The sequence below is a fragment of the Nuphar pumila genome, chromosome 9 (assembly GCF_984573655.1).
Source record: "Nuphar pumila chromosome 9, dmNupPumi1.hap1.1, whole genome shotgun sequence".
NCBI classification, from domain to species: Eukaryota; Viridiplantae; Streptophyta; class Magnoliopsida; order Nymphaeales; family Nymphaeaceae; genus Nuphar; species Nuphar pumila.
In genome coordinates this window covers 49,932,155-50,004,243 of record NC_143257.1, presented here as the reverse complement: position 1 = coordinate 50,004,243, position 72,089 = coordinate 49,932,155, and the positions used below count along the sequence as shown (strand labels likewise).

The 72,089-nt window shown below is 38.1% G+C and overlaps 1 pseudogene; it reads left to right on the top strand.

Annotated features, from left to right (window-relative positions):
* The first annotated feature begins 36,769 nt into the window (after positions 1-36,769).
* On the top strand, positions 36,770-41,472 carry LOC149828590 (ARF guanine-nucleotide exchange factor GNL2 pseudogene; annotated as a pseudogene).
* Positions 41,473-72,089: the final 30,617 nt, after the last annotated feature.

Sequence of the window (72,089 nt, the reverse complement as noted above, 5' to 3'; positions counted from 1 at the left end):
ACCTGAATTTAAAACCTTTAAAAACCAATGGTTTAAAACTTAAATAAAATGGATTTTCAAAATTGATTTTGACTCCTCTAAACCCCTAACCTAACTAGGACAATGACTAACCCTAGTCTAACCTTGACTTCTTCAAATGTGGCGCCACCCCGAGTGGGCCCCACTTGAATTTTCAAAAATGATTTTAAAACTTGAAAATGAGAGGTTTTTCAAAAGAGATTCAAAAGTAGACTTTGAGATTGAAAGTTTTGAAATGGTACAGAGTCTTGACTGAGTCACAACTTCTCTAAAACGGTGCCAACAGGGTGGGCCCCATATCAAAGTTTTGAAAAACTTGAAATAAATACTAAAAATGGCTTTAAAAAAGGGTTAAAATCAAGAGTTGAAATTCAAAGTTTTGAAAATAGAGTTCTAAGCGAACTGGAACTCTGGGCTAGAGTCCTGGATTTATAGGACTCTGAGGTTTTGGGTTTTAAAAGCCAAATGAAGGAGTTTCTGAAAATATTTTATCAAAAATGATGAAATAAGTCAGAAAATACTGTCAGGGTTAAACTCCTAACTCAATCAGGACTCTGAAATTGAGTCTTGAATTAACTGAACTCTACAAAAATGACCTAATTTTTGAAAACAAATGGAAATAAATAAAAAATGGAGTAAAAACAAACTTCAAAACAGACTCCTGACTGGACTAGGACTTTGGGACAGAGAACTGATCGGACTGAAACTCTAGATTTTTTGGTATTTTCTGAAAAACAAATGAAAGAACTTGTCAAAACAGCGAAAACAATAACAAATACTAGAATAAAATAGAGTTCTGATTCAACTGAGACTCTGAGGACAAAGTCCTGATTGAACTAGGACTCTCAGATTTTTGGATTTTCTTGAGAAAACAAATGGGTGGATTTTGAAAAACAGTGAAAGCAGGATGAAATTGAAGTTTTGGTTCAGAGTCCTGATCTGATTAGGACTCTGAGAAAGAGTCTTGATTCGATCAGAACTCTAAGAATTTTGGTTTTCTGATAAGCAAATGATGAAATTTAAGCAAAGCTTTTTGAAAACTAGTGAAAATGAAGTGAGAAAATCGATTTTGGATAGAGTCCTACTTCGATCAGGACTCTGGGGTAGAGTCCTGATTTGATCAGGACTCTGAGATAAAACCTCAAAATTTTGAAATTCTTTGATAAAAGTGTAACAAATTTGATAAATGGAAAGATTTTTGAAAGATTTTCTCAAAATTGAAATCAGGATCAGAGTCGTGATCCAACTAGGACTCTCTGAACAGAGTCCTGTTTTGACTAAACTCTGAGTTTTTGACTCTTTTTGAAAGATTTTGAAAGATTTGATTGAAAATGGATAAAAATAGCTGTAAAAGATTAGAGTCCCAATCCAATTGAAACTCTGAAGAAGAGTCCTGATCCGACTAGGACTCTGAAATTTTGGCCAAAACAGAAGATTTTAAAAGGTTTTCTTCAAAGACAGGTAAAAAGGTAGTGAAAAGTAGAGTTTTGATCCGACTAAGACTCTGGAAAAAGAGTCCTGATCCAATTAGGACTCTAAGATTTTTGAGATTTTTGATAAGTGAAGGAATCTAGAAGCGACACCACCAAAATGGGCCTCATCTGAGAATTAAAATCAATTGAAATTGAGTTTGAAATGAATCCAGATCGTTTTCTAAGAAAGTATTTCAAAATATAAGGTCCCGGGGGTTGGAAAATGACAGAATGTTGAATAAAAACCCAGGTTTTAAAATTGTTTTTGAAAGAAAAGTTTTAAAACTCAAATCTGGATTGAATGTTTTGAAAACAGGAGTGCTGGATCTCGAAAATGAGATGGGATGACATGCAATGCTATGGTATGCAATGCAATGGTATGTCGAATGCATGCAATGATATGCAATGACACATGAAATGTGAGCACTGGATAAGAGTGAAAATTTGGGGTGTTTACACTCTCCCTCTACCACATGCCCCTCTCTACGAACATGTGTCCTCCCTTCATTTTCTTTCTTTCCTCCATGTTTTTGTAATTCATTGAAGTGTTGTTTGTATCTCTTTTGCCGGGCTGCAGATCACATGGAGCTTCGCCTCAGAGGTGTATCGTCTATGCCACGAGGTTGATTGTCTCCTCCTTGATACAGTTTCTTCTTCTTCTTCGTCTCCTCTACAATCGGCTCCACAGTGGGTGAAGCATTACAAGGAGAGGCTGCAGCAATTCAATGAACGTTTGGGCATAATTCTCAAGACTCCAACTGACCACTCTCTTCTACCCCTCCATTCGTCGAATCTCTTTTGAGGTAGGTCTTCTTTCACCTCTTTCTTTTAGTGTAATTCGAGTCCACCATTGTCCATTCTTCTCAACACCAAACCATCTCTTATTTTCTGGGTTTTTTTTCAACAACAAACCACTGTCTTGAATCTGTGTTTTCTGGAATTTTAAGATCGAGTTGAGTCTTAAATTATGTGTTCACTCATTACATCTTTTTGGTTGTGTCAAAAATGCAAAATCGGATAGATAAAATCTAGCCGGTTTTGGTGTTTTCTTCACTTCAATGTTCTGATTTTTTCATTGATAACAGAGGTTAAGTCAGTGTTTTACATATCCTAGAGTCTTAACTAGTTGTGTGTTAGTGTAGATTAAATTAGATTTTTGATTGGCGTGTGCTATTAATTAAATGTTAGTTTTTGTTGGTGTTTTTGTAAAACCGATTTAGTGAGTTTATGTTGGTTGTCTTCCACATAGGGCTTAGCAGCCATTGCTGGACCAGTCAGGTCTTGGTGTTTTAGTAAGTCTTAGTCAGTTTAGGAAATGGGTGTTAGTAGTCTAGGTGCATTGTATTTTAATTATTAGGTGATTCAATAGTTGTCATTTTTAGAAGTTCCCAATTCGTTAGTGTAGCTTTTAAAGATTTTTTTGTAGTCAGTTTTACCCCTACAGGTCATGTGAACATTAGCTAGATTAATTTATAAGTAGCTAGCTTTAATTAATTTAATTTTACTATTTTGAATGGGGTATTTTTGGTCTTTTATGCTATTAGCGAGTTTGGCAATTAGTGGGGTTTCCAAATCATAAGAGATTCGTTTGGAAAGTCTTGACTCCTCCCTTGCCTAGTCACACCCTGGAATCTCCTTTCCTTAAGCATTTAAGGAAGGTGATTCAAAAGAATTTAAATCCCTTCCCCAAACAAAATTCAAATTCTTTGAGAAAGGAAGGATCTCCTCTTGATTCCTGTTAAATTCAAAAACGTGTGGGCCTTCCAAGGCTAACATTTTTGGCTTTGCAAGGCAACTCTCTTTTAAGGTAAGACTATAAAGGCCCCATCGAAATCCAAGCTGGTCTAAACCTACCTTAATGCCCCTTCATGTAACCATTTAGGGTAGTCTAATATTTATATAGTGTATTGTTAATTTAGGAAGGTTGACTTAGCAAAATTTTCTTAGTATATTGCATTTCATCATTAATCACGTATATTGTTAGGTAGTTACTCAATTAGGTTAATGCTTTACTGTATTTTATCATGTGTTTACATTTATGTAGGTCCCACATAGGGGACAAATTTTAGTGGAATATAATTAATGTCTAGTTTGTGTGTTTTTATATTTTTTTCTTCTTTCTTTCTTTTCGTAAGCTTGTTATAGGTGTTTATATGTCATGCCATTCACTGTATGTCAATGACTGAATGAGTGTTAGAGTGTGTCATCCTAGTTTGAGTTCAAGCTTAGGTATTAGGTAAATCTTGCACGTAGGGTTGTAGGTTTATATTGTCTTAACTAATGTTTGCACAAGCTTAATTTCATGCAACTGGTATGCGTTTGGTTCAGTTAGTATTCATGTTAACTTAGTGTGAGTCATTATTAACATTAACTTAGACTTGTACAACACATTTCATGGGTTGTTTAGTGGCTTGATAAAATCGATTTCTTAGTGTAAGTTAGGTTAGTTGTAGTTCTAATTGTACTATCATTTAAGTAGTGTTGTTGTTAGTTTAATAGAAGATAATGTCTATTTTTGCATACACTTAATCTCATAGTGCAAAGATTGAATGATAGCATGTGAATAGTGCATTGAGTTTTCAAACCGGATTTTGCACCATTTTTCACTTGTTATTTTATGTGCAATTTTTCTGAGTTTTTCCAAAATTTTCATTCTATTCTATTCAGCTGGGTGTTAACTGATTGAAAACCAAAATTCAGCTCATTTCGAGTTGATTTGGTTTGATTTTTAAGTGTTTTCCAAAATCAGGTTTTTTGCATTTTTAAATTTCGGGTCCAACGATTCCAGAAGTTTTATCGAACTTGAAACACTTATATCTGGAGCTTCCAAAGAAGTTTTTCAGTTATGTAAAGTCTGACAGATTCTTGAATCTGTCAGGAATAGAACAAAAGAAAAATCAGAGAATTTGGACTTTGTTTGCTCCTTCAAACTCACTGTTTTCAAAAACCTATTAAGATTCTATTTTTGCAGTGCATTGAGGGTAAAATAGTCATTTTGTTAAATAGTTATTTTTTGTTAGTTTTTATTGTTTTTCTGTATAATGTCATTGTATTTACTGTAGTTTGTGTAGTTAGAATTAATTTCATTAGTTAATTTAATTATAAGTTGCATTTTAGTTATTTTTTATTCGTAATTATAATTTAGTTCAGTAATTCCTGTTAGAATTAGGTTTAGTATAATTTTTAGAATCACTTATTCTAATTGTATACTAATTTTGTGTCTTATTGTGTTTTAGGTTGATAAAGTTTACAACAGGTCAAAAGGTGAATTAAGAATGAGAGTGTGAATGCATGTGTGGTGAAAAGATGGAATTACCCCTGGTGATCCGGAGAAGACTTTAGGAACCTGTTTCTAGTTAATTTTAGTTTTTAATTTGTAATTTAATTAGAATTATATTGTTTGACTTAGTGTAACATTTCTGATATAAATAAATTGAAGTTTTTAAAATTAATTTGAATATTTCTCGTTCCTTGAGGATTCAACCTGTACTCGCCACGAAAGTGAAAAGTCGGTTTTTATTATTTTTGATTGACGATTTTTCAAATGATTTTATTGAAAATAATGTTTTAAAAATACCACTGCAAAAGTTCAACCAATTATTAATCAATAATAACATAGAATATATTAAGTTAACATGCATATCAGACCAAATTCCAATATAAGCATCAATAATCATGCTGCACAAAGTAAAACACAACTAGGCACCAACATATGCCATATAGTGCAGTTTGGATTCTTATTAACCCGATTTTGAAAAACCCACCAAAAATCACAAGAATCGAATATCACTCTCCAAATTTAACTGTGACTGCCGCAACATCTTACAAACACATTTCAATAAACAAAACTTCAAAATCAATTATAATAAAATCAAAAAAATTCTAGGACTGAATCCTATTTAAGAAAAATATAAGACAAATTTTGTCATCTATAGAAATTCATCTCGGATTGGAGAATTTTCTAAAACTTACAAAGAATTTTTTTGACAAAAACCTTTCTATATGATCTTCTTATATGTGTTGGTTTTCACCCAGATTTTTCATAATTTATTTTGATCGGTTTTGATTGGGTTTTTAAAACTTGCAAAATCTCTTGTTAGAATAGTCTTGCTGACAGGGCAGAAAACCTATGATTTATAGCAATGGATGTTTCAGTTTCAAAACTAACCTAAACAAAACAAACAAAATTCTAAATTCAAGTCCCAAACATGTAGGATACTTCAGTATTTTGCATTTTATTTATTGACTTCTTTTTTATAAAGATATCAATTTTTTTCTGAAACTGATCTAAACAAAAATGAAGATAAAATAGCCTGGATCTCAAACTCATGCAAGATCCATTAAGCAAGAACAAGAATCGTGATATAATCTATTCAATCATGATTTTTAATGCTCTAAACATATTTACAACATCATACAACATATCTTTGATCATATTTATGCTAATCTTTCTAAAACATTAACATTCATCATCAAAGAATCACAAAACCTTCATGGAATATCTCAAATAAAATTTCATCTATTCAAGAATAACAAGAAACCTTTAACACCATGAAATCATAGTTTATTCATGCAATAACATGTTGTTTAATCATGCTAAACATGAACTAAACTACCATGTATGTTTAGATCAACTTTCTTTATCATAAAACATCAAATCCCTAAAACGTTTTTGCTAAGCCCTTCTTCAAGAATGATTTTGCATACAAGAACATGGATTCATGCATATATCAAATTTTCAAAACTTTTAGAACTTATATTTTATCAATATAATCTAATATTAGCATCTTAATCATGCTGGAACAAATAAGATCTAACAAATAATAAGAAAATAAGTTTTTCCAAATCATTTTTCATATTATTAGCCTGAAAATGGTCTCATTTTGAAATCATTTTTGTTTTTTATTACTTGTTGACATGAATCCACCAAAAATGTGTTCTCTAACTTGAAAGTTGATATTAGAGAGGTGTTTCAAGGTCTGATCTCCATTGGATCAAATCTGAAAATCGTCCCTATGCATATCTCATGTATTTGGATAGATCTATGTCTATGTGGTTGATGTACCTATCTTAATGTGGTTCTCAAATGAAGTATGACCTTCGTTTTCTATCTTGAAACTTTGGAGTAACTTTAATGACTGCTGGAAAAGCTCCAATAAGAAGGAATAAGAAGTGTATAAGATTTGAGAGAGAGAAGCTTAAAAAGCCACTATAGGGGGGTCGTCCCCCCCCATGGGCCTCTCAAAATCCCACAAGAGATAGAACCTATCTCAACCACCTTCTATGTAGGCCCCAATAGGTGGGTCGAACCACCTAGAAGCCTTTCCTAAGCCTTCTAACTCCAACCAATCTCTTTCTATTCAAGACTTCCAACAACCTATGAATTCTTTAGAGTCCTACTTAAGTTAATACTCTATCTAAGTTAACTAATGTGGGGTCCACTAGAGGGGGATGTCCCACCCTCTCTAGAACCCTCTAATTTAGTTTAATTAAATAATTAGATATCTTCTAAAAAAGTAAACTGGGTTCCACCTAGGTGGCACCCCACTTGGGTCCAGATCCAAGTGATTTGGATCCACAACTCTCGATTCGAATCCAAACCCAGTTGGGTTGGATCCAGAAACCAAATCAAAATCCAAAGATTAAATTAAATATCCATATCCAAACAGGAGATCTAAATCAACATTGAATCCAAAACTTAGGTTTGGATCTGAACATAACTCATTTAAGATCCATAAAACCCCGAGTCACCCCTAAACCCTTGTGGGCTACTCTAGCAGCACCTGGCACTACACTGGGCTGAGCATGACCCTTTGTGCCTCTCCTGAAACCTGGTTTGAGTCTAAAACATAGCTTGATCAACTTAGAAAAAACAAATTCACAATCTGATCTGATTTGAAAAACTCAAAATTGAGGCCGGTTAATTTTAAAAATTGCATTTTTGAACCAAGCAAAATCCAAAATCATCAAATTGAATCTCCAACAAGATTTATGGCTCGTAACGGATCTAACTACAGTCTTAGGTCAACTTAGACTCTCAAATTTTGTCTGAATTTAACATGATTTTAACTTGAATTTAAAAGTTAAGTTATATCAAAATGGCACTTGTTACATTCTACCCCCTTAAAAAAATTTGTCTCTGAAATTTGGAACTTGAATAGGTAAGGGTATTTCTCCTTTATGTTGGTCTCAGGCTCCTCTATGAGTGTCGCGAGGGCTTCTAGGACGAAGTCCCTTTGACTCATCCAATCTCCTAGATACCTCGACATCTAATCAAGAAAATAATCAATAATTAAATTATGATAAAGCCCTTGGCTTAAGCTCGTAATCACAAATAAACAAACCATTAATTATCACAAGAGCAAACAACAATTCATTCACATCATTCACCAACTTTTACCCACTCTACAGGGTTATGCAGTCGGCAAATGCAAAACTTGAGCTTCTAGATTGGATCTTGGACCTCTCTGGGAACTCTGCTCTGATACCAAGCTGTGAGACCCTCATTAAGATTACAAGAAAAATTGAGCTAATTTTTTTTTTAAATATAGCATACAATGAAAAATTAAATATTTTAACAACCTTTTTTTTCAGCAAATATTTTTTAGCACTAAGGAAGAACAAATATTGTTACAAAATTTTCATTGCATTCATGTATTCATCACTGATTACAAAATTGAGGGGGTGAACTAATACTGACAACAACAACAACAACAACAACAACTACGCCTTCATCCCAAAACAATTGGGGTCGGCGATATGAACCAACAAAGAAAATCATTATGGGTCTTCTACATAAATCCTTCTCCTCCATTCATTTTTATCTAATGCCATGTCCTCGGTGAGGTTCAAAGCATTCATATCCTTTCTTATCACCTCCATCCATGTCTTCCTAGGCCTACCCCGACCTCTTTTAACTAATATATTTTCCCATTTCTCCACCCTTCTAACTGGAGCATCATTAGGCCTTCGTCGAATATGTCCAAACCATCGTAAACGATTCTCTCTCATCTTATTTTCAATGGGTGCAACGCCTACCTTCTTACGTATCTCCTCGTTCTGAATCTTATCTTTTATTGTATTTTCACACATCCATCTCAGCATACGCATCTCAGCTACACTCATTTTTTGAATATGATGTCTCTTGGCAGCCCAACATTCCGTACTATATAGTAAAGCAGGCCTAATAGTCGTCCTATAAAACTTTCCCTTCAATCGCAATGGCACTCCCAAAATTATATTCAATTATATTCAAATATATTTTTGATAAAATCCCAAAATACAGAGCACTCCTAGGAAGAGAAGGGTCTATGATGCATCTCCAAAGATACTCCAGTTATGCACAGTTGTCGCTGCCAAGCCTGCCTATTCGTAGTTTCTTGGAAAGAAGAAAATGACCAGAGGTGAGACAAACCACAAGTCTCAGTAACACGACCACCCACTATGCAATAGCGAATATGGGTAGATCACCAAGCCAAACTGGACTCCAACTAAGTCCATGGCTAACAACGAGTCTTAAATCCTGACTCGACAAGACCTCTAACTCGAGAGAACAAACAAACAACTAAACATAACCTAAATGCATGCATGTAACAATTTTCTTTTCCTTTATTTATTAGGTTCATTTGTTGCTCTCTACCAATGCATATTATAATTTTTCTTAGTTCTGATTTTCATTATTATCTCCAGGGCACCACTGCCTCGGGTCGCTATAGGCTTGTCGGTCGATGTGGAGGTGTGCATTCATGAGTGATTTAATGTTTTATTTTAAACCCCACAAGAACACGGGTCGCCAGCACCAAGATACAAAAATCCTTTGTTGAGGAGTTCCTTGCCTTGAAAAAGATCGTAGTGCAATACCGCTAGCGTACATAGCTGGACCTCCACAATAAAAGGAAGTCCTTGTCCCTTAAGCCATTGTGGTCAGGGATTGGTCCACCCTAGTGACCAAAGCAGAGCCCACAAAAGTTACACACCACCGTCAGCTGAAAAGGAGTATATTGGCAACTCAGTACAATTTCACAGGGTTGGTGCAAGCTCGCTCTCAAGGAGAGTAAAGAGTCACTTAAGGTGATAAGTTACCCCATTTTTCAAGGCATAACCAAAATAAGTGTATCTTGTTTATTTTAATTTCTGATTTATTATCAAATTCTTAATTTATCAAAACCCTTTAAGTACTCATGGCCTTGGCAAACAAGACACACTAAAATTTATTTTCACAATGTCATTTTCTCGAGATAGTGCAATCATCTCGTTGCACTCTAAATGAGTTGTTATTGTGCCTAGCCAGTAAGCACTCACTTGGGAAAATCATTTTCCAAGGTCCATACCTAGAAAAATAAAGAAATTTGAGAATATTTGTAAATCCATAATTTATGAATCCCAACCACATACATGACCCCTAGGGCCCATGTATAGGTTAAATGTTCTTTCTTCTTTATTTTATATATTTTTTTATTTCTAGGCCAAATTCATTGTTCAAGGCTTTAAAACAACTAAAAATACAGTTTTTAGTTTTCTATCTTTTCTCTCTTTTGTTTTCTTCTTTTATGTAATTTATTTATATATTATTTTTATTTTTATTTTTATTTTTGCTTTATTTTTTTTTTCAATATCCCTAAGGGCTTAATGCATGCTCATCTCTAGATTTACTTATTTGTATCTAGATAGATTATTCAAAGCATACCCAATTTACTTTTTTTTTCAAGCTAACTATTTTTTTGCTATCATTATTGTATATGTAACACCCCAGATTTCCAAAACAAAGCTAAGTTGAAAATTTTATGAATTCTTTTTTTTTTACAGCGAAACTTAGAAAAGGTTTTAGCAGCGAAATGAATGATAATGAGTCATTAATTTTAGAAAACTCCGAGCAAGTCACAGGTATGTGGCCAAGCACTCATTGACCACCAAGGTATTTCATTTATTAAAACAACTTGTTTATTACAAACATCACTGCTTGAAAAAGCAGTATTTGGTTCTAAAGGAAGCATTACAACACTCTCTGGAGAAACCTTGGAACTCGATGCTGCCTTGCTTCGTATATTGCATCGCATGTTTAACACCAGTAATGCCCATTAAACAGGGTCAGAACCATTGTTGGTATGACAAGAAAGCCTTCATTCACGTATTCAATCAAGTATCAACTCATGAAAATATACAGACCGCTCAGGGTCATAATTTGCAACAACGATGCTCAAGTCTCCATGACTTAACGTATATCGCAAAAGCCGCCTCAAGGCTACAAGTTGAACATTTCGCTCAAGTCTCTAAGACTTAGCGTGAGCCTCTTCAGGGCCTCAACTGAATTCTTTTGGGTCTCAATTGAAATATCGAGCTCAAGTCTCCAAGACTGGGCACATCCGTATCCCACGAATCCAAGCGTGAGCTCCTCGAGCTTAGCTTAGTTGTGCGGATAGCACATGAGTCTTTGCCCTATCGGTCTATTAGTATACCAATCATGATACCTTTCTCAAGGTTATGCAGGACTTGACAAAACAACATTCATTCACTCATACTGTAGCGCCCCAATACCCAAATTTCCCGACTTGAAGATCTTTTGGATTTTGAGTAAACTTTTTTTTTTAAACGCAACTGCAAAAGAAACCGAAAGGGGGAGAAACAACCGAAAAACCCTGGGCGGCCACTACAGGTGTGAAACAACATTTAAATGAAACAACTTTTATTAAATTCATTTACATCTTTACAAATTATACATATCAATCCCTTATACAAAACCAAACCGCCAGGATCCAACAGGCAAGGTTCAGAAGTGTGGGTTCAAGGTCCGCTGCAGCACATCGAGCTCCATCGCACGTCTAAGTGAAACACCTGTATCCCCATAAAACGGGGTCAGTACTCTTTCGAGCTGGTGAGACAAACTAAACCACAATACCAAAGTGTAGGATCTGAAAGCAAGCTATACAAAACATACACAGCATGCTAATCTTACATTACTTGAACAATTGTAGCATGAACAAGTATAAAACAGTGATAACCACACATGGAGCAATATCGACAATTACTAGCGATGACATGGCATGCATCAAAGAACGTAATTCAGCAATGGATCAACATTTATAACAAGGTATGCATCACAAAACATAAAGTACTAATGTAGTTTGTCGAAGAACTGTAATCAGCATGAATCAGTGTAAGTGGGCAAGCATGAGTGATTAACTACGACTATTCATGTCACAGTTCATATCGAATAGTAAGGTATGCATCACAGAACATAAAGTACTAACAATAGGCTGTGCTTATACAAGTAAATGTGACATCATGAACTATGCACAAGTATCAGTGGCATGTATGTATAACGTATCATAAGTGCGAGAACTAGCTAAATGATGATAACAAACGTTACTCATCAAGATGAGACAGTTAGAAGCATTTGTCACATAAAGCGTGACACACAAGCAGTGCCAAGGTTCACAACCCATACATTGCAACCATAAGCGAGCTCATCTTGCTAACCATTCGTCAAGGAGTTCCAAGGTCGTGTAAGTCATGCACCACTGCAATATCCATAGGCTAAATCGCATAAGTCTCACACGACTGCAATATCCATAGGCTAAATCGCATAAGTCACGCACGACTGCAATATCCATAGTGCACCCCAAGGCATAGCGAGCACGATTATGCCCACATTTCTTAGGTGACAAACATCCAAGATTCACTAACATGAGTTAGCGATTGCATTCATTACGCGTGCCAGCTATGTACTAAAGTGTGCACCAACTACGCTAAGTAGCGTCACCATGATACATTACATCGGTCCACACACATACATTGCATGAGTCAAAACACTTAGTGCACTCATTGGGATATTGGATCCCACTCCAAACACAATTGCAACCCTTTTTGGTTGCAGCTCGGAGGTCTGCTAACAAGGCTAAAAGTACGACGACAAGAATGGAAAATTACATATAAAGTTTGCTTTGGTTGACGAGCACAATCCATTTGCGATACGATGAGTCGAATCCATCACGTTGTTGGGGTATTGGACCCCGTGCCGTGAAGACACACATGCAGCCGCATGAGCTGTAGTCTGAGTGCTAACGAGGCAACATGAAGAAGACCTTGGGGTATTGGACCGCGCTCTAAACACGTGCTTGCATCCCCTTTGGGCTGCAGTCCGAATGCGTGCTAAAACCAGTAAAGTGAGGCGAAACGAAGTTCAGCTGCGGCTGACGTGGTCCCACAAAATACAACAAAACATTCAATGACTAGTGGCAATGTGCACACATAGCAGACCCGATTATGTAGTGCCGCAAACCTGAAAGGAGGACAACAGCTATACTGTCAAACGTCGCCCACTAAAAAAAACTATGGGGCACAGGCCTCCGGCCTACACCCAGCTGAGGTCCAAAGTGTTGTGGTTAGGCTGCAACAGCCCCACGTAGCACCTGCTTGTTGGGCACAATGGCGGAAAGCCATTAACCGTACTCGGTTTGGTTAGGGACCTCTAACAGGTCTAAAAGGGGGGGTGATTGAACCCCATGAACCCACATTGGGTTCGACACACAAATCAGAACAGGTCTGGACCGATTGGTCCCGATCAAAAAGAGGGCGCACTCACTTGTGCATGATCTGGACCGATTGGTCCAGATCCAGCTGGCTACAATGAGCACCGAAAAAGGTGGGGTGCAGGCCTACCGCCTGCACCCAGCTGCAAGGCTGCAGCCAAGGCGGGAACAAAAACTCCAAAAGCAAAAAGGGCTTAAGGCCCAACTTGGCTGGGTTGGGCTCGGTCGGAGCCTATGATATGTTTGAAGAGGGGGGGGTAACCAAGACCCCAGCCACCGAATGGAGCTCGGCTCAAGGGTTTTAAAATGCCGAGAGGCACATGGGCGCGGAAGGGCTCTGGCTGGCCCAAGTAGAGTATGGTCGGCCAGGGCACCCAAGCTGGGCAAGTCCAGCTGAAACAAACTCCATCCATCGCCCATGGAGTCTAAAACCAAATATGTAGAAAAATGCAAGGCTAAAACGGGAAAAGCGTTGTGCATGCGAAGAGGAAAAACCAAAGTTTGTGAATGGCATGCTCAACTTAAAATCTTGTTGGTAATGCAAGCAAGGTTGCCCCAAAACAAACGACAATGTGGAGCCAAGTCAAAAACCAGATTTCAGTTCATGCAAACACACTCGTTAAATCCTCAAAACTGAAAAAAAAAAAATGGGATAGTAGCACTTGAAACCCACAAGAATCATATAGGGCTTAATCAATCGAAACCACATGGGGTAGGTAGAAGGTGTCTCACCTTCGCGACTTTGACTCAACTAAGGAGATGAAGAAGGAGGTGCTCATGACTGGAACTACACCACACTCACACTCACAAACTCAGTTTGAGAAGGAGGAGAAGTGCAAGGGAGGAGAGAGAGGCTCCTCCAAGAAAATCGCCCAAGAGAGAGCTCTCTTCTCTCCCTTCAAGGGTTAAGTAGGTAGGTTAAAAACATTGGATGGCGAGGATTTAGCCAGCCTAGATGGAGAGCTGGAGTGCTCCATGCCCCTCCCCTAGGAATCCATGCCCAATGCATGTTCATCTTTTGAAATCTCCAACTTTTCTTTCAAAAATGCCATTTAAGAGGGCCTTTAATGTTTGAAAGTTTTACAAAAGAGCCACCCCAACTCACCCAATCAGCTTTGGTTATTTGAATCTCTTTGAAACAATTACAAAAGCACCATGGGGTGCCAACCCCATGGTCCCCTTTATCGAAAAACGCCCTTCATGATGAGTTTCAAGACTCATCATGAGTTTCAAAAGAAGAAAATAGCCAATCGTGGCTTATATTTTAAAATTCATGCAAATCTTTTCAAAAGTGCCACCCAGCTGGTCAGACCTTGACCAGCTGGTCAACCATAGACAAAATCGTCCCCCTAGAGGGGCGCACATAGGGTTTGGGTCCTCTAGTTGACCCGGATCCAAGATCCAAAATCGCCAATTCAATACATTTCAAAACAATACTTAATTAATGCATTAAAACATTAAATAAATTCCATTAAATCTTTTAGTGCTGTATATAACCTCAATTACTACGAAATGCATGAAGCCTTATAAAGAAATTCTCACCCAATTGCGAGAATTAAGCGTATCACGATTTGGGTCCAAACTTGGGTCCGAACTCGTAGTTCACATGCACTGACGAGGTTTTTACATCATATAAGTCCCAAATTCGTGGACAAACCATAAAAATATATTATAAATTAACCCTTAAATTTTCAAAAGCTAATTCGTCTAGAATTAGATACTTCTTACTTGCACAATATATTTACGTGATTTTCAGGTCGCACATACAATGCAGAAATACAAAGCATAGTCAAATCTCATCAAATCACGTGCTACACCTCAGAAGTACACACAAGCATACATTCCAACTCAAATCAAACAATAAAGCACTCAGAAATCCATGGGTCTTACATTCTACCCTCCTTAAAAGGGATTTCGTCCGCAAAATCACGAAACAACAAGCAACAATACATGGGTCAGATCTCGTCTGACAGCTCCTACTCAGCAACAACTAAGTCTGTCGGAGGCTTATCTAAACAAAACTTGGCAATATGCTCAGGTTGTCCACACTTGAAACACTTGCCATCGAAACGAGGACAAGCTCCAAAAGCGTGATCTACATTGCATTGTCGACACTTCCGCTGAACTTACGGTCGCTGAGGTTGCTTTCGTTGGCGATTCGATCGCTAAGGTCATCTCCGCTGGACATTCTGCTGCACTTTCTAACGCTTCCACCCTCTAGTAGGTGGCGAGGACTCCACCACACTAGGTTTCTTCTTTGCTACAATCGCGAAAACTTGAGCCTGATGCTCGGGTTGATCTTCATCCAACAGAGTAGCTACCTCGATAGCTTTTTCGAGTGATTTAGGCCCATTAGTGAACACCTTAGTTCTCAAAGTAGGCCTCAAACCACGAGTGAACTTCATTGCTCGATCATTCTCCGCAACTTAAACGTTAGCACAATATTGTTCCAAACAACGAAATCTCGTAGTATAATCAGACAAGGTCATCGCTCCTTGCTGCAAGTCCAGAAATTCTTGCATCTTTCTACTGCGTTCGTGCTTTAAAAAATAAGCAGAGTTAAAAACTTCCACGAATTCGCCCCATGTAACAGTCGCGTCCTTGAATCTGACCAAAGAGACAGTGTCCCACCACTTCTCTGCATGGTCCTTCAAATGGTAAGTGCCAAAATCCACTTTCTTCTCTTCTAGGATATCCAAAACACGAAAAATACATTTCATCTCTTGTAACCACGACTCAGCAGCTTCAGGGTCTGTCTTACCCATAAAAGCAGGAGGATCTAACTCCATGAATCGCTTATACGTAACCGCACTACTTTTTGTACACTCTAGGCTACATGCTGAAGATTCTCACCTATCTGATGCATCGCAGCCGCTTGCTGATGCACAACCTCTGCAAGGTTGTTCATAGTGCCCATAACAACATTGCATCTAGTCTTCCAAGTCATCTATCACAACAGAAAGGCAAAGTAAGTCAAAAGGTAGGTCTGAAAAACCTAGCTTGCGAATCGATGATCACAGCAATCAAACAACAATCATGAGCATAAAACACACACATAATTCAGACAAAAGCCACATCACAGCTCAATCGTGCACACAACATGACGAAAGCACGTTCTACGAAACAAATTCAAGCAACACCGACCAAGGTCGCTATCGCTAGAAAATCACTATTCTAGATGACAAACGTTTAGAGAGACACCATTCTAACGAAACCAAGAGAGTCATCCTCACATGACATCATCAATCCTAACATCGTTAATCACATTATCGTTAGGGAATCACCACCCTAGCGGCATCAGTAGGAAATCACCATCCTAATGGCATCGTCAGCGAATCACCATGCTAACAGCATCGTTAGTGAATTGCCATGCTGACGACCTTGCTAAGGAAATCACTATTCCTGCAGCCTCATTAGAAAATCACCATCCTAATGGCATCGTCAGCGAATCACCATGCTAACGGCATCGTTAGTGAATCACCACGCTAACGGCATCGCTGAAGTGTCACCACTCCAACGGTATCACCGGAGAATCACCACTCCAATGACCTTCATTAGAGAATCACCACTCTAATGGCATCGTTAGCGAATCACCACGCTAACGGCATCGCTGAAGTGTCGCCACTCCAATGGTATCACTGGAGAATCACCACTCCAATGACCTTCATTAGAGGATCACCACTCTAATGGCATCGTTAACGAATCACCACACTAACGGCATCGCTGAAGTGTCGCCACTCCAACGGTATCACTGGAGAATCACCACTTGAATGACCTTCATTAGAGAATCGCCACTCTAATGGCATCGTTAACGAATCACCACGCTAACGGCATTACTGAAGAATCACCACTTCCGTAGCGTCATTAGGAATTCACCAAGCTAATGGCATCATCAGAAAATTGCCACCCTGATGGCATCGTTAGCGAATCACCACACTAACGGCATCGCTGGAGAGCTACTCCATCCAGCGGCACAGTTGGCGCCATCAGGAATCACCTCCTGAGCCAACGCACCATAATCCTCCGGACAGTGGTGGGGAGAACAAAAACCCCCGCATCGCTCTCTCACGAGCGGCAAGGCCTTCGAGAAATCGGCGTCGAGCCATCCCCAGAACATGACCCTCTCAGGAGTCAAATGCCATCACAGGCAACCCACGCTACATGCAAAGCACGAAACAACAGATACGTTCTCATCACCAAGAACGACCAGGGAAAGTGTCAGTGTCAAGTATCCGCCTACGGGATATGCAAAGGCTCACTGGCATAGACAAGGCTTCCACCTTTCTGTCTGAAAAGGTTCGCATCAACGAGATACCCTTCGTCAAGGATAGGGTTACAAACAATTCCAACAAGGTTGGAAAAGAGGGAAAACATTCACTCCGAGCCTCACACGATGGTTCTCGTCGAAGCCATCTCGTCTATAACACGATAAGGCTAAAGCTCGATAATGGCTACGATATATCAATCGTTTCCACCAACACAACGTGGAACGAGAAGGGTGAACTACGCAAGTAGTCCCCTAAGTCTCAGTCGAAAACTCCAACTCTCACCAGAGTCGACTCAAAACAGCTTGAGAACTAGATCCACAAGCACAAACAAACCCTTAGGTTTCGACAATCAATGTCTCAAGCCCGATATACGAGGCCTAAGCACAAAATGGGGTCTCACCTCAGATGACACCCGAAAAGCACACAAGATCATCAGATCAAGCAGGACAAGTCAGGAATCAACAAAACTGAATTTGAAATACTTATAGTGCGATGGCTGATGCATGCAGAGGCTTGAGCCACACTTCTTAACTCTTTTAAAACGTCGCTCTGATACAAATTTCTGTAGTGCCCCAATACCCAGATTTCCCGACTTGAAGATCCTTTGGATTTTGAGTAAACTTTTTTTTTAAACGCAATTGCGGAAGAAACCGAAAGTGGGAGAAACAACCGAAAAACCCTGTGAGGCCACTACAGGTGTGAAACAATATTTAAATAAAACAACTTTTATTAAATTCATTTACATCTTTACAAATTGTATATATCAATCCCTTATATAAAACCAAACCGCCAGGATCCAACAGGCGAGGTTCAGAAGTGTGGGTTCAAGGTCCGCTGGAGCACACTAAGCTCCATCGCACGTCTAAGTGAAACACCTGTATCCCCATAAAATGGGGTCAGTACTCTTTCGAGTTGGTGAGACAAACCAAACCACAATACCAAAGTGTAGGATCCGAAAGCAAGCTATACAAAACATACACAGCATGCTAATCTTACATTACTTGAACAATTGTAGCATGAACAAGTATAAAACAGTAATAACCACACATGGAGCAATATCGATAATAACTAGCGATGACATGGCATACATCAAAGAACGTAATTCAGCAATGGATCAACATTTATAACAAGGTATGCATCACAGAACATAAAGTACTAATGTAGCTAGTCGAAGAACTGTAATCAGCATGAATCAGTGTAAGTGGGCAAGCATGAGTAATTAACTACGACTATTCATGTCATAGTTCATATCGAATAGTAAGGTATGTATCATAGAACATAAAGTACTAACAATAGGCTGTGCTTATACAAGTAAATGTGACATCGTGAACTGTGCACAAGTATCAGTGGCATGTATGTATAACGTATCATAAGTGCGAGAACTAGCTAAATGATGATAACAAACATTACTCATCAAGATGAGACAGTTAGAAGCATTTGTCACGTAAAGCGTGACACACAAGCAGTGACAAGGTTCACAACCCTTACATTGCAACCATAAGCGAGCTCATCTCGCTAACCATTCGCCAAGGAGTTCAAAGGTCGCGTAAGTCATGCACCACTGCAATATCCATAGGCTAAATTGCATAAGTCTCGCACGATTGCAATGTCCATATGCTAAATCGCATAAGTCTCGCACGACTGCAATATCCATAGTGCACCCCAAGGCATAGCGAGCACGATTATAACCACATTCCTTAGGTGACAAACATCCAAGATTCACTAACATGAGTTAGCGATTGCATTCATTACGCGTGCCAGCTATGTACTAATGTGTGCACCAACTACGCTAAGTAGCATCATCATGATACATTACATCGGTCCACACACATACATCGCATAAGTCAAAACACTTAGTGCACTCGTTGGGATATTGGATCCCACTCCAAACATAATTGCATCCCTTTTTGGCTGCAGCTCGGAGGTCTGCTAACAAGGCTAAAAGTACGACGATAAGAATGAAAAATGACATATAAGGTTTGCTTTGGTTGACGAGCACAATCCATTTGCGATATGATGAGTCGAATCCATCACGTTGTTGGGGTATTGGACCCCGTGCCGTGAAGACACACATGCAGCCGCAAGAGCTGCAGTCCTAGTGCTAACGAGGCAACATGAAGAAGACCTTGGGGTATTGGACCCCACTCCAAACACGTGCTTGCAGCCCCTTTGGGCTGCAGTTCGGATGCGTGCTAAAACCAGTAAAGTGAGGCGAAACAAAGTCCAGCTGCGGCTGGCGTGGTCCGACAAAATACAACAAAACATTTAATGACTAGTGGCAATGTGCACACATAGCAGACCCGATTGTGCAGTGGAGCGAACCCGAAAGGAGGATAGCAGCTATGCTGTCAAACGACGCCCACTAAAAAAAACTAAGGGGCACAAGCCTCCCGCCTGCACCCAGCTGGGGTCCAAAGTGCTGCGGCTAGGCTGCAACAGCCCCACGTAGCACCTGCTTGCTGGGCACAAGGGCGGAAAGCCCTTAACCGTACTCAGTTCGGTTAGGGACCTCTAACATGTCTAAAAGGGGGGGTGACCGAACCCCATGAACCCACATTGGGTTCGGCACATAAATCGGACCAGGTCTGGACCGATTGGTCCCGACCAAAAAGAGGGCGCACTCACTTGTGCATGATCTAGACCGATTGGTCTAGATCTAGCTGGCTACAACCAGCACCAAAAAAGGTGGGGTGCAGGCCTACTGCCTGCACCCAGCTGCAGCCAAGGCGGGAACAAAAACTCCAAAAGCAAAAAGGGCTTAAGGCCCAACCTGACTGTGCTGGGCTCGGCCAGAGCCTATGACAGGTCTGAAGAGGGAAGGGGGGGGGTAACCAAGACCCCAACCACCGAATGGAGCTCGGCTCAAGGGTTTTAAAATGCTGAGAGGCACATGGGCGCGGAAGGGCTCTGACTGGCCCAAGTAGAGTATGGTCGGCCAGGGCACCCAAGCTGGGCAAGTCCAGCTGAAACAAACTCCATCCATCGCCCATGGAGTCTAAAACCAAATATGTAGAAAAATGCAAGGCTGAAATGGGAAAAACGCTGTGCATGCGAAGAGGAAAAACCAAGGTTTGTGAATGGCATTCTCAACTTAAAATCTTGTTGTTAATGCATGCAAGGTTGCCCCAAAACAAACAACAATGTGGAGCCAAGTCGAAAATCAGATTTCAGTTCATGCATACACACTCGTTAAATCCTCAAAACTGGAAAAGAAATAAAACATGGGATAGTAGCACATGAAACCCACAAGAATCATATAGGGCTTAATCAATCGAAACCACATGGGGTAGGTTAAAGGTGTCTCACCTTCGCGGCTTTGACTCAACTAAGGAGATGGAGAAGGAGGTGCTCACGGCTGAAACTACACCACACTCACACTCACAAACTCGGTTTGAGAAGAAGGAGGAGAAGAGCAAATGAGGAGAGAGAGCTCCTCCAAGAAAATCGCCCAAGAGAGAGCTCTTTTCTCTCTCTTCAAGGGTTAAGTAGGTAGGTTAAAAACATTGGATGGCTAGGATTTATCCAGCCTAGATGAAGGGCTGGAGTGCTCCATGCCCCTCCCCTTGGAATCGACGCCCAATGCATGTTCATCTTTTGAAATCTTCAACTTTTCTTTCAAAAATGTCATTTAAGAGGGCCTTTAATGTTTGAAAGTTTTACAAAAGAGCCACCCCAACTCACCCAATCAGCTTTGGTTATTTGAATCTCTTTAAAACAATTACAAAAGCACCATGGGGCGCCAACCCCATGGTCCCCTTTATCGAAAAACGCCCTTCATGATGTGTTTCAAGACTCATCATGAGTTTCAAAAGAAGAAAATAGTCAATCGTGGCCTATTTAAAATTCATGCAAATCTTTTCAAAAGTGCCACCCAGCTGGTCAGACCTTGGCCAGTTGGTTAACCATAGACAAAATCGTCCCCCTAGAGGGGCGCACATAGGGTTTGGGTCCTCTAGTTGACCCGGATCCAAGATCCAAAATCGCCAATTCAATACATTTCAAAACAACACTTAATTAATGCATTAAAACATTAAATAAATTCCATTAAATCTTTTAGTGCTGTATATAACCTCAATTACTATGAAATGCATGAAGCCTTATAAGGAAATTCTCACCCAATTGCGAGAATTAAGTGTATCATGATTCGGGTCCAAACTTGGGTCCGAACTCGTAGTTCACATGCACTGACGAGGTTTTTACATCGTATAAGTCCCAAATTCGGGGACAAACCATAAAAATATATTATAAATTTACCCTTAAATTTTCATAAGCTAATTCGTTCAGAATTAGACACTTCTTACTTGCACAATATATTTACGCGATTTTCAGGTCGCGTATACAAGGCAGAAATACAAAGCATAGTCAAATCTCATCAAATCACGTGCTACACCTCAGAGGTACACACTGGCTTACATTCCAACTCAATCAAACAATAAAGCACTCAGAAATCCGCGGGTCTTACACATACATTCATACATTGTTGAACGTAGAACTAATGCATTGTTTTGATATTAGTCGTTCACCCCCTAGTATATGGGAGAAGCTTGAACTTCGATATCAATGTGACATTCTAGGGGTTTATTATTCTATGTATTTTAGATATCCTAGAGGCTTTTTAACATTGTTCATGATAGGGCAGTAGAACTCATAATGAGATAACCCTAATAGGTCGATTCTGATGTATCATCTACTGCAGTAGTTGGGTTCAATCCTTAGATATTTAAAGATAACCATGACCTCCAAACCTCCTGAGTGATGGGAGGCCCTTTGAACTCTTTGGTTCATGATAAATACGTGTTACTTGCGGTTGTACAATCACCGTCTTCCATGATGAGCAATAGTCTTAAAGAAGTCCAATAGTCTAATCATTACTTGTCAGATATTTGAATGCCATTCGGGTAAGTCAGTGCATCCCGCACTGAGAAAATATGTACCTAACCCCATTCAGTATTCTCAAGCACGGTCCAACTATGGGGTTCTTGCGATATTAAGTTGTATTCATATGCATGCTTGACTCTGCTCTTGACATCTATGACTATCATGAGCACCTCACCTCTTTCGGGTGGACATAGAACTCTGGCTCTTACGAGTCTAGTTGTGCAATATTATTTTTCATGAGCATGCATATGACATGATCTTAACGGATCGATTGCTCGATGTATATCACCACAATGAGAACTTGAACTAGTCAAGGCGCTACTACTCTGGCTCTTCGACCCTTACGAGTAAAGTGTCCTTACAGGCGAACATGAGAATGAGTCATTCTGGCAGCGTTCCGACAATAGGGCATCCTCATGCCATTTAACCGGTTCAGGTAATTCTTTTGCCAACCATTTCAACAGTATTTCTCTTACTTTGATGGCAGAAGTGTGATGACCCTTTCTACTTTATAGAAAGTACTTCACAGAATTTCGGCAACGCCTCCTTTATATAACGGAGTAACATGCTACGTTCCTTCTGAGCTTTGTTGAGCTTCTTTAAAAATTTTGGTAGTACTTTCTCTTTTTGATTGAGAAAGCGTGTGTTTCTTTTAAGCTCAGTGAGCATCTTTTTAAAATTTTCGACAGCATTTGCCCTCTTTGACGAAGAAATTGCTACGCTTAACTCGGGGATGGATGCACACCGTTGTACTTACTTTGCATCTATCGAGGTTCGTTGGAACCTTAGGCCTTAGCCAAGCCATGCGCAAGTGACTTAGGTTTTTACGAAAAAATGGTTTTGCATAAGAGCAAAGTCTTTCCAATAGGGGCTTATTTCGTCAAGCAGAACCTTGATCGAGGAACGACATATGTTATTGCATTGGCGATTTGGAGTTGATCTCCATTTGAATGCTCATTTATGCACAATTATATGTAATATAAGCAGAAACTTATGCTTTATAGTGCGACGACATAAATGAAGACATATTTAATGCTCGACAGAAGAAACCAAACTAAATAACTTACAGAAAGCAAATACATATATATTTGCAGAAAGCAGAAGTCTTGGCATTGTTCGACATGACGATAATCTTAATTGCATAATTTAAATTGCAGAAAGTAGGAGCCTTGGCATCGTTCGATGCAACAAACAATCTAAAAAGCATAATGTAAATTGCAAAAAGCAGGAGCCTTGGCATCGTTTGATGCGACGGTAATCTCAAATACATATATATTGAAATACGCAAGAATTTTTATTATAAAATATCTAACGATAGTCGCAAGGCATGCGCGTGAACACCAAAGTGTCCTAGAGGACATAAACTAAGGACTAGGGTCAGATGCTACTTCAGAACATATATGATATATATCATAACACAGAACTAGCAAATACTTGAGAGAGAGTGATTAGCAAATCAAACTTACCTTCTGATCGATGAAGAACAACTCTGATGTGCTCTGTCTGCTTCGAACTAGGTTTGAACCTTATTTCAAGAGGTCAAACTAGGTCAGATGAGTTCGACCTAGTTGAAAAAGAGGAAGAGCAGGTAAAGCTGCTAAACCCAAGTGGTTTGGACAAAACTGAGTTCGATCCAAGTCAACTTGGTCAGGTAAGTTCAGACTTAGCCCAAGTAGGCTAAGTCTAAGTCAGGTAAATCAAACCTGAGTTTAGGATAAAAAGGGACTTTGACTTTGACTATACACAGTTGGGCTCAAGCCAAGTCATAATGGTTCAGACCAGGTCAAGTAGGTTTAGACTAGGTCAGGTAGGTTTAGACCAGTTCAAGCAGGCTCAGACCAAGTGGGCTAGGTAGGAGAGGTTTTAGAGAGAGAAGAAGAAGAGGAGAGAGAGAGGGGCAATTTTATGAAAGGAGTGAGAGAGGGGGCTATTTATAGCCCAAGGCAACCCCTTTTCTAGAAAATTTTAGAAGGGTCTTTTACTTTTTTGCCCTTGGCTTTAAAAATTTTTCAAGAGGTTCCTTTGGTGTAGGGCCCACATAGATTATTCTATAAAATATTTTGTGGGGCCTACCAACATTTTTGTGGGTCTTATAAAAAAATTGGGTTTTCGATAAATTTTTTTCGAAAAAATCTGAGGACACCATTCTCTTCGTATCGACGAAACTAAGAAAGTTGGCTCATAAAAATCTTCTAATTTTACTCAGGAAGGAAGTTATGGCTCCCTGACTGTTTGAGCATATATTTGCGAGGATATGTATATCCTAAGTATAACTGGTTCGTTCAAATTGATTTGATTCGCATTTTGGTTTCAGATGCTATTTTGACATGAAAATGCCTCGTGAATTTATTCAGAACTTTTGCTAAAAAATTATGGGTCATACAATATATATATATATATATATATATATATATTCTTCTTTTTTCGTATACATGAACAATAAGGGAATCAAGCATGCATAAATATTCATTCCAAGTGCAACATGACAGAATTATTCAACCATGCCAAAAATTTATTTTTATCCGCACGTAAGGCACAAAAGCAAGAATTCTCTTTTTTTTTTATAGCTATGACTGGTCATATAGTCTTTTTGTATTTTGAGTTAGCAGCTGGCCTATTCTGCGAATGGGGTCAACACGTAAAGTGTAGACAATTTTGGTAACTTTGTATCGAGCTAAAATTTTAAATTTTTTGACCATTGGTTGTTGAGTTACGGCTTAGACTAGAAAATTGGTTGTGGACCTGGGTTTTGTCCTACTTGGGACAAATGAGTTAGAGAAAGTCCAAATGAGGCTTAAATTTACTATTTCTATTGGTGGACAAAACATAAAAGTTGTAGATATACTTGTTTGCTATCCAATGAAGCAAAATCAGACTTTTTTGAGTCCAAATGACCCAGAAACAAACTAAATAGTGGGCTGGACTGATACAGACCTAGACAATCACCAGAGTGGCTATCCTTTCTATTTTGGGAAGTTTTTAACAGAGACAATGTCCGAATTTAAAAAATAATAAAACATAAAAAATTTAGATAAAATTGTTAGTCATCCAACATAATAAAAATCAGAATTTTTTGAGTTCGAAAGACCCGGATATAGACTGAATGGTGGGCTAGACTGACACAACCCTAGACAGCACCTGAGTAGCTATCCTCTTTGTTACGACATGTTTTTGACATAGATAATGGCCAAATCTAAAAAGAGTAAAACAAAAAAAAATTAGATAAAATTGTTAGTCATCCAATGCAATAAAAATCAGAATTTTCTGAGTTCGGATGACCATGATACATACTGAATAGTGGGATGGTCTAACATAGCCGTGGAAAGTCACCGGAGTGGTTGTCCTCTCTATTTTGGCATGTTTTTGATAAAGATAACTGCTGAATTTGGAAAAGAGTAAAACATACGAATTTTAGATAAAATTATTAGTCATCTAATGCAATAAAAATCAGAATTATTTGTGTTCGGATGACTCAGATACAGACTGAATGGTGTACTGGACTGACACAGCTCTGGAGAGTCACCTGAGTGGTTGTCCTCTCTATTCTGGCATATTTTTGATAGAGATAACGACCAAATTTGGAAAAAAGTAAAACAAAAGAATTTTAGATAAAATTGTTAGTCATCCAACACAATAAAAATCATAATTTTTTGAGTTCGGATAACCCAGATACTGACTGAATGGTGGGATGGATTGATTCAGCCCTGGACAGTCACCTGAGTGGTTGTCCTCAATGTTTTGGCATGTTTTTGACAAGAGTAAAACAAAAGGATTATCAAGGTGTCCAAAATCTTTTCAATGAGTTAAACCACAAATGTTTTTTACTTCAGATGACAAAGTTAAAACCAAAATACTGACAGTGGGTCTTTTTAGATAAAATTCCGAGTTACACCAACATAATCATAAAACATTACAAACAAAAATTTATATTAATCCAATTTTTAGTTTTAGTGTTTATAGTTCGAACTATATAGAAACACTTCTAAAAGTATTTTCTACAATATGAGGATCCCTTCCTTCTTATCCCAACTTCAGTTAGTCCAAATCAAACAAGTATTGCAAAACTATGCCAAAAACCAAAAATTGCATATACATAGATATGCATGTTACATATTTTTTTTCCATATTATCTAGCATAACATTTCATCAAGACAAAATTTTAACTAGTCCACAAAGCTAGAGAAAATCACAAATTTTGTAGCCATTAAATTTTTTTTACAAAGCCTAACTCAAAATTGGCCTAACACTGTCCACTACTACATAGAATGGGTCGACACCTAACTTGATTCGCAAAGTCTCACAAGTACAATCCTTAGGCGTTGCTAGACACACCTTCTAGTGTGACTCTCTGGTGGCTCTCCTCCTTAAAATTGTCTAGAACAAAAACACAAAAAAAATGACAAGGAAAATTTAAAAAATCATCTCCTAAGAATGAGAAAATACAAGAGAAAATGGACACAGAAAGGCCGACCTACCTGGGTCAACTAGGCCTTCACCCTTAGACTGGGTGGCTCTGAAAATCTCTACCAACCAGACTCCCTATCTGGATGACCTCCTCAACTACACCCACTATGATTGGAAAGGTGAGTGGTACCGCCTAAAGATCCAAAAATTTCAACACCAAAAATATGTTGATGCTGGGGGAAGAGAGAGTGAGGGAGAGAGAGAGATGAGAGAAAGAGAGATGACATGAAGAGAGTGAGGGAGGGCTGGATGTCCCCCTGCTTTCCTCCTTCTCTCTAAGGCAACCCCCCCCCCCCCTTTCCTCTCAGTCGTTACCTCTCTTTTTCCTTTTTTTTAATATTTTATTTTATTTTTTTGAATCTAATAAATGGATTGACCAAAATGGGTGGCACAACCCCTACTCTCAAATGGGAGTAGCAGCTTTCTGCTACCAATGTATGCAGACCAAGCTCTACATACATTAGCCCCAGAAAAGGTAGAATTGCTAATTTTTCTTTTTTTATTTTATCTCTTTTTTTCTAATTTTTGATTGGCTATAGGGGTGGCAAAGGGGGTTCATAGCACTCAAGTGGGTTCATGATGAGCTCACTACATAAGCTAGGGGCTGACAATGCATGCAAACCCAGCGCTGCGTGCATTGGCCCAAGAAGAGGTGGTTTTGAATGCCTCTTCTTACTTTTAAAACCAATTTTTCTACTTTTCAAAACACCTCAATCTATAAAATAATTTCAAAAAACCTAACTTGGTCAAAGCCTAGTCAAAGTGCATGAGACCAATACGGGTCTCATGCAGTTGACCTGGCTGGTCAACCAAGGTTGGGATGACTATGTCCCTCAGGGTAAAAAAACACCCCTAAAAGGCTCTGAAATTACTCGAATTACCCTTGAAACTTGCCGAGGGTGTTTTGAAGTCAATTCAAGTTTGATTTTGATGAAATAAAAGTCAAAAATTCATCAAAATTTCATTATGAATCCATTTCGTGGCCTCAAAACTAAGGTTTGTTGGCCCTAATTATCTGAATTTATTTTTGAAAAAAAAAATCAAAAATTAAGGTTTTTACAATCTCTTGCATCCTTCTTATATCTTGAGACTTAATTCTTTTAAAAAATTGAAACACTGATTTATTTTCAACTTTTAAATATCATAACTATACATGCCTTATTGAAAGAAAGAAAAAAAAAAAGACATTTTGATTGGCTGGACAGACCCACTTCAGGTCCAAACCAGGTCTGGTTTATGTCTTAGACTTGATTAGGTCTGAACCAACAGAGTAGTTCAGACCTAGTTCAAGTAGGTCGGCCTAGACCAACCCTAAATCGAGCTTATCGGTTTGGGCAGTTTGCATTGGGCTGGTTCAAACCGGCTGGACCGAGTGGCTCAGTCCAGCCAGGGTCTGAACCTAGGCCTGACTGACTAGTCTAACCCAGATCCAATCACAATGAAAGCAAAAAAAAGAGATAGAGAAAACAAAAAAAAAAGAAGAAAAAAGAAAAAAAATAGGAAGAAAAAGAAGATTCAAAATATTTCAAAATAAGTTTTGTTACAGCAAATAGGATGAATTCCTATAGCTGCAAATACCTGCTAGTTTGTCTAAGTATTAAATATGCTAGCCTAAGCAAACAACTTAGCAAAAATGCTCTTATGCGTATACTTGAGAAAATTACGCATATATTTAAATTTCCACACGTGAAACATTGGAATATCATCATGATTGAATGTATAGTAAGGTAGGCTACTAAATGCTCATGCACGTGAATGTTTAAAAATGATAACTCATATGTCTTATGACAATTACTATGTTTTGCATATGTTTATGATCAATGCAATATAACATTGCATATGGAATCAACATGTTTGCCTATGCATATGTTTATGATCTATGCAATATGACATTGCACATCGAATCAACATGTTTACCTAAGTAAAAATATGATAAATGCAAAATGACTTTGCACATGGAATAATCATACTTGTCTATGCTTATGCTTGCGATAATTGCAATATGACATTGCACATGAAAAAATCATGTTTACCTATGCTTAATGCTTGTGATAAATGCAATTTGACATCATACATGGAATCATTATACTTGGCCTATGCTTATGCTTGACACGAATGCAATATATCGAAAATGCATAGGGAATGTCTATGCTAATGTCGAGTGCCTTATGACAACAATTGTTTATGTTTATGCTAAATTCAAATTGCTTATGAAATTCTAAGGCTATGCGAAAAATATAACAAGAAAAAGGTGCATATGACATAAAGGCTATACTTGATTCAAAGAATTTGCATAAGCTCACATAAATAGCATATGATGCATAGAAGCATGCAATAATGATGTTCTTGTTTATGAAGCCTGCACATAAATGATGTACATAATATGTTGTAGAGATACATCTATTTGCATTTGAATGTCATGCTTTATTATGTTATGACATGACACATGAGGCATGTATGAACATCATTGGACTTGTGTGTGGATATTGTTTGAAAAATGAATTACCTATTGAAATGCATTGTTGGATAATGCCCTCTTGTAAGCTTGGGTGAGTTGTGACCCCACATTGTGAGATAAAGTCTCACTTTGCATGCAAACATCCACACAATAAAGATCTTTGTTGTCGCCTTTATCGGCAAAGTGCTCATATGAGCTAAAGGCACCAGAGCACGTTAATTGGGTTAGGCAAAACCATGTCATGACATGTATACTACTACCTTGAGGAGAGTATGAAGGCTATTGAGCCTATTTGTTTTGTGAAGCAAGGGCATGAAATACTAACTACCCTAATAAAGATGAAACTGCCTATGTAACTCATTCACACCATGGTCAACCTTATAGAAGGTGGAATGATACAACCCCGAGTGATGATGTCACATATAGGTTTGAGCTACATATCATACTAACTTAAATTAAGGAGAAAAGGCATCCTTGGACCTCGAGTCACTCGAAGTTAGGGAGTTCAAGGTTGTCCAAAAGTGGTATACCTCACCAACTGCAGTAATAGGGGATTGTAATTTGGTTTGCCCTTCTGCCAAAAATCTCTTGGTTATATGCCACAGGCTTGGGTTTGTTTATCCGGTCAGTAGGTACTATGACAAATATACAATTTGTATAATGAACACCATAGTATACTCTAGTTGGCATGATGACAATTACCTCTGCTTACCGAAGGTGTAAGCCTATCAAAATTAAAGTTACACTATTAACTAACTAGCATAGTTATTGTTTCTTCATGTTATCTATGTTGTTTATTTACTTGAGATTTCATGCTATGATGTTTGGATTTACATGATGAATTATTTGCAATTATATGACTGTCATGAAGCATGTTATGATATTCATGATAGATGTTTAATTAATTATCATGATGCATATTATGTGGATTTGCTTATCGGCTCGCAAGAGTTTTGACCCCATTTCATGGGGCACTGGTGATAGATGATGAAACAGTGCAAGAGTGTAGTGTGCGGTGATGCCATGAACCATTGTTTCCTAATAGTCTTGGCGATCCTTGGACAAACTTTTGGGTATCTCATTTTAAATGAGATGTTTTGATGTTATTTAGAAACTTGTAATTTTAATATTCCAAACTATGTGAGAAAGATGGAATGAAAATCATTTCTTTCAATTTATGAGTTAATGATGGATCTAATTCTAAAAGGAATCATGTCCAACCTCAAGCAATTATTTTATTTCTATAACCCGCCAGGATTGTCTGACTTTTTAAAACCCAATTATATCCGTTGTACTATTTAAAAAAAAAAGGTTAAAATTCTATATTTTCAAAGTTGAAAATTTTGGGCCTTACACTTGGAGATCACACCATGAAACATCAATCACCCCTCTTAGAGGTCATTATGTAATTTCAAAATTCGGCAAGCAGCACATTCTATTTCAGAGATCTTGATATGATCATTAGGTTGGAGGACGTGGCATGAATCACCAAACTGAAATGCCATGGGGAGCCAATCAATAGACAATAGTGGAAATTTTTTTAGTACTTATATGATATTTATTTTCAAGTAAATGATGATGCATTCGAAGCTGGTAAGATTAAGTTTTTGTGGCTTAGGAGCTACTATGACCCCAGTAAGGCAAGGAGGATGAAGGCAAACCTACCGTGTGTTAGAAAGAAGGGTAGTAGTAGGGTGAACAAAACAGTGAGAGCATTTTTGATATACTTCTTTGGCTCGTACTTATTCATCGACACTGGTGGAAAGTTAGTTCATGCATCGTATGTTGAAGTATTGAAAGACCTAGATTGCGTCGATCAATATACATGAGGAGTAGTTGCACTTGCATACTTGTACACAAGTTTGAGTACCACAAAGAGCGGAAGAAGAAACCTTGCTGAGATGTTGGTGTTGTTGGAGATATTTATTCCTTCATTGTACCTAAACTTTTGATTTATAGTTATTCATATAGTTACATATTGTGTTTTGATACATATTGTGTATTAATCCTTGTTAATCATTGTTATGCAGATTTAGATATTGGTGCACATATCCATTAAAAAGCCTCAGATGTGTGACGTTGCCCATGAATTTTCATGTGCCACAAAGTGGAGTCAGTCATATAATGAAGAAGGTCATGATCAAAGATCGGTGTGTCCTCACATGTCATGTGGTGATTGCATTGCATTGCTTCATAGGTTGACTAGGGCAAACATAATTATTATTGTTGATATTTTGTATATTTTTTTAATAAATGCATGTTTGTAAGCTTAACCATAAAGGAAATGCAAGTAAACTGGTGCTCCTATGAAGGCGCATTGGAGGAGGAGGAGAATGTGGATATGATTGTAGGGATGAAGGACATTACTAGAAAGGACATTTGGATGCACAACATGAACGAAGTTGAGCGCCAAATAGCTAGCTGAGTCATTTGGCCATTTGGGTTTGTTCAATAACCAACCAGTTGTCCTCGTGTAGGTAGAAACTTTCTATCACATGCCATGAAGGATCTGACGAAGGATTACCCCATGATATTTCTATTTGAACTTCAAGACTGACATGAGAGTGGAGAAGACATCGGATTGTCATCCATGGAACGTGCCACCAATGATGATTTTGTAGCCGTCCAGCAGGTTGTATGTTCTTTAACGGTAAAGAGGGCCTTTCAAGGGAGAAAAAGTTAGAGAAAATCATAGAAAGACCGTGAGTGGATCAAAGGGAGAGTTGACTCTTGCATTTGAAGAAATCTGCATGATGAATAATATGGTATGTACTCAAAAAGATATGATACATACTCAAGCTAGCCTTCTTTAGAATGCAAATAAGATCATCGAAGAACTACGATCACGACAATCACATCATCATCAACCATAAAAATTCAATTTATTATTATTTTTATATATATTTGAAGATCAACATTGTAACTTATTGATTACTCATTGATTTGTATATGACATTTGAATATTTCTATGAATAAATTTTTATATAAAGTCATTTGTGTTGTCATTCATTTCTATATAATGACAATGATTTAAATGTAAAATTGAAACCACTGTTGAATGTTTAAATGATTTGAATGTAAAACTGAAACTACTGTTGAATGATTAAATAATTAAATATTTAAACTCAAATCAATGTTAAATGTTTAAATGATTTGAATGTTCAAACTAAACGCATTGTTGAATGATTTGTATATAACATCATTGTTTATATGTTTATATATTTTTAAATCGTTTGATTGTTTAAATTATTTGAATGTCTATTGTTATTTGGGTTGTTATATGTGAAAATCTACTTAAAAAATTAAAACCACTAAAATCATAAATATCATATAAATTCGCTTAAACATATGTCCACTTAAACTGAAACCATTAAAATTGTGTATATCAGATATTTTCACATATTAATTCATAAATTCACAAAGAAATTTTTACGAAAATCCTATTGATTTGAACAAATCCATCAGTTTCACAACAATCCTATTGTTTTGCATAACCACTAAAACAACTAAAATCTCAAATAACTAATTCATTTGCAAAACAGAAGGATTTTCGCGAAACAATAGAATTTTTCACAAATATGTTTATGCACAATTGTGAATTATATGTGAAAAGTATGATTTATGTGAAACAATAGGATTTTAGTGGTTTGAGTTTAAGTAGAGTTTCACAAATATTTTTATGCGAAATGTTAAAATATATGCAAAAGAGTAAGATATTTATGATTTTGGCGGTTTCAGTCTCACCAAAAAATCACAAATAAATTTATGCAAGTTCGTGAGGTCTGAGTTTTCTTATAAAAAAACTTGCGATTTTGAATTTAAGTGGGTGTTAGACATATCCAATGAGCAGTTCAATTTTATTGCAAAAATGCTTAAATTCACAATTGCGAATGATAAAAGGGTCTTAACAATGTCAAATATTTGTGATTTTGAACATCAAAAGAAATATAAAAAATTATAAGGTTTTTGGAGAATTTGGTCAAATTATCCTATCATTTTTTCCTTATAATTAGATATGGTTTTGACTTACTAGATGCAACCAAACGGAATAGAATTCAGTAGGATATGTAATAAAATCTGGTTCATCGACATCCCTAGCACGGGGCTCTCCATCCCTTAACTTGATTGAGGCAAGCGGACACTGCACACTTTCACTGTCCGCTGCACCTGATCAGTGTGCAATTACATTCCACGTGACCTCAGTAAATGTACCCTGTGGAGCGGAGAAAACTGTACAATAGTTTTTCACCAAAGCAGGTTATATATTCCCCCCCGAACAGGGCAGTTAGCTACATCTCATGTTCGGGGGTCCCAAAGAGCACCACGTATGTAAGCATGTGCGTCTCGTATCCCCATGTTTGTCAGCATTAATTAGCATTGGAGTTTGATGCGATTGCAAAGACTTAAGTACCCTCTCCTCCATTGGTGCCAAAAAAAATGATGATTCTTGAAAAGGAGTGGTTGTAAAGACTTAAGTGCCCCAAAGATGATTATTTAAGACCCAATCTCTACATTGCAGGATTATCTGAGAAAGAAATCTCCCCTGGAGGAGGTCATGAACTTCAACCCTCTCACTCTCTCTCTCTCCCTTCTCTTTCTGCTTCTATGCACATCCAACAGAAGAACTTACATTGCTCCATCAAGCACCGACTAACCTGCACATTGACTGTTGTGGAGCCTGATTCAGAGTTTTTACCCTTACAGAAGGAGGGTTTGGGGGCTCCGCCTAGCGTGGGTAGCATCATTCAACTAAATGAGTTGTAGATCCTAATTCAGAGTTTTTACCCTTACAGGAGGAGGGTTTGGAGGCTCCTCCCAGTGTGGGTAGCATCATTCAACTTGATTCGTTGTGGAGCCTGATTCAGAGTTTTTGCCCTTACAGAAGAGGGGTCTGGGGGCTCCTCCCAACGTGGGTAGTATCATTCAACTTGAAGAGTTGTGGAGTCTGATTCAGAGTTTTTACCCTTACAGAAAGGGGGGTCTGAGGGCTCCTCCTAGCGTGGGTAGCATCATTCAACTTGATGAGTTGTGGAGTCTGATTCAGAGTTTTTGCCCTTATAGGAGGAGGGTTTGGGGGCTCCTCCCAGCGTGGATAACATCGTTCAACTAGATTCATTGTGGAGCTTGATTTAGAGTTTTTGCCCTTATAGGAGGGTTTGGGGGCTCCTTCCAGCGTGGGTAGCATCGTTCAACTTGATTCGTTGTGGAGCCTGATTTAGAGTTTTTGCCCTTACAAGAGAGGGGTCCGGGGGCTCCCCCCGGCACGGGTCCCGGGTGTCGTGGTCAAAAAATGCACAGGGTATCGTGGTGAGAAAGACATATTTTTGTTCCAAGCAAGGTTAGAAGAAATCAATGGAAAATCCAACAAGGAGCATGCCAGAATCAAGATGTGGATGTCAAGCGAGAATGGTGTTGTGCAACTCAAATAACACAAAATAATAGGGGTCTGGTTTTTAGTTAAAATGAGGAATGAAATGACAATATAAATCACTGAAAATTCACAGAAATAAACTAGACTCAATAACGAAGACACCACTTTTTACGGATTTGGAATATGACCTCCGGTTAGAGAGATATGGCCCTGACAAGTTGGTCCTAATTCGGGTAGCGATTTACAACGATTTGCTTACTGAATAACACTACAAATTGCTATAGCGATTTGCGGAAGACACTACAAAACGCTATAGCGATTTTTGGAAGAATCTACAAATCGCTATAGTGATTTGCGGAAGACACTACAAATCGCTATAGCGATTTGCGATTTATAGTGTCTTCCGCAAATCGCTATAGTGATTTGTAGTGTATTTCGCAAATCACTATAGCGTTTCGTTGAAGACCCGAAAATACTACAAATTGATGTAGGAAAGCCCGATAATACTACAAATCGTTGTTGGAAGGCCCAAAAAAAATTTGGTCTGGAGGGCGCTACCCCCCGAGCCCCCCCCCCGCCAGGGGCGGCCACCCCTGGACCCCCGCCCGCTGACCGCGCACTGGGATCCGCGCCGGGGGGGAGCCCCCGGACCCCCCTCCTGTAAGGGCAAAAATTCTAAATCAGGCACATAAGTAGAGAGAGAAGGGAGAGAGAGTGAGAGGGTTGGTGTTCGTGGCCTTCTCCAGGGGGAACTCTTTACCTCCCTTGATTTCTTCTCTAGAGAGAGAGAGAGTTTTACAGTGTTTTACGAAGAAGGAAGAAGAAAAAGATGGCGATGGAGCAATGTAGGATCGTCTGTTGGATGTGCACAGAAGTAGAGAGAGAAGGGAGAGAGAATGAGAGGGTTGATGTTCATGGCCTTTTCCAGGAAGAACTCTTTGCCTCCCTTGATTTCTTCTCTAGAGAGAGAGGATTTTACAGTGTTTTACGGGGAAAGAAGAAGAAGACTTTGAAGAGTCAACATCATCATCGACTTTCTGGATGAAGGACATGTTTGTCCTTTTTTTTAACAGAGAAAGAAGAAGAAGACTTTGAAAAGTCAACATCATCCTCGACTTTCTGGATGGAGGACATGTTTGTCCTTTTTTTGAACAGAGAAAGAAGAAGAAGACTTTGAAGAGTCAACATCATCCTCGACTTCTGGATGGAGGACATGTTTGTCCTTTTTTTTGAACTGTTTGTTTTTTTTTTTGAATGAAGAGCATTTTTGTCATTTTCTCAAATCATCACTTTATGAGAAGAATAGCAAGAAAGGGTACTTAAGTCTTTGCAACAACACCAGAGTCCGATGCAAAGTTATGTCAACATACACGGGAATACGAGCCCCATGTGCTTATATATGTGGTGCTCATTCAAAGCCCCGAACACAGACATGGGATTCAGTGAATCATCGGGGGCGAACATACACCACCCTCTCGTTTTTCACCCATGCCAAATGGGGGCCAGATTTTCCCTCATCTAATAAAAGGATTAGTTAAAGAATTAGTATTTTGTTGAAAAGTTTTATCTAGATAACTTAGTATAATTAGTGTTACGCATATATTCATGTAGAATATAATAAATAAATGTGTGAAAGGTTATTTAAACTGGCCCAAGTTTTGGGCCGGACCCAACACGTCGATCTATGAAAAGCGAATAAGTTGGGGTCCAATCAGTTTGGTTCGGATCTATCCGACCCAGTCACACTAATAAACCTTTTTTTGTTTTCAAAGAATTTCTGCGACGTGTTCCACACGAATTATAGCAAGTTGTAATTACAACATTTGCATCGTTAAGGCCTAAAAATCCCTCACAAATAACAGGTCAAGATCCGTTGTCCTTGATGGGTTGGTGACAGAATTTCGCCGCATTCTTCTCTTTTCTAACACCATGCACCACACGTTATTCTGCAAAACAGGATTACCCCCAACACCAGCATTTCCCATTCGCCTCTTGATGCTCTGCTGATTATTACTGTCAAAGATGACAATGATGATACGCCGATCTGGTGAGGATGGAAATAGTGCATCACTAAGACCATGTTGGTACCTTCAAATGAGCAATTAATCACATTGCTTTCAAAGATGGTCATTATGATAATGATAATGATTATGATGATGGTGGTGGTGGTGGTGAGGATGAAAATGGTGCATGTCTGTGACTATCATGATACCTCCAAATGAAGAATAACATTGATGGAGGTAGGTGGTGCCGAAAAACAAGTAGAAGAAGAGTGCCTCATGGATCACAAACACCAAAAATGGAAAAAAGATATGGACCTTGGCATCTCGTGCATGATGAACACAGAAGTTGGTGCACTCTTGGCAGTCATGAGGATGAACCCTGTGGAAATGCATACTGTTCAGGTCACTCCTGGTGCAGAGGAAGCCGTTGACACCTTCCACATCAACTCTCTCAAGTCACTGCGCACCTTCATCTTCAACCTCCAACAGGATTGGCATTCAATTGATCCTTCCATCTACCTATCACCCTTCCTTGATGTGGTCCAATTTGACGAAATGTCATCGGCCACCGGAATCGCGTTGTCGGGCGTACTAAAGATTCTCAAGCTAAACATCTTCGATTCTGGCACGCCGCATGCTCGCGAAGCCATTCATTCTATTGTAGACGCTATCACCAATTGCCGGCTTGATCGAGCCAACTTGGCAGCAGACGATGCCGTTTTGATGAGGATTCTTCAGCTCCTAACTGCATGCTTGAAGTGCAAAGCTTCTGTAATGTTGAGTGACAATGCTGTTTGCACCATTGTGAACACCTGCTTTCAAGTAGTTCAGCAGTCTGCAAACAGGGGACATCTGCTCCACCGTACCGCCCGGCACACCATGCATGAATTGGTGCAGGTGATCTATGCTCACTTGCCGGAGATCGATTTCAGCAATGTTGAAATTTTTTTGGATAACGATAATATCTCATCGTTGAATTATGGGGTTGCTTGTATGGTAGACATCTTTCATTTCTTATGCTCTTTGCTGAATGCATCTGTTGAAGTCTCGGACTTTGATTCGACGTTGAGTGGACAAGATGAAGATGTTCAATTATTTGCCTTAATTCTGATAAATTCTGCGATTGAGTTAGCTGGTGAAGCAATCAGCAAACACCCGAAACTACTAAGAATTATTCAAGATGATCTCTTTCACCATCTCATTCACTATGGTTCGCAAGCTAGTCCTTTAGTCTTATCGATGATTTGCAGTACAGTTCTCAATCTGTACCATAATCTGCGCAGATTTTTGAAGCTTCAGCTGGAGGCCTTCTTTTGGTTTGTCTGTTTGAAGGTTGCAGGTGGGACATTGCACTCAATTCAACAAGAGGAGGTGTCCATCGAAGGACTCATCAGTTTTTGTAGGCAGACCAAGTTTGGCATAGAGATGTACGCTAATTTCGACTGTGACCCGATTTGCCAAAACATATTTGAAGAAATTGGGAAGTTGTTCTGTAAGAAAGCATATCCAGGCAATGGTCCTTTGTCTTCAATACAGGCACAATCTTTTGAAGGAATGGTAGTGATAATTCAAAACATTGCAAATGGTATGGATGATTCTGACAACTCAAATTTGAATTTGTCAGCATCCAGTGATGATCCTTCTCTTCATTCTGATTCAATCGAAATTACAGAGTATAGGCCATTTTGGACTGAGAGATGTGAGAATTATGATAATCCAGAGGCATTGACTGAGTTTTTGAGAGTGAGGAAGCATATGAAAAAAAGATTGATGGTTTGTGCAAACCATTTTAACAGGGATGAGAAGAAGGGCTTGGAGTATTTGAAACATTCATATCTTGTCCGTGATCCCCCTGATCCCCGGAGCTTAGCTTACTTCTTGAGGTTTACACCAGGTTTGGATAAAATATTGATTGGAGATTATCTTGGTGATCCAGATGAATTTAACATTCAAGTTCTCAAGGAATTCTCATCGACTTTCGACTTTTCAAATATGATCCTTGATACTGCACTTAGGAATTTTCTTGAGACGTTCAGATTGCCAGGAGAATCACAGAAGATTCAGAGAATTCTTGAGGCTTTCGCCGAAAGGTTCTATGAACGATCAGATGAAATGTTTGCAGACAAGGATGCTGTCTTTGTGTTGAGTTATTCCCTGATAATGCTGAATACTGATCAACATAACGTACAGGTCAAGAAGAAGATGACAGAGGAGGAATTCATAAAAAATACTAGGAATATAAATGGGGGAAATGATCTTCCCAGAGAGTATCTATCTGAGTTGTTTCAGTCTATTGCAACTAATGAGATCACATTATTTGATCAATCCGCGGATTTTGTAGAGATGACACCAAGCAGATGGATCAGTGTTATCAATCTGTCAAACAAAACTGATCCCTACATCTTCTGCAGTGGTCGGCCTCAGTTACACCATGACATGTTCTCCACCATTGCTGGCCCTTCAATTGCTGCGCTTGCAGCTGTCTTTGAACATACAGATGATGACCATATTCTCCGTCAGTGCATGGAGGGCCTCCTTGCAGTGGCAAGAATAGCAAGGTAGACCATTTTAAACATATTCAAAACTAACAAGAGTGTCATTTGAAGTCCATGTGATTTAAGTACAATATAGATCAAAGTGTATCTTATGATACAGTACAATATGTATCGTAACAATCAGGTGTGTACTGTATCTGTTGAGTATATTGGAGGCAGACTCCTGCGTTTTACAGCACAGTAAGATACAGTGCATATGATATACCTCGTCTCTAGTGAAATACGCTTGCCATTCATAATATATTATCTTGATTATTAGATGTTTGATATTTTATATAGTTCATAATTATTTGATATGCGATTGGTTTTAGCTTCTAGCCAATATCATTGTTTCTTTTATTATCATCTTTTAGAATTTCCTAATTTTTTATTATTTTTATTTGTTATTGATACGGAATGATATGCATCTTATTTTGGGTCCCACTGTTACAACTAATACACTTGTTACAACCTTGATATAATGATATAACTGAGTAGGCACTATATTTAAGTGAAATATAATAATCTTTTTATGTAATAAAAGAAATTCCAACCTTTTTTTTTTTATAATGTGTCACTCTTTGCCAATTTTTAAAGTAAAGTGCAGTATAACATGTATCTGATGTCAACAGGTACAAATTTGAGGATGTTCTAGATGAGCTTCTAGCAATGTTGTGCAAGTTCACCACTTTGCTCAATCCATTTGCTTCTCTAGAAGAAACCCTCTTCAGTTTTACAGAAGATGTAAAACCAAAAATAGCTACTCTAACAGTCTTCACCATCGCCAACAAATTTGGCAACTGCATCAGAAGTGGTTGGAGAAACATAATCGACTGTTTGCTAAGATTGAAGAAGCTCAAACTCTTGCCTCCCAGCCTTGTAGGAGCTGACCCTGAAACTCCAGCCTCTCTAATGGATCTTGATCTCCTACCACAATCTAGGTCTGAATCTGGTGTAATCCTCCCATCATACATGAACAACGACAACCAGTTCTTGAGCCTAATGGGAAAATTCACGCAGTTTTTATCGACCGAGGGCACTGAAGAACGCATGTCGATTGGCGGAAATGCCACAGATAGAAATCTGCAGTTCATTAAGCAATGCTGCATTGAGGGCATATTTTCAAAAGCGAAGTACTTGCATGAGGATTCCTTACAATACCTTGGTAGAGCACTTCTGATGGCAGCTGCCGGAAGGACACAGAAATTCACTAGTCCTTCAGATGAAGAAGAAACAGCAGCATTTTGCTGGGATCTACTTCTCATGATCACACTGTCTAATATTGATCGGTTCATGTCTTTCTGGCCTGGTTTTCATGAATACCTTGGCATGATCAGTCAGTTACCTATCTTTCCTTCATGCCCTTTCATCGAGAAATCTTTGTTTGGAGTACTAACCATCAGCAAGAAACTTCTTCCTAAATCAGATAATGTCTCAGAAGAGCTTGTTTTTAAGTCTCTGCAACTAATCTGGAAACTCGATAACCGAGTTGCAGATTCTTGCTGTGAGGCAATAACACAAATGGCTGCCAGTATTCTAACAGAAAATGCTAAGAACATCCAGACACAGTATGGATGGCAGTCCATACTGGCCGTTGTATCAGTAAGTGCCCGACACCCAGAAGCATTCTCTAATGGATCCGAAGCACTTATCGCCTTGATGTCTGCTGATGGAGCCTATCTCACAAGGATCAATTACAGCATATGCATTGAGTCTGCATTCAGCTTTGCAGCTTCAAAGCTTAGCCCCATAGAGAAGAGTAAGCAACTGCTTGATCTAATGGCAGATTCCGTGAACTTGTTAGTTACCTGGCTCAATTCTGGACTCTCAGATCTTGGCAGTACTAGCAACAGCACCAGTAATTCATCATGTGAGATCACGGACTCGTCGCGGAGCAGTACTTCATGGATTGCGACGATGTTAATGAAGTTGGTCGAAAGCCTTCAGAAGATTTGCCTGGTGAGAAGAGAAGAGATCAGAAATCATGCAGTATTGACGTTGCGGCGGTGTTTCGTAAAGGCTGAAGAACTGGGATTCACTCCGTCAATGTGCATGCATTGCTTCAATCATGTCATATTCGCCGTGGCCGATGATCTGTTGGAGAAATCCATCGAGTACTCGAGAAGGGAGAATGCGGAAAAAGAGATGCAGAGCATGGAGGGGACTCTGGGTTTGGCTATAGAATTTCTAACAGAGACTTTCATTCAATTTCTGCAACTAATCTCATCTGCTTCTGGGTTTAGATCTTTCTGGATGAGTGTTCTGTGGAGGGTGGGTACTTGCATGAAGGCAGAGTTCGGTGATAGTAACAGATTGAAGATGTTGATCCCAGAGTTGCTGAGGAAGATGATAGTGTCCATGAAAGAAGGGAACATTTTAGTGAACAAAGAAGAAGATAATGAATTGTGGGATGACACCATTACTCAAATTCTGTGGATAGCACCAGCTGTTAAGGATGAGCTCTTCCCTGAAAGCTAGTATTTTGCATTTTCCTTTTTATGAATCCAAAATCATGTACATAAATTTTTTAACATGCACTCTTTACTTATAATTGATGTATGGTGCATCGCTTTTTTCATTGTTATCAAAACTAACAGATTCTACCAATGTATCCTCTTCATCTCTTTGATTTATCTCCTATGCTGGTGCTGGCTTTTCAAGCACAAGTCGTGGAAGACATTGTTGAATATTTTGAATGGCCTTATATAGCTTTTGATGAAATCCATCGATATTTAGATATGGCCTTGATTATGTTCATGAATCATTGTTTTGGTATTGAATGAAACTATATCTTATGCACATCTTATCTTGGTATTTACCAATTTTGGTTGCTGAATGAGTTCATCTAAAACTTATAATTTTTGTTGATTTGGACATGGGAAAAAACATCAAGCTGAGAGATATAGATATACTACAATTTATTGTCTCACAAATGAGGTTAGGGGTATAACCCTGAGTGAGTTAGGGTGATGGAGCATATCTTATTTCTTTTCTACAGTAGGGTCTCTGGAAGATGAGCCTCCATGAGATTGACCTATTCACAGTGCCAGAATGGAGGAATCACCCAAGGAAACGGTAGAAAACCATGAAGCATGTGACACATGCTTATAGTAAAGTAAACCCAACATTGTCTCTTTATACCAATTAGGCATCATGGTATGCGGTGGGGGGTGGGGGGTGGGGGGTAGCTTTATCAATAGACAATAGTTGATAACCACACTCATTAGTAGCCTTCAAGATAAGATTGGCTACACAATTTTTGTTCTTAGACAATCATGTATTGGTATTGTATGCTTATGTACTGAGTGAGCAAAGTTTTATGATGCTCATAACGATGACTAGCATGGGTGCATTACATAAAGGCCATACCTATATTATATCTTTTAATATGTTTTTAATTAATATATTATTAAATATGTATATATTGAGTCCAACTCATGTTTGCCAAGCAAGTTTTTCTTTTATAAATCATGCTTTTCCTCCTCTTATTTGAATGTTGTTGATTTTTTTTTTTGATTCACAACTTTCTATACTCTTATTTTAATTAAGAATATTATTTAATTAGGAAGGCCTTATTAAAAAAAAGTGTGGTTGGAGGTTTGTATCAACTAGGAGTCATTTTCTTAATAAGAGGGTGGAGTTCCCATACTCTATAAATAGAGTGTCTTACCCTAAGGAGGAGCAATTGAAATCCTTCTGAGTAGTTTTGTGCCATGTAGCCAAAAGGCAAGCTCTATGTCTTTCCCATTTGGTGTGCTTCTACACTTAGGGTGGGCATAAAAACTTGAGCATGATTTCCTTTTGATGGCAGTTCACGTTAAAGTAAGTTGATCTAGCTTTATGCCTTTTTTTGAAAAATTTATAAATACTTGCCTATTTTTTGACCTATTTAGACCTGCCTAATGTTTTGAATATTACAAATGGATGCCTAAATTAAGAAAATAATTCACAAGCATCTGCTTGGGCTAAGCCTAACATTTTAACTATGGTGCCACCCTTGTTACCTCAACTTAAAACACTGTTTTAACCTTATGACATTAAAGGATGATCATACCCTTCCTAACCCCTTTCACTTTTCATGTTTTTTATCTAACTGGTGTAAATAATCTAAAATCCAAATTTAATCCAGATTTCAAATCCACTTTGAAATTCCAGATTTTAAATCCAAATCTAGTTTAAATTCCATATTTCAAATCCAAATCCACTTTGGATTCCAGATTTCAAATACAACTCCATCTCTTTTAATTTGATTTCCAAGTCCAAATTCAATTCCATTTTCGATTTCCATTCGGATTTTCCAACTCCAGTTCTATTTTTAAATCAAAATCTGGATTTCAATTCCAATCCTATTTTCAAAATTCACTTGCTTCAAAGATTTCAAATTCCTCTTTCAAAATTCAAATTCAATTTCCGATTTTAAATTCAAATCTCAATTTTAAGATTCATTTTCAAATTCAAGTTATATTTCTAAATTCATTTCTCAATTCTATTTTCAAAGTCTAAATTCATCTTCAAATTTCTGATTTGTTTTCAAATTCAAGTTTCATTCTTATTTTCAAATTCTATTCCAGTCTTTTATGTTTTATTGAATCTTCCTTCTTCAACTCAATTTTCAAATTCATTTCTAGTCTCTGATTTTAGAAGTGAGTCCTACTTCAAAATTTCAAGTTATCTTCTCTAGTTCAGTGTAAATTCCTAAGTTTCTATCTAGATTTCAAGGTTTTCAAATCAGGTTCAAACCTTTTGAAGCATTTCTTAAAATCCTTTTCAAAACTTATCTCAGAATCATTTGAAAAAATCAAAATCTTCTGAATTAGTCTTTCCAAAAAGAGCATACATCTTTGCATTCACACAAGCATGAATCTCTGTGCATTTAGACTTAGAATAAATACCTAGATAATATTTTAGCAAAGCAAAAGGCATAAATTTGATCATTGGTTCGATTACCCCTGGTAAAGGCGTCAGGAACGGTCGAACCTCGTACCGACGAGCGAATCCCGTCTCTCCATTTTTCCCGCAAATTTTCAAAACGAAGGTGAGTGATTTTTAAAATATTTCTTTGGTCAAATAAGACCTTGCAAAAAAGTTCCTCTCTCTTCTTTCATTTCTTTTCTCTTTTTTTTTTTATCTTTTATTCTTCTTTAAAAGGGAATAGAGGCTAGAAAGGCAAAGAGAAGGAAGAAAGGAACTAAGAGGAAAAAATTTTGCATGATCACAATACTGAATGGGGTCGGGTACATATCTCCATAGTGCTGAGGCACGGGCTGCCTAAAATGGCATGCAATATCTGACCAAGTAATCGTAAGACCGGCCGACCCCTTCAAGAATTATGTTCACTGTGTAATGACAGTGATGGTACAACCTTGAGTGACAAGTATTGACTTTGGACCTGATAGAGTCCACGATGGCCTTAGTCACTCATGGGTTTTGGGGTCGTGGTTATCCTTAATATCTAAGGATTGAAGCCAACTACTGCAAGTAGAGGATGCATCCAAATATGGGCCTAGTAGGGTTCTCCCGGTTGAAATACACCGCCCTACTATGGATATGGTCAACAGGCCTCTGGGGTATCTAAAATACATGGAATAATCAACCCCCAGAATGTTGAGTTAATGCCCGAACAATGTTTCGCCTGCGTACCAAGGGTGGAAGAGGTTAAATATCGAAACAATGCATTAACTCTAGGTTCAGTGATGCTTGAATGTATGAGTGGATGGACGTTGTTGAGTCAGTCCTGCATAACCTTTATGAAGGCGTCATGATTGGTATACGACTGGACCAACTGGGCAAAGACCCGTGTTATATCCGCACGACTAAGCGAAGCTCGAGGAGCTGTCCTTGAATTCGTGAGATACAGATGTGCCAAGTATAAAGACTTGAGCTAGACATCCCTTTGAGACCAGGAGGAGGTCAAGGCTAAGTCATCGAGACTTGAGTGAGAGATCCAAATCACAACCTTGAAGAAGCTTGCGCTAAGTCATGAAGACTTGATCGGATGTTCAACTCATAGCTCTGAGGAGGCTATTGTGATATACGCTAAGTCATGGAGACTTGAGTGTCGTTATTGCGAACTGCGACCTTGAGTGGTCAATGTATTTACTTTAGTTAAATGGATATGTGATTGCTTGCTTACCAGACCATCAGTGGTTCTGACCGCATTTTATGCGGATTTCAGGTGTTGGACCTACGTTGCGATATGTGAAGCAAGGCGGCATTGAGTTTCAAGGTTTCTCTAGACAGAGTTGTATTGCTTTCATTTATTGAACCTATACTGCTTTTCCAAGCAATGATGTTGTAATAAACATATGGTTTTCGATAAAATGAAACACTTTGGTGGTCAATGAGTTGCTTGGCCACATACCTGTAATGTGCCCAGAGTTTTCTAAAACTGATGACTCATTATCGTCTGATTCTGCTGTTAAAAGTTTTTCTAAGTTTCGCTGCAAAGAAAGAAAAAAAAATTCATGAAAATTTTAACTTAGCTTTGTTTTGGAAATCTGAGGTGTTACAGATTTTGTGCATCAATTGTTAGTTAATTTACTTAGATTAGGTTATACTAATCCAGAGTAGGTCCATAACTGTTAGCTATTGCAATCATTAGGATCGCACATAAATTTTTCTTGAAACTCATTTTTTAAGTAATAGTTGAACTTGTTAGATTGCATTCAAAATCGAGTAAGTGTATGTTAGGTTAATTTCTATATAGGTTGCCATCTTAAGTTAGGCTAACTTGAATAGATTTAGGGCTACATACTTTATTGTAAGTTGTATATTAGTATAGCATAGTTAGTATCAAACGTCATTTTTGGTAAGGTTGACTTGGATTAGAATTTTGGAAAACCGTGTGATGCTATCGACTGGCCCGCAAGCCTCAAAATCACATTAAATATCTCATAAACCATATTATCTCACGTAAACACACATTTTTATTTCATTGAAAATTCTTTAAAATTCATGGGTTTTACAGTATGAGGAAGGCAACCGGATAGAGCATGCCATCTACTACATCAGCAAGACTTTCATCGACTATGAGAAAAGATACTCTCAGATGGAAAAGACATGTGTAGCCTTAGTGTGGATGTGTCAGAAGCTAAGACATTATCTGCTGGCCTCAGAAATCAAAATGCTGTCAAGGCTTAATCCCCTCAAGTACATCCTTGAGCAGCCTTTCCTTACTTGAAGGATTGCAAAATGGCAAATTCTCCTAATGCAGTATGACTTGGAATATGTTTCTCAGAAGTCAGTCAAGGGTCAGTCCATCGCAGATCAGTTGGCAGATTTCCCGTTGACAGAAGAGATCAAGGCGGAAGACAATTTTCCCGATGATCGCATCTGCAATATTCAGGAGTCCCCAGTTTGGACCCTTTTCTTTGATGGAGCCAGAAACATGTCTGATATGAGGATTGGGATCTTATTAATCACTCCCAAAAAGGAGATGGTCCCCTATTCCCTCAAGCTCAACTTTCAATGTAATCACAACATGTCCGAGTATGAAGCTCTAATACAAGGCCTCAAAATTCTGCAAGATTTCAACATCAAAAAAGTACATGCCTTTGGTGATTCTTTGCTTGTTGTCAGCCAAGTTAATGCAGAATGGCAAGTCAAAGATTCAAAATTGATTCCCTATCAAAAGATTACTTTAGCTCTCATAGGCAACTTTGAAGAATTTCAGCTCAATCATGTTAAAAGAGAATACAACCATATAGCTGATGGCCTAGCCTGTCTGGGTTTCATTTTGTCTTTTAAAGACACTAAATCCTGTCGTTCCTTCGAGATCGGCAGACTTGATCAGCCTGCTCACATTCTAGCTGAGTAAGTGAACCAAGCCACTCAGAAAGAGAAGCCTTGGTATCAAGACATCAAAGACTTTATTGAAATCGGCGATTTTTCATCGGAAATGCCAAGAAAGGAGCAACGTGCGATCCAACGCATGTTGACCCGTTATTTCATCCTTGCCAATACTCTTTATCGTCGTGGGCTTAGTTCTGAGTATGCCAGATGCTTAGACAAGGATGAAGCCATAAAAGTTGTTTGAGAGGCACACGAGGGAATCTGTGGTGGTCACGTCGGCTACCAAACACTCGTCAAGCAGATTATCCGAGTAGGGTATTTTTGGAAAACCATGCAACAGGATTGCCATCATTTTGTAAGGAAGTGCGTAAAATGCCAAATGCACGCACCTTTCATTCAAGCGCCCGCCGCATATTTGCAGTCTGTGGTTTCCCCTTAGCCTTTTTCGATGTGGGCCTTCGATGTGGTAGGTCTGATCACTCCTTCTGCATCTAATGGCCACAAATACTTCCTCGCAACTACAAAATACTTCACCAAATGGGTCGAAGTTATAACTCTGCGAACAGTGGAAGGCCGACAAGTGGTTTCTTTTATTCATAAGAATCTTCTTTGCCGCTTCGGCGTCCCGCATGATATTGTGTTAGATAATGAAAGTCACTTCAAGAATAAGAAGATGAAAGCCTTCTATTCGAAGTTCATGATTCATCACCACTTCTCAGCTCCTTATTATCCTCAAAGAAATGGTCAAGCAGAGGCCACCAACAAGATTTTGATCCACATTCTGGAAAGAACTGTGGAAACAGGCCGCGATTGGCATGAGAAGATGCATGATGCACTTTGGGCATACCGAACCACCATTCGTACCCCAACCAATGCTACGCCTTCAGAGCTTGTCTATGGAACTGAAGTAGTATTACCTCTTCACGTTCAGAAGCCCACATTCAAGTTCGCATCGCTCATCGAACTTCCACTTGATTGGTATCAGCAGCAGAGGTTGGTACAACTTGATCTGTTGGACGAGAAGAGACTCAAGGCAGCAGAGCACGCTCAAGCTTATCGCCAGAGGATAGCTCGGCACTACGCCAAGTCAGTTATTGAGAGATGATTTCGAGTTAATGATCTTGTGCTCAGATCGACAGCTCATCTCAAGCATCAGCCACGGGGCAAGTGGTCACCCAATTGGGAAGGCCCTTATGTGGTTAAGGAAGCGTTGCCTCGTAATTCCTATTCTTTGATCAATGCAGATGGGGTGGAACTGCCAGATCCTATCAAGGCTCTATATCTGAAGAAGTTCTATGCTTAAATGTCCATTCTATCCTTTGTACTCTTCAAAGAGCCTTTTGCAATAAAGCAATGATCTTCTATCAAATTCTCACATTCTTCTCCATGATACTGGGGCATTTTATTTCGATCTATATTTGTCTTCCTTCATCGTGTGCAGGTAGGATCAGACAAACTCTTTTCTAAAAGTCTTGTCAATTTTTCAGTTAATCTTGATTTTCTCATTAATTACATTCATTTTATTTTTCAATTTAATCAAATTTTCATCAAACTATTGTCAATTTTTTTGTCAAGTTTTATCAAGTTTTTATCAATTTTATTAAATTTTATCAATCTTTATAACCCTTTCAGGTTAAGGGATAAACCTGAACCTCGTCCGGCGAGGTCCTTTTTCTTTTCAGAACAAGGGATAAATCCTAAATTCTTTTATCATCAATTTTTCCTCAAATTTCTACCAATCCTTTTCAAATTCTTATTGTCAATTTCATTGGTTCTTTCCTTTTATCATTTTTTATTATCCTTTATCAATCTCTATCAATCTTTTTCAATTTTACCAAACTCTCTTCAGGATCAGGGATAATCCTGGAAACCATCATAATTGAAATTCAAATCTTGGGCCATCTTGGGTCAAGGATCTTGAATCACTTTCTCATCTTCATCATAATCGTCAGAATCTATTCATGCCTTTTGTCAATTCTTCCAAAAATCCGACGCCCGGGTTGGAATCGTTTCCTTCCCATCTGAGTCCCGACTCAGTTTTTTTTTCTTCTTTTAAAAGGGTCCGGGTTCCGATTCGGGTCTTATATATATTCTTATTTCCGGAGTTGCGAGTTCCGACTCGGGCTTCCTTTTGGATCCGATGTTTGCATTGGACCAATTGTTACGTCGAGAATTCAAGTTCTCAAACTCGATTTTCTTGTTCATTCTTTTATTTTGAAAAACTAGGTTCCGACTCGGGTTTTTTTTTTCTTTTTTATATATATTCTTATTTCCAGAGTTGCGAGTTCCGACTCGGGCTTCCTTTTGGTTCCAATGTTCGCATTGGACCAATTGTTACATCAAGAATTCGAGTTCTCAAACTCGATCTTCTCATTCATCCTTGTATTTTGAAAAACCGGGTTCCGACTCGGGTTTTCCCTTTTGTATATTCTTATTTTCGGAGTTGCGAGTTCTGACTCGGGCTTCCTTTTGGATCCGATGTTTGCATTGAACCAATTGTTACGTCGAGGATTCGAGTTCTCAAAATCAATTTCCTCATTCATTCTTTATTTTGAAAAACTGGGTTCTGACTCAGGTTTTCCCCTTTTTCTTCCATTTTTTACGATTCCGAGTTCTGACTCGGATTTCCCCTTTTGATCCAATGCTTGTATTGGATCAAAGTTTCGCTTGCATCCCCTTTCAGGTTAAGGGACAAACCTGAACTTCCCCTTCAGGATAAGGGATAACCCTGAAACACCGACAATCATTCTCACTCAATTCTCAAGTATCTTAGAACGTCGGTCTCTCTTTCAACTCTCCATTGAAAAACCCAGTGCTCGTACTGGTGTGCATTTTTTAAAACTCAGTGCTCGTACTGGGGCACTTTCGAAAACCCAGTGCTCGTACTGGTGTGCATTTTCGAAACCCAGTGCTCGTACTGGTGTCTATTTTCAAAAACCAGTGCTCGTACTGGTGTGCATTTTTGAAAACCCAACGCTCGTACTGGGGCATTTTCGAAACCCAGTGCTCGTACTGGTATGCACTTTCGAAAACCAGTGCTCATACTGGTGTGCACTTTCGAAAATCCAGTGCTCGTATTGGTGTGTTTTCAAAACCCAAGGCATGTCACCCCACTCAGGAATCGACTTATGAACCCTATATCATCTCTACTGACGAGTCGATCTCCATGATACCTCAGCAGAAGGGGCCAGACTTACATCATACATTTTCATCATATAAAGCCCCATTTTCTCAGCCTTTAGGATCACCAATCGTTTTGAGTAAGCAAGAGGTTCAAATGCAGAAGGTGCTTGACCAAGTCAAGCTAGATCATATTCACCACTTGTCTGAAGTTGCATTTATTGATAGTCGGTCGGTCCTGGACTCTCATTTCTTGACCAATCTCTCAGATGAGACTAATCTCTGTTCTTTACGTCGAGAGAGTTATGATCATACAGTTGGAGGTAGAAGGGATGGAAACACAGTGCGTAGTGTCACAGATGACACTCTTCTCTTCATAGAACCCGGTTGAGTCTGACTTCATGTCCATTGATCTCATGGACGATGAAGGTTTTTCCAGGGATCCATCTGGCTGGGGACGTGAAACTGAGCGCTTTATGGGAGGCAACCCATGTCTTTTACATTATTAGGTTTACTTAGAATTTATAGATTTTATTTTGTTTTTACTTTGTAGTTTTCTTCATGAGTTTTTCATATTCTTTTTATTTCATTCATGGTTTCATGTTTTGTCATGTATACATTGCAGTCATTACATTCACAGAACATGTATTTTTAATTCATATAAGGTCATTCTACTCTTTTCCCTCATTTATTTCTCTCATGTGCATTCACTTAGTTTTATTCAAGCATGGGGGAGTGCCACTGGGACAGTGTCATTCAAGCATGGGGGAGGGTGTAGAGTGCACACCTTGATATTTCTGTTACGTTCTTGCACATGTTTACACATTTCTCATGAAAAAGTAGATTTTTAAAGAAAGAGTTTGAACTTATATGAATGTTATTTCAAATCTGATGTTTTTAGAGGATTTTTAAGCCCCACGAATTTTTTTTTCTGACATAGATCTAAAAATTATGGTTGTTTATGCGGATTTCGAGGAAATGATGATAGATACATGTTAGAATTTATTTTGAATCATAAATATGAATATGCACAGTTTTATTTTTGAAAAACTAAGCAAATGAACAAAAGCATAAAAATGAGCTCAAAAAGTGAAATATAGCATGCGTTAGGTTGTTTGGATAATTCCACAATCCTTAGTAGATGGAACTTAGATGTAAGTTGAAACTTTTAATTCCATTTTCGAAAAGGAGAGTGGAAAACTTCATGATCCTAAGTAACTGAGAACAGATACAAGTTGAAATGTTTGACTCTCATGTTATAAGGATGAATGAAGGAAGTCACTTTTATGTTTTAGTTGATATCTTTTGATATGTATTGAAAAAAAAAAAGTATAAAAGATGTTGACATTGCACAAGGCATAAAAGCAGACCACACGCAAGCTATAAGAGAAAAATAAGTGCGCAAAAAGAAAAAGCGTGAAAAGAAAGAAAGGAAAGAGCTTAAAAAGAAAGAAAAGTTCAATGCTTAGAAGTGTGATTGAGAAAACCTGTGTAGAAAACATATGAGTGAGGATAAGTAAATAATAATATGTTTTTATTGGATTTTCTAAGAATAAAACATAAATAATTGTGATTTTTAGAAAAGTGAAAGAAATTCTTTTTCTGTGGTGGTACTTAAAAATAAAAGACTAATTATATTTTGATTTTGAAATAACAGGAAATATTTGTGAAAACAAAGTCTTTAATTATTTACTGATTGTGAGGATGTGTAATATTATGCATACATGACAGAGATGTTTGTGGGTAGCATCGCTGCAAACCCTCACGAGACCTTACTCGTCCACTGGGGTAACCCAGGGGTTGAAAGGGCTTGTTGCATGAGCTAAATGCAACTGTGATTCCTACGAAAGTGAGTTAGGTGATAGTTTGATTTCTTGCATTTTTCTAGTTTGCTCGAGGACAAGCAAAACATAAGCATGGGGGTATTTGATCATGCATATAATGCAGTGTTTATTAACATTTAAATATGCATGATTTTATGAAATAATGTTTCAAAAACCCAATTTTATGTTAGCTTTTGAGTAAATGTGCTAAAATGATTTAAAAAATAGAAAATGCATGAAAAATAGTTTTATTTTACAATTTTATACATATTTTAGTTTTTTGTTATAATCATAGTAGTTAGTTTTAGTTTTTTTTAATAAAAATAAAAATATATATAGAGTAAATAGTTTTATATTCATTTTAAGTATTTGTTTTTAGAAAAGAAAAATTTAGTAGAATAGTTTTTATTTTTCTTATAAATGAAATAAAGTTTTTGAAAATTTTTCTAAACCGGTTTACACGGTTTTTGACTTAAAACTGAAAAAAAAAATATAATAATAATAGTAAACCGGCTGAACCGATTTGAATTTTAAAAAAATAAAAAAAAAACAAACCGGCTTGAACCGGTTTGCATCTGTTACAAACCGGTTCAAACCGGTATGTTGTTTTTAAAACCCCAAAAACAGAAAACAATCGGGCGCGCCTCCTCCATTTACGCCTGAAACCTCTCCTCTTTCCCCTCTTTCCCCTCTTTCCCTCTCTTTCCCTCTTTTCTCACCCTCCTCCACCAACACCGGGCCATTTCTGACCTCTTTCTTCCCCTTCTCCCTCTTGCTCTGTTCAAATCCAACCGGCGGTGGTGGAGCTTCCTTCCGGCGACGGCAGCGGTGGTGGAGGTCGCCAGCTTCTTCCCTCAGATTCATTTACGGTCAGTGCTGAGTTCTTCTTTCCTTCTTCTTCTCCTACTTCTTCTTCTTCTTCTTTATTTCTTCTTCTTCTTCCAGCAGCCGATCTGTTCTTTTCCGATTTTATCTTCTTTAATTCTTTTTAATCTTCTTCTTCTTCTTCCTCCGATCTTCAGCATTTTCTTCTTCCGATTTTGATTTCTTCTTCTTCTTCTGCAGCTTCTTCTTCTTCTTCTTCTGATATTCTTCTTTTTCTTCTTCAGCTTCGTTAATTCTTTTTCTTCATCTTGTATTTCAATTCTGATTGTGCTGTTTTACTTCTGAAAAAAAAAACCCGGGAATAAATAGATCAAAATACAGATTATGTAGTTGTTCTGATTTTTATCAATTATAGATTTGTTAAATTTTTGTTTACATAGTTTTAGATTTGAGTTCCTGTTATGTTTTGTTTTCTTTCGATTGTTGTTTTTCATTCATTAAGTTTACTCTTTTGCATTAGTTAATATCATGTTTCCTTTCATTGAATTTCTGATTTTTTTTAGTTTGGCATATTCTGTTTTACATTCTTTCATGTAATTGTTTGTTTGATTTTTGTGTTGCTGCTATAGTCTAGGTTAGATCGATTTTTAATTTTTTTTCTGCAATTCATATTTGTTGTTTTCTTTTATTCAATTTACATATTCTTAGTTGCTTTCAATTCAATTGTTGTTTGTTGAATTTTACATTTCATGTTATTAGTTTACTTTTCCTGTTTTCTACACAATTAGTTGCCTTTCTTATGCAATTTGTTCGTTTGTTTTTGTTCATTCTGAAATTCCTGTTTTTCATTAGTTTCTTATTATCTTAGTTGTTTTCTTGTAAGTCATTTCATGTTTGCTTTTATTCTTGTAGTAATCATTTTCTAATTCCTTGTCTAGTATACATGTTATTTCTTCTATATCTTGTACTGCTCGTGTTCATTTGAATTGTGCAGGATAGCACAGACTGGAGCGGAAATGATTACGTGACACGAAGTACGAAGAATAAAGCGTCTTTTTGCTTTTATTTTTAGAATTAGGAATTTTAATTGGGTTTGTAAATATTGCACTTTACGCCCTCTGCGAAGGGTATTCATTTGTTGTAATAGCTAGTTGTTTTTACTTTTCTGAACATTTTACATTTCCATAATTCAGCAATAAAGATTAGTTTAGAATTGTGTGCTTGAATACGATATATTCCCGTTCCCTGAGTTCGACCCGGTCTCATCCACTAGTGAGAACCGGTTTTTATTATTTGATGTCTGGTTTTCACATGTTTTACATTTAAAAATCTTTTCAAAATTACAACGATTTAAAAGAAGACATCAATTCTTCTTGCTTTTCTTTTTGCCAGAGCTACTGCTGTTGTGAGGAAAATCCATGGAATAAGCAACATGAGCCTTTTTCTTCTGCTCAGGATTTCCTCGGACGAAAGGGTAACCCTCATATAGGCCATTATCCAGGCCGGTCTCGAGCCACTCGGCTCTCTCAATCAGTTTGATGAATGACTTAGCAGGTGATGTAGAAATGAGGTTCCTTAGAGGCTGAGCAAAATTATTCAGAATAATCTGCAGGGCGTGCTCCTCTGGGATGGGAACCTTCATTCTATTACAGGTGCTTCTCCACCTGTGGATAAATTCGTTGGCTTTCTCATTCTCCATCTGTTTTAAATTGTACAGATGATTGAGGGTTGGTGAGGCTTCGACATTAAACATGAAGCGCTCAATGAACAAATTCACAACTTTATCGAACTCTCTTAGTTCGATAGGATTAATGTGGTCTGCATACCACCTGGCTGCTACCCCTTCTAAGCTGCGAGGAAAGCAGATGAATAATGTTCGATTATCTTTCCTGAAACGGCCGCATTCGACATAAAAGGTGGCCAAATGAGCCTTGGGATTGCTTGTTCCGTCAAATTTAAGGAACTTGCGAGGGAGGTTTTCCAAATTGTCATCCCCATCTAGGCCATGGTAAAAATCTTCACCGGAGTAGGTCTGCTTGCCCTTGCTTTTGGCCTGAATATCCTTGATAGCCCTATTCATTTCTTTCATCTGCTCTTGCATCGGGTCATTAGTCGGAACGGGCTTATTGATTGATTCGGGCTCTGCAGCGGTCTTTGCAAACTGCGGTGGAGGATTCTGATAAACAAGCTGCTCTTCTTCTTCTGATTCCTCAATTGATTCCGTTTCTTCAGAAGTGGTGTCGGGCTGTACTTTCTTTCTAACAATCCGGACTAGCTTCTTTACAGCCTTCTTTTTTGGCTTGCTTTTTGGGGCAACTTCTTTCTGACTAGCCTCGGCCTGCTCAACCATCATTTTGGTCATCATTCTTTTGAACAGATTATACATGGCTGGATCTATATCATCTGCTTGATTCTGTCCTCTGACCGATTTGGGAGAATCCATCCCTTCGGCCTCGCTGTCGCGGTGTTGAGGAATTGTTTCTTTTCCTGCCCTTGTTACAACCATTTCGCCAATGCCAGTGATTTTCTGTGGAGGTGAAAGGAATGGTTAGGGTTCGGAGGAAATTTTTGGAAATGTGATTTCTTTTTAGAAAAGGACATGAGGGAAGGAATTGACAAAATTTTTTTCAATGATCGCGTCATCCTTTTATGGTGACAGAATGCGCCTTATGACCTAGGTGAGGTCGTTTGTCATGACGAGGGATAAAAGAATAGACAAAATGGGTCTCATTACTGGGGATGAATCCGTAACTATATGAAACAAAATAAGTTTTTGCCATAAAAGCTTTTTATCAGAATAAAAGCTTGCATTTTCATTGATGACAAAATTTAAATACAAAGAGAAGGTGGGCAGACAGTTTGCCACCATTCTCGATACTCTGATGATACATTAGGACCAGAAAATATAGACAAAGGAATAAAGGAGTCCCAAGTATATTTGGCGACGTGGTATGCTCCAGACCACTGATCTGACCGTAGATCAAACTCTGGCATGCGGCCTGTCGGGAAGCGAGTGTTGGCACGAACCTGCCGCTGCGAAAACTGTCTGAGACATCTCTCTAGCTGATAGTCTACGCAGAAGAAAGGGCCGAGCAGTTTGTAGCGCTTGTCACGAGCATAGGTGTAGCGAGGAACGGTCTCTCTTCTGTCGAAGAAGTCCCAAATGATTTCCTCCTGATGCAGTTTCTCGATCAAAGCTTGACACTGAATGGCTGACTTCGGCTGCTTGTTGCTGAATCTGAAAGAACTGGCTTTTGACGGCACATGTCGCAGGAACCACCACTGCAAGGCATATGTGCACCCTTCTACCAAAATGGTCTCTTCGAGGGCAAATCGAGCCAAACCTCTGTAGAGAAAAGCTAGAGCTGCCATGGAGACTGAAAGCTGACGGGTCTGCTTGCTTCCCCATCTTCAAAAAAGTTGGGCGACTCTGATATCGATGAAATTCTGACCATCCTGAAAGAATGCTAATCCTACCGTGCATAGGACCATGGCATGCTGAATTCTTTCTTTTGCTGCTCGAGATAAGGTATCAACTTCTTCGTAGGCCCCATATTTGTTGTAGAGTTCGAACAGATCGATGAACTGACTTCCAATGATCTCTGTGAGAGGCCAGGATCTGCTCCCTGTAGCTCTGGCCAATGCTTCTCGAACATCTACCCCTTTGACATTGATCAAGAATTGCTGCTCGACCGGATCATCTGGCTGACCAGCTGGTTCTGGCAACCCCGTGATGTCACTGAACTCGTCCATCAGCAAAGTCATTTCTCTCCATGGAAACCAAAACGTGCAGGTACGCGGATTCCACCGCTCTGCCATAGCTTGAATCAGACTGTCGTTGATGATTCGCTTGCCCACTGCCGATGCCATCTCCAATCCACAATCGTCCAAGTGGTCTGGGAACATACGCGAGAAGGCGATGAACCAAGAATAGTACCACCGAGGGAAGAAGGTACAAGACTGGATGACCCGATGATCTGGGGTTCCATCCCTTATTTGATAGAAGGCATGATCCCAAGGAAAGATAGCATCGGGAGATTCGGATGCCATCAGAGTGATACTGAGGCAAAAAGGAAAAAGTGTCAGATAGAATGCAGGACTTACGGATAGACTTTTGATGATGGAAAAAAGGATAGACACAAATCCTGGAAATTTTTCGAAAGATCAAGGGGCTCAGGAAAAGACTTTCCAGGGTTTTTGAGGAAAATTCTGACACAAAAGAGAAAAGAATGTAGGTAAAAGGAAAAGTATACACCTGGTGTTTTTGGAAAATAGAGGAAAAATTTTGAATAGTACACCCAGGGTTTAAAAGAGGTTGATATACATAGGAGAACACAAGGAAAACATCGCATAATCATAGCTGCATAAACAAGGATGTGCACACAACACTCCCTAAAGGCTGACTCTATATGCAATATTTGAAACAGCTTGTAGGACCTTAATCCTAACTCTATGGTTTAGATCATCTGATTCCAATCAAGATACGCCGATATACTCAAGCCGAAGCTCGAAGTACGTGGCATATAAGATATTTCTCCGGTTCTGAGGTAAGGGCTTCCCAACATCCTTGAGCACCTACCAATATACCTCAGACTATGGCCCTTAGGTACGTGGTAGGGGGGCGCGAACCCAAATAAGTGGTCCAGTTGTGAGGCTCTCTCCCGAACTATGGTTCAGTGAGACAGTCCAGCAACGTGAAGACCGAGACAATATGGGTAGGGATGTTTTCAAAATATGATCAATATGCAATAAAATCAGAAGGCTCTAATGCAAGTCCTAAAGAGATAGATTTAAATAAAGAGAAGCATACACTTGCATACATTGTTTTTGCATTCAATCCCTAAAATTGAGGAGAGTTGTATTTAAGACCTAAGTCTAATGTGAACATGGAATAATCTCCTCAATATGGTCCTACCAAACCATACTTAGATCCTATATGCAATGATGTCAGCTTAGGACAAAATCTAGGCTTCCTAAGGTTTGCATGAAAATATAGCTGACATATGTTAGAATAAAGACTTAGATTATATAAAAGCAAAGCAAAGGCATAGATTCAACCGGACGAAGACGAAGTCCCATCTCGGTCGCCAAAACTGTGATCATCGCAAAATTTTTCCTCTCTCGTTGGTTTCTCTCTCTTCATTCTCTTTTCCTTTTCTAACCTCTATTTTCCTCCTTTTTGAAGGGAGAAGAATAGAAGAAAGAAAAGAGAAAGAAAAGAGAAAAGAAAGAGAGAAGAGGAACTATTTTGCGCGGTCTCACTTGACCTTAATTTGAAAATATTTAGCAAATTACTCGCCTCCGTTTTGAAAATGTTGCGGGAAAATGGAGAGACGGGATTCGCTCGTCGGTACGAGGTTCGACCGTTCCTGGCACCTTTACCAGGTGTAATCGAACCAAGGATCGAATCTATGCCTTTTGCTTTGCCTAAATATAATCTAAGAATTTATTCTAACTCTAAATGCACAAAGAATCATACTTGTGCAATGCAAGGATGTATGCTCTTTTTAAAAGATATTTTTGAAAATTTCCAAGTATTCTGAGATGAACTTGATAAAGGAGTGAAGAAATGATTTGAATCTAACTTTAGAACTTTTGAGATGGATCAGAGTAGTTCTAAGTCTTTAGGATTGGAAGAATAATTCCTGATTTTGAGAAAGAATGATTCGAAGTTTTGAAATGAAAGGAAGTGGAATTTCAAAGTCGGAAATAGACTTTGAGTTTTGAATTTGAATTTAGGAAGAGAAAATGAATATTTGAAATGGAATTGAATTTTGGGTTTTTGAAATTTGGAATTCGGAATGGATCTAAGATAATTAAATGGTATGTAAGAATAGAAATGGATTTAGGGAGTTTTGGATGAGATCTGAAAATGGAATTGGATTTGAAATCTAGAATGGAATTGGATCTGAAGATGGATTTAACATCTGAAATCTGAGATCCGATATAAAATTGGGTTCTGGATCCTAAGATGGATTTGGATCTGAAGCTTGAGATTCAATGTAGAGTTGGAATCTGGATCTAAAAATGGATTTGGATCTGATGTCTAAGATTCAAAGTGAAGTTGGATTCTGGACCCTATAAGGAAATTGGATTTGAAGTCTAAGATCCAAGGTGAAATTGGAGTCTGGATCCTAAAGGGGAATTGGATATGAAGTCTGAGATCCAAAAGTGAAATTGGACTCTGGATCCTAAAGAGGAATTGGATCCGAAGTCTAAGATCCAATATGAGTGTTGAATCCTGGATCCTAAAGAGGAATTGGATCTGAAGTCTGAGATCCAATATGAGTGTTGAATCCTGGATCCTAAAATGGATTTGGAGTTAAATTCAGAAGATGAATCACGAACTTCCAAGTTTAATTTGAACTTGGAAAATGAATTTTAGAAATTGAATCTTGAATATACAGATGCATTTCAAAGTTGAATTGGATTTTTAAATTTAAGATAGAACTTGGAATTTGAAATACAAGATGATTCTGAAGTTTCAAAGTCAAATGGGACTTTGAAATTGAATTCTTGAAAATAGAATTGAATTGGAATTTATAAATAGGATTTGATCTGAGAAAGGAAAGAATTACTTGGATTTTATGAAAAAGAATTTAGAAATATGATTCAAATCTGTCTAAATGATGAATGAATTTAAAATTTTGATTTTTAATTTTTGAAAAGCTATTCCATTCTTTAAATGAATTAAAATAAGATTGAAGATATAATACATCCTTGACTATGGTCATTGAATGTATTATATAATAATCTATATTTAAATTCAGGTGAAGAATGAAACACATTTGGTGCTTTTATAGAATTTAAAATGAAATTAACTCTCAATATACCCTGACTATGGCCATTGGTATATATTTTGAATTAATTTTAAGTTAAATTCTGATAAAATAAGAAAATATTTAAGGAAAATATGATGAATTTTGAAGACGGATCCAGTGTGGATCCAGTGTTATTTCGTAAAAGATAAAAATACTAAGTTTTGTCCATACCCTGACTATGGCCATTGATATGGATCATCAACTTAGGATTAATTTACCTCTTACGAAATAGTGTACGTGCCATTCGTGTTTCACCACTGTGAGATTTTGAGAAATAAAGAAAAAAATGCATGAAGAACAAATAATCCATGATGTTTACAATGCTCATTCATTCTATTCTAAACTGAAAAAAAGTAAAGAATTCTCATTAACATCTAATCATTGCAACCTTTTAAATTGAAATTAGAATCCTAGTCTAGGGAAGAATTTGATGTTTTTACATCTTTTCTGCAAGACGAAGTTAGCACAAAGTAACATACGAATACAGAGAGAGATTCCAAATATCATATTGAATTTAAAACGCAATTGATGAAAAGTTCATGCATATGCCTTATGTTAATGAGAAAGCATATACATATAATGAAAACCCATATGAGGAAGGCATAGGCAATGCCTTGAGGTAAATGCAAACCTACATGTATTTGCCTAAGGGTGATGTAAACATGTTATGAAATGAAAGAAACCCCAACCTTCATTGGGCTGATGTGAAGAAATCTACAATACATTAGGGTCGGTTGGTGGAAGAATGTGGCAATCTTTCCCTGTTGTTATGCAACCAGAGAACAGCCTGAAACACAAGGGACTTCATGCAATCTCTATGCAGAGATTTACCCATTATTGCAGAAAAATAGACTGCAGAAAAGTGGACTCCCCAAGACCCCAAATTTTTCTAAATACGCATAGGTGTGTATAGGTTCTGGTTGGAGATGAATGTGAGGTAACAACTACTATGTACTGGACCTTGCTATTGACCCTGTTCGGATGAAGGTTTTTCATAAAAGAATCAGAACTTTGGTTCCTGTCTAAATAGCTTGACACTTACATCTAGTATATTGAATGGCAGAGGTATTACAGATGGTGCTATGAACCATGGTGAAAACCCAACGACTATGGTGAGTTCTGACGAATTATCATAGAGGAAAAGGGATGATCTGGGTGGATAGCAGACTGTATTTACAGAAGCTCTAACCGTAGCAAGACCAAACTGGGCTACCTTCTTCACGTTTTAGGCCAATTTCCTCCTGCCCGGCACCACTGTTATCAGAATTTCCTGGGCCTTGGGTATCTTGGCCAATTCGGCACTGTGCACATCCTTTTCCTTGTATATCTTCCAGCTGAAAGGATTTTGAAACACGTTGCCAATGTTGGATTAGCTAGGAAAAGCTGCAAATCTAACTAAATCCATCGGTTCAGGTGAGCATGTTATAAATCAGATGGATTAAAACTTGTTGGGAGAAGACCACCAAGGGATGATTTAATCAAAGCGCCGTGAATCGGGTTTTTGCTTGACTGAAAATTGGGATCCTTGGGACAAACTGGTGTCCCAAGGAAGTTGACAGAACACTAGGTCCCGATTGGCATTACAAGTAATGAGTCCAAAATAGTAGAGGCAGTTGCGCCTTAACAACATTCTAACAACATATCATTGATTTTATGCCAGTACCAGAAGTGTGATTCTTTAACAGATAACAAGGATAAACATGCTTCAAGATATCATTTTCAGTGATAATTATAAGCAATAACATTAATGGAAAGGAGAAAGGAGAAAGAAAAAAAAATGTGGTAATCTCGTGGGTAAAGTTCTGCTGATTTTGAGGACATACCTGGGCCCTTCTTGGAGACATGGCTTCTGATTAACACTGCAATCTTACCAAGAGCAAAACAAACATGTCAGTCCGGTAAACTTAAGACAAAGAAGACTCACTTCGACTTTCGACACCCACAGTCCAGAATAAGAAAATGATCAAGAGCTATGGCTCCCGACTCAGTTTTCTGAGTGTCTTCAGATCTAGGTCAGAAATAGTTAGCTCAACTTTGAACTCCACCTGACAATATGCTCTTATGTGAGATTTGGCTGTGGAAGCAAACCTGGGTTGGGTAATGATTAGTGGGATGTAGCAAGTGGCATACACCGAACCATGCACAGGGGGGGGGGGGGGTTATAGCTGATGGTGAATGTTGTAAATCTCTAAGCCTTACCATCTGTCTCTTTCAGCCTTTCAAGAAATGAATAGAGCCGATTAGCTCAAGTCTGGCTCACGATATGACCACGATTTAAACCTGTAGTGCTGAAAATAAATTTCTGCAGAACCAACCCAGACCAAACATTTTCGAGACTATCAGCATAGGTCGTGGTTGCTCTTGGTCTATCTATCAGACAGCTTGTCTTCTATGTCCCCTTTTGATGGCAGCTTTAGGAGGAGGGAATCATACTCAAGTAAAGCTCAGCTAAGAAGATAGAGGCAATGTGCAATTTATTTCAGGAATAACACACTTGCGGTAACTGGAAACCCCTACAGGGCATCAGACTAAACAACTCTTCTGCAACACACTCACCAAATATCCTCAGCAAAACCATACTGAACATATACTGTTTAAACCATAATGGATAAAACTAATGATGACCAACTCCACCACAGGACATTTACAGAGCATGTCTGGAAATAAACAGATCTTACCGTAGGGGCTACAGGTGATGGTGCAGGGGAGGTATAAGTCCAATGGTTTGCAAGAATTATGCTCAATGAAGAAAAATATTACAATTATCAGGGAAGAATAGTAACACTCACAGTTGTGACATCATCCATCATAGCAACATTATCGCCCAAATTTAATTCAATTGTATGCCTTCACTATTAAAGCCAAGGTTAGAATGAAGTGCGATGTTACGAAGAGATGGCAGGGTATACCTATAATGTTGCATATGCCTTGCAACAGGAAGTGTAAGAAGAACATTACAAACAGTAGCATCCAAACAACCATGGCAAACATTAAACACAAAAACCAAGGGAAATGAAGGACAAGAGGAGATGAGTAGTAAAGGATTAACCAACATGCCCAGAGGAAATACAGATTTCCTTCCTCACCCATAATCATACTCTGTCGTTTCCCTTTTCTCCCCCTTTTTTTTTTGTAGCTAGCATATCACGACAGAGGTGGGGACTCTGGCAAAACATCAATACGCATCCCCTTCCTTCTTGCGTTGAATCCAAATTTATGACAAGACCTCAGCTGATAGGCTTTCCCTATGAGGGATCATCCGGATGCCATGACCTTACAGGAGATGCCAATACGAGCATTTTGGTCTTGATGCTAAAATAACATCAGGGAGATAAAAAAAAAAGTCAATTTCATTTGATCCCCCTTAAGAACCCAATTTCATAGGCTCCGGGAAGCATCGGTGGATGAATGATCCGAGCACCAAGCTACATCGACTAACAAACCGCACAGCCCTGAAGCTTCATCACCTTAAATCATATGGGCAAGTGGGTGAACCCATTATGCAGTAGTGCGTTACAGAAGGAAAGTGGCGATGGAGTGAAAGGTGTAAAAAGGAACCGATATTGATTATGCAACATACAAAAGGGGAATAAAGAATCCAGCATAATTTGGAAATCAAAATAAATCTAGGAGACTAAAACGCGGAGAAGGAAATACACATAAACAGGTAATGAAAACGAAAGCAGGGATAAAGTAATTGAATCGATGGCGATAAACAACATAATTAGAACATAGTCAAGAAGACAATCGGCTGCCATCCAAGCAAGGAATCAGATACAAGTAGATGATCAGGAGGAAGGAAAAAAAATTGTTGGAACACAATCGCTCCCTTTCGATATTGCACATTTACGCCACTCGATATTTGCTATAGGCAAAATCGATGTTACATGAGTGCTCCAATGGGGTTGATTGAACAGGAAACTAAAACCAGACAAGAGAAAAAAAAAAAAATGGAAATTACCTAGAGAAGATGGGAAAAAGCTCTTACCAGATCGCGGGATCGTGAAGGAGGATCTGGGGAGGTGAAGACCGGTTTCTTTCTTCTACTCTGGAGGCCTACTGCCGCTGGAGGAGAGGAGAGGATCAGGGAATTGCTTGGAATCTTGCAGGAGGGAGCTCGGTGATGAAGGAGAGAGGTAATGCCAGAATGATCGATGCCGATGGATCCCCCTTTTTCTTTCTCGCTGGCCTACCTTTATAGAAAAAGGAGAAGCCTCGAGAAGGAGGGCTTCTATTGCAGATCGATGGTCCGAGTGAGGGGGGGCAGTGATCGGAAGGTGGAGCTTGATGTCGCACATGGGGCTGGCGGGGAGAGGAAGAAGGTCTGCGAGGCCGTTGAAGATGAACGGAGGAGGCCAATGGCCATGGCGATCGAGGGCGGAGGATAAGGAAGGTGGTTCTGCGAAGAGGGGTAAATGGAGGCCCTGGAGGGAGATCAGGTGTTTAGGGAGGAAGGCGAGTTAGGGTTTTCAAAACCCTAACTCGACCCTTAAACATCGAAAATCAGTTTTTTTCAAAAAGGGGCCTCCTTTTCAGATTTTTCTAAAAAGGTGGTTAAGGGTGAGTTTTTTTGGCAAAATCTTTGAAAACCACGTAGTCTTTCCTAAATTTTTTTTTTGATTTTTTGCATGATTTTTCCATTTTTTGTATTTTTGGAACAAAATCTAAGTTTTTTACACGAAAACAAAGATTAAGCACTAATTTTTGTATTTTTCTTAGGAATATTTACAAAAGTATTTTTCTGAGAATTTCAGACCATTTCGGGGAAATTTCTTCAAAAGAATGGGTTTGGACCCAAGTTTTGAAAAAATGTTCGAGTTTTGACACTCGAATCGAGAAATACAATGTGATGGATCCAAACGGATGTCGAATGGACTATCCGAGCTATTTAAAGACTATTTTTGGTATTTTCTATAATTTTAATTTAAAATTTGAACAAGGAGATTCAGATTTGGATCTGGATAATGGATCCAGATCCAAAATCAATTTAAACATATGAAATGAATTTAATTTCAATAAAACTAGAGAAATGAACTGAAATTTAGATTTAAAATGACTCATTTGCTCAAAAAATGAATTTAGCGGCAGAAAGGGAATATTTAAAAGATTTTAAAAAATTTGGGGTGTTCACAGTACCGACGAGAGGATCCCATCTCCCAGTTTTCCCGCAAATATTTCAAAACGGAGGCGAGTTATTTTCTAAATATTTTCAAAATTAAGGTCAAGTGAGACCCCGCAAAAGAATTCCTCTTCTTTTCTTTTTTCTTCTCTCTTTCTTTTTCTATCTTTTATTCTTCTCCCTTTAAAAGGAGGAAAATAAGAGGTTAGAAAAGGAAAAGAGAAGGAAGAGAGAGGATATTACGAGAGGAAAATTTTTGCGATGATCACAGAGAGGGACCACCACGCCCATCACATTTCCACCCAGGTAAGTCATATTATGAAAGAATCTAGCCAAGAATGGTCAGGACGTTCATACATCTATTTGTCAAAGAATTGCAAACATTTTTGCAATAAATTCCATAAAAAAACTAGATGGGTACAAGCTTCCAGCCTGGGTCAATTGGTTTGCAAAATGCTATGAAGCCATAGAAGTGGCAGTCGATGCAATGTTGTGACTGAAGTGAGATAACAAGCTGTTGCCTTTGCCTTCATGGTGTCTAATCACATGTATTTTTCCAGTAGTTCTGTAAGTAACCGTAAATACTTCACTTCATTATAATTCCTCAATCAACAGATTCATTCTGAAACTATGTGTCATGATTTAAATTTACCTTGTTATATGTCATTCCCATTTCATTGTGATTTACCTTCATTTACACTTCATGAATCAAATGCCCAAGGAACTTGCAATCCACTGAATTTTTTTTTTTGACATGTAGAAACCGCTTAGTATACACCTTCCATATGTCTCTATTCATGCCAATGGCCACCTCCCAGCATTCATTCCCAGTATATGACAAGCATCTACCTACAAGTAGCACTATTCACCCTGTCACCCATTCTATATCTAGATAAATGCATTGACGTTAGTATAACAACATTTTTGCTGTGATTTTATACAAGCATATAATGCAGCACCTACTGCTAACCCATTTTATAATATCCAGCTTCCTCCCATTTTTAACACTACAACACATCTTGTCACTAACCCACCTACTTCCTTCACTACACCCCTTTCACATTTTTACATCATTCCGTGTGCATTTCTAATAACACCCTACCTTACAACACAGGCACGCACCTCTTGCCAGCTGTACCTGGGCATGTTATCACCCCTTCCAGTCACATTTGCATATCCACATTCTTATATCTTCACAGTCATTCTTACACATGAGCTTTACTGCATTTCCTCTAAGTTTGGAAGTAGAATTCAACAGTTGTAATTGAATATTGTGTGGGCTAATACTGAGTGTTAAATGTTAGTGCAGAGTATGTTGGCCTTTGGCAGTCGGTATGCGCATTAGTAAGTTAGTGGATGTTAGCATTAATGAGTCGGTGTCAGTAGAGGGTGTCAGCATCGTGCAAGGTAGCTCACCTGTGTAGCATATGTTGTTAGTGTTATGTATCAGTTCTTGTAAATGTTTATAAATTACATTTTCAACAATGATACTGATAGGATATAACATGTACAGTACAAGAAAAAACTGAATAGTGAGTATTTGTGAAAAGGGTTGGTGTATCAATAGCATGTAGATAGTAAGTCAGTTAGCTTTCGTTAGCATGTCTTATGTTAATACAAACTGCTGGTATTTTTTGTGTCAGGATGGTGTGTGATGATGTCTACAACCATGGGTAGGTGGTTAAGACAATGAGTGAAAGTCATGATTAGCAGTAAATATGTGTCAGCATTAACAGTCAATAGCTTGTTGAAAACGAACAGTGGGTGTTAGTATGGTATTGATTCCAGCTATCACTCCATCCCAGCCCATTTCATGCTATGCTTCATAAACACCACCATTAGCAATCTCCCTTGTACTTCCTCACAGCAGCAGCCTAGTATTCACTGTTTGCCTTGCCCTTGCTGTACAGCTCATAACAGCACCATGCATGTTTAACATTCTTTAATACATTTTCACATCTTTATTCATCATCACAACATGTCACCAAGCCTCTTGCAGTAGTCCATCACCTATGTTATCACTATATATACATCTGCCACTCACCTACTTTATATCCATGTTATATATATATATATATATATATATATATATATATATATATATATATATATATATATATATATATATATATATATATATATATATATATACATATAAACACATTTGGCTATCCTTCTATACCTTAGATCATCCATGTTGTTTTGGGAGTTAAGCACAAAGTAGGTATATGAGTGTCTCATCGCTTGCATCTCTGGAATCCATGTGATATGTCATTTCTCTTGTATTTTCCATGCTAACCAAGTGTTTTGCAGGGAACAGGTAGAAAATGTTATTACTTGAAAATTGTAATTTCAATTTTAAAATGTTGTAATAAGTTAGATCTTAATGAGAATTTACATTTCCTGATCTAGATTAGAATGAATGAGCATATAAATATCATTTGTTGCATCATTTTCCCTTATTTCAAAAGTTTCACAAATGGAAACACGAATGAAATATGCACCATTCTAATAGGAGGTGATAAAATACTAAGTTGATGATTTACATCAATGGCCATAGTCAAGATGTGAACAAAACTTAGGATTTTCATCTTTTTTGGAATAACATTAGATCTACACTGGATCTATTTTCTGAAAATCATCATATTTTTAAATATTTTCTTCTTTTATTAGAGTTTAATTTAAAATTAACTCAAAATATACATCAATGGCCATAGTCAGGGTATATTTAGAGTTAATTTCATTTTAAACTCTGTAAAAGCACCAAAATATGTTTTATTCTTCACCTGAATTTAAATATAAATTATTATATAATACATTCAATGACCATAGTCAAGGATGTATTATATTTTCAATCTTATTTTAATTCATTTAAAGAATGAAATATGCTTTTCAAATTCTTTAAATTCATTTCATCATTTAGGATAGAATTGCATCATATTTTCAAAAAATCTTTTTCAAAAACCCAAGTTATTTTTTGAACCTCTTCAAATTTCTATTTCAAATTCCAATTCTATCTCAAATTTCAAAGTCCGATTTGACTTTGAAATTCCAAAATCATTTTGTATTCAAACTTCAAAATTTCCAACTCCATCCAAAATTCAATTTCAAAGCTCAATTTAACATTGGAGTTTCTGATTCATCTTCTAATTCAAAATCAAGTTTATTTCTCTTATCTTCAAAATCAAAGTTTGATATTGATTCTGAATCTCAAAATCCGACCCTTCTTAAATTCTAAAGTCAATCTGGGTTTTCAAAACCCAGATCCATCTTCAAAAAGTCCCATTTGGACTTTTATCAGAATCCAAATCCAAAGTTAGATCTTAAAATCCCAACTTGGATCCAGATTTCCAAGTACCATCTCCACTTTTTGGATCTGAGATCCAATTTCACTTTATGATCTAGAATTCAACTCCACTTTGGATCTCAGACTTCAGGTCCAAAATTCACTTTAGGATTCATAATTCAACTCCACTTTGGATCTCAGACTTTAGATCCAAATTCCATTCTTAAAACCAGAATCCAGCTCTAATTGGATCTCAGATTTCAGATCCAAGTTTCATTCCAAATTTTGGATCCAATTCCATCTTGGATCTCAGACTTCATATCCAAAATTCCATTTAGGATCCATAATTCAATTCCATCTTGGATCTCAGATTTCAGATCCAAATTTTGGATCCAGTTCCACCTTGGATCTCTGACTTCAGATCCAAATTTCATTTAGGATTCAGACTTTGGATTCAAACTCCATCTTAAATCCCAGACTTCAAATCCAATTCCAATCCTAGATTTCAAATCCAATTCCAATTTCAGACCTCATCTGAACTTCCTAAATCCATTTCTATCTTTTACCATTTGGATTTCTCAAGTCCATTCTGATTTCAAAATTGAAATTCAAATTCCATTTCAAATATTCATTTCCACTACAAGAAAATTGTTAATTAGCGACGGAAATTAGCGACGGATTTTTCCCGTAGCTACTTAGTGACAGATTAGCTAGAGATAGAATCTGTCGCTAATTTGCGACGGATTAGCGAGGAAACGACTTTTATCGCTAATCTGTCGCTACTTAGCGACGGATTAGCGACTGCATGTTTTTGTCGCTACTTTTGATTACAAGAACACCATTTTAGCGACGGATTTAGAGAGGGAACTCTGTCGTCGCTAATCCGTCGCTAATTAGCGACGGAGTAGCGACAGAATATATTCCGTCGCTTTTTTGGTATTTGGGTTTCGCGACGGCTTAGCAATGGAATTTTTCCGTCGCTAAGTCGTCGCTAAATGTCGCGTAAATCCCTAATCCCATCCCTCTTTCTCTTTTCCCTGTTTCGCTGTATTGCTCCCTCCCGCCGCCCGTCGGCTCTCGCCACCGTCCGGCCACCGCCGCTCGCCAGCCGCCGCTCCCCGTCCACCGCTCGCCAGCTGTCGCTCCCCGTCAACCTCCCGCCACCGTCCGACGAAGCGCAGGTAATATTCTTCTTCTTCTTCTTCTTCTTCTTCTTCTAAACGCAGGGGGTACGCCCCTTCCCTGCCGGAAACGGAGGGGGTTTAACCCCCTGCCGTGCTTTCCGGCAGGGGGGGTCGACCCCCTGCGTTTCCGGCAAGGGGGGTCGACCCCCTGTCGGAAAGGCATGGGGGGTCGACCCCCTGCCGGAAACGCATGGGGGGTCGACCCCCCTGCCGTAAAGGCACGGCAGGGGGTCAACCCCCCATGCCGGAACTGCCTTTCCGGCAGGGGGTTTAACCCCCTTCCTTGCTGGAAAGGCAGGGGGTTTAACCCCCTGCCGTGCTTTCCGGCAGGGGGGGTCGACCCCCTGCGTTATGCTGCCTAAGTGACTTGTCAAAAAAAAAAATTCTGTTTTTGAATGCCTATGCTGCCTATATGAATCGTTTGAAAAATAAAATCTGTAGTAGGAATAACATGCTGCCGATGTGTATTGCTTTTGAAAAAAACAATCTGTTATGAGATATATTATGCTGTCTATGTGAATTGGTTTCAAAAAAATCTGTTTTTTAATGCATATGCTGCCTATGTAAATCAGTTTGAAAAAAAAATCTTTAGTAGGAATACTATGTTGCCTATGTGTTTGTTTTTAGAAAAAAAATTTGTTATGAGATACCTACGTTGCCTATGTGATCTGTTTTGAAAAGAATTTTTGTTATGGATACCTATGCTGCCCATGTGATCTCTTTTTAAAAAAAAAAAAAGTTATTATGTGATCCCTATGTTGTCCATGTGATTAGCTTGAAAAAAAAATTGTAATATGTGTATATAAGATGTCCATATGGTTTTAAGTGTAGTTTGCATATATGTTGTCCATATGGCTTTTAAGTTGAATTTTTTTTTGTAATGTATATATACAAGTTGTCCATGTTGTTCAATTTGTTAGTTTGTTAATGTCTACTGGTAGTTAGTTTTACTTCAATTTGTTTTCTTGAAATCTGGTTAGTTAGAGTATTTCAATCTATTAGTCTTTTATAATTATATTTTTCTTAGATAGATTGGTATTTAATGTTCTCACAATCAGTTAGTTAGATTAGGGCTATTTGAATTCTTTTTGATAGTGGTGGTTAAACGGAGTTCACATCTTTTCTAGTAAACTAATTGATTGATTTACTATTCCTTTGCTAAGTAGTTCAGATTAGAAATTGTCTATGACTTTATGTTAGTCGACTGGTTCAACATGTTATAGCTGGTTTGTTAAATTAGCATCTTCTAGTTAGATTTGGCTTAACATATATACTATTTTTCTTTTCTCTTCTTTCAATTAGTTAGAGTTGTTTTAATTTGTTTTAATTTTTTTAGTTAGTGTTTCATCTTGTTTCATGATTAGTTAGTTTGTTACTTAATTTGTTTTGTTTTTGTGCAGATTTTTCAACGGAACCAACTCGTGCTCGGCCACCTGTGGTAAGTAAATGACAAAAACAATGCAAATCGGGTAAATACCCGTGGTGAGTAAGTGATGCAAACGTATCACATGTTATTTAATTTATTGAATGCAGCACTTTATTGTTCACACACTCACTTAGTTGTTGATATCTAGGACTGCTTTGTTGGAGTTCGGAGATCATGCTGAGCATGATTTTAATGTAGAAATATGGAAGTGTTCTTATTTTTAGAGTACGGAGTCCATGCTAAGCATGGTAGTAGTTAGTGAGATATTGAAGTGTGTTTGCTGCAGGTACATGTTTGCCATTTATTTGATATGAATGATTATGATGTATTGCAATGTTTGATGTAATTGTATCCATGCTTGCATGTAGTTACTTTCAATTTGATTTTGACTTCCATGTGAAATTTTATAATAAAAGCATGCTTCAAATGATTGTATCATGTCATTAATAGTTTGCACATGAAAATATTAAGTTATCAATGCATGCATCAAAATTCTTGTTATTGTTTGACATAGTATATTGCATGATAAATTTGATATTTTCTTCATCGTCGCATTCTGATTGTTTTTTTCTTAATTCGTTAGGATACTATTCGTAACATCATACGACAGAATGACTGCAAACCGTGAATGGATGTACCGTAGGATAGTGGACAATGAGTTATCGCATGAATATATGGATGGTGTCGATAGTTTTATTGAATTTGCAACGGCGAGTGTCAGTACGGTAGATCCCACAGGTCGGATTAGGTGTCCCTGCAAGATTTATAAGAATAATCGATTTGTAGAACCTCATGGCGTTAGACATCACCTATACAGGAAGGGTTTTGTGAGTGATTATCAGAACTGGGCATTTCATGGAGAAGAATTTAGAAACGATTTTGATGCACGGGTGAATGTGGTGCACGATAATCCATATACGAATTTGATATTTGATGCTGCAGGAACAAAACTGGGTTCTGCTATGAGTTCTAGTGATGTAAGAACTGTCGTAGATGAAGAATCACCAAACGATGCAGCTAGTAGATTTTATGATTTACTTAAAGATGCTGATGAGCCACTTTGGAACGGTTGTGAGAGTCACACTATCTTGTCTGCAGTTCTTCAACTAATGAATTTGAAGTCCGAGTATAATTTGAGTCAATCATGTTTTGACCGTTTGTGCATGATTGTGAAGAGTATGTTGCCTAAAGATGAGAAATTGCCACAAAATTTCTATCGTGCGAAAGTTATGGTCAACGCTCTAGGTATGGGTTACAAAAAGATTGATGCTTGTCCAAATCACTGCAGTTTGCAAGGTGAAATCCAAACTATACCCCGAGTATGATCAGTTACAAGAAGATGAGTTAGCTGAAGACAGTGATTACTATCAATCAGATGATGTCTGTGACTTCGCTTATGGTCACGATGTTGCGCATGATATGCATGTCATATCTCCATTGGCTGATGAAACATTCATAGAGGAATGTGATCCAAATGATGTACCAAGTGGATGGGCAAACAATGAAGAAGAAGAAGAAGAAGCAGAAGAAGAAGAAGAAGAAAGTCAAACTAGTGACGAGGAAGAATTCTCAAGCTAGTGAAAAAAATCTTATACTACAAACCTCTATTTAAATGCATTGTAATACTTGATGTGAGTTGTATTGCAATACTTGGTGTGAATGATTAAAAATTTTATTTCAATGTATTGTAATACTTGATA